The 71,361-nt window shown below is 50.2% G+C and overlaps 1 long non-coding RNA gene across 1 annotated transcript; it reads right to left on the bottom strand.

Moving 5' to 3' along the window:
• Positions 1-29,616: 29,616 nt before the first annotated feature.
• Positions 29,617-67,600, bottom strand: LOC122376257. Its single transcript, XR_006255571.1, has 3 exons — positions 67,471-67,600; positions 48,901-49,032; positions 29,617-30,637 (listed from the first exon to the last, which is right to left on the bottom strand). It is a non-coding gene; the product is annotated as an uncharacterized LOC122376257 (long non-coding RNA).
• Between the last annotated feature and the right edge of the window lie 3,761 nt (positions 67,601-71,361).

Here is a 71,361-nt window from a genome sequence, read left to right as displayed (position 1 = left end):
CTGCCAGCCCCAGGACCCACACCGGCTCATGGGGTCCCGACGTCGAAATATGAGGGAATCTGCGCCGGACCATCAGGACGCAAAGTAATCTCGATCAGGACCAACGTAAGGCTGTGCCGGAGACTGCGTGAGCCCTCTGATTCAGAAACCCACCCATATGTTTTCATGTAGAGGCCAGTTTAGGGCCCTCAGAGACCAGTACAGGGCCTGCAAACTACAAAGGCCAGTAGTTTGAGACAATCAGTGACCGAGTTGGGCTCTCAGAGGCTAATGTGGGTTATTACAGGCCACATGGGCCCTCAGAGGTCAGCGTGGGGCCCTAAAAGACCGGCATGAGCCGTCGTTGGACCCCAGAGGCCAGCAGAGGGCCCTCAAAGGCCAAGATGGGCCCTCCTCAAATGCCAATGCAGGCCCTTAGAGGCCGGCATCGGGTCTTCAGCAGCCAGTGCGGGGCCCTCATTGGCACCTTAAGGTTCGTCTTGGGACACCACAGACAGAAATAAGGCCACCAGAGACCGGTGTGAGACCCTCAGACGCCGGTTGGGACCCCTGAGGCCTGTTAGGGGCCCTCATAGGCCAGATGTGGGGTCTCAGAGGTTGATGTAGGCTCTTAGCGGTCAACGTGGGCACTTGACCGCCACTGAAGTTCCCTCAGAGGTCAGTGTAGGACGCTCAAAGACCGGTGTGGGAGCTATATTAATAGCTGGGCGTGGGTTTTTTTTGAGCTTCGTGACGATCGAATAATTGCCAGGGCCCTATACACCTATATGGGGGCCCATTGGTTGTTTGAGGGGGGGGGGGGCAAATGATATGATGGCCCCCTTTATTGACCTTGGGGGGGGGGGCATGGCCCTGATGCCCCCCCCCCCGCGACCGCCACTGTGTACACATTACACACATGCCTCTGAGATTACATACTAGCTCATGCAAACTCTATGCAGGCCCCGGAATTCCCACGCTAATCCTTAAGAAACCAAGCCGGCATACGGCGTCACCACCGGGCTTCTGAGGTGCACAGCACCAACCCATGAGGTCTTACTTTAGTGTCTTAGAGCCAATCTCCTTTAGCAGGGCCCACCCACCACTGCCGAAGAGGGTCTCATGCCAGCCATTGCTGGGCCTACGAGAGCCTCAAGTAAACCCACGCTGATATTCCATAAGATCCGGCCATACTCGTGAACCGGTGCCAGCGACGCTGACCACCAAATTGACAGAATGCGAAACTGAGCCCTCATGAGTGAAATTTACGTCCTTTGATGGCGCAAGAAAGAAAATGAAACATACGAAAAGCTTTTCTAGGACTTTTGTTCGATCTGAAAGGTGGGGCCAAAAGATAGTATGGCCCCACCTTTCAGCACCAAAGGGGGGGCCATGGCCCCCGTGGCCCCCCCCCTGGGACCGCCAGTGTATGCAAAGCTGTCCGTAAAATTTCCGTCTATAAACCCGTCTGTCAGCCCCTCTAACCATCCGTCCATTTTCCCATCCGTCAATTACTCCGTCAACCAATCGCCGCGTGACCGTTTCGGGCTCATTAGCTCTGTGAGCCGACGGTGGGAGCCCCGCGGCACTCCGCGCCGCCGCGCCGCGCCGAGCCGCGGTCAGGTCAGCCCGTTCCAGTAGCCAACTGTCAATCGGCGACCGGGCCGGCATTCGACGAACGGCCCGCCGCCAATTGCATGAACGGATTCGGCGAACGGCCGGCCGGCGAATTCATGCTTTGCTGATTGCCGAAATGACTGCGTCGTCGACCCGAGCCTGGTGTGCATGCCGTTGTGGGGAGGTGATTGGGGATGGAAGGGAAGGGGGAGGGAGGAGAGGGGAGGATTGAAGGGAGAGAGGGTAACCGTGAGGGAGATGGGGTTTTGAAGCGTGGAGATGGGATTTTAGTGCAGAGATTGAGTCGTCGCAGGAAGTTTTGTGTCAGTGGTTTTTGGCTCGAATTCAGGTGGTTTTGTTCAGTATAGTTAGACATATTTATGAAACGTGATTGCTAAGAGTTGCAAACCAAAATAGGTGGCGACCATCATATCCATCCATGGATGGATGGATATGATGGATGGATATGATGACTGGTTATGCTGAAAGACAGACAGATGGATGGGTGAATGGGTGGATGGATGGAAAGATTCAACTCACGGGATGCCCGAGGTGTACGAACAATGAGACAAAAGGAACAGACAAACTGACGAGGGAGGGGACGGCACGGACGGCCTGTACAGTAGAAGAGATTATGATGAACAAGAGTTTAAATACCGCAATGACAAAGAACCAACCCAAGAATGGACTTATGAGTCACCTTCGGCTACCTCGGCCAGTTACCTCAGCAATAACCATCGGTAAAAGGTCACGAGAACGCCATTCACGGACAAAGCAATACCAAAGCCGTCAGCTATAACTAAAAAAACAGACGGGGGAAACCTAGCGTCAAAAATCAGGCCGCCGGTATCAGCCTTTCGCCGGACCTCCAGCGCTGCCAGCGCATACTGTCACGTTCTTGCCGTCCATTTTACCGTGACTTTCCACCGTCACCAATCCGCTGAAAATTCCAGTCACCGTTGGCGGTAGCACGTTCCCAGTCGTCTCCAGGATCCTCTGCGCGCGGCCCCTATGGTGACGCGTGATGACGCCACTGCGCCACTGCCTCCCTGATGGCGTGGGCGACCCGGCTGGACAAGCTGCGGGGGCGACGGTGCCGGTCCTTGCCGGCCGGCCGGCCGCACCGTCCGACCCGCGCTGCGCTGGGAAGTACGCGCCCGCCGCGGCGCACCCCCCATTTCACGGCAGAGCGAGCTAAGAGGACTTACAGTCGCCGGGCCAAAGTCGTGCTCCGGTGCTTAGATAACGTGTGCAACATTGCGGACCTGCTGTGGGCTAGGAGCTATCGGGAACTGTGTTCTTGCTCAGTCGCTGTCATTCGCTGCACCTTTTGCAGCTATGCCCAAGCAATTCACCTCAAATTCTGGTCCACGGTAACGAGTGAGCGCTGACGACATGTAGGTAGTACCTACAGAATTGGTAAATGACGAAGGTGGCATTGGAGACAAAATGAGACAGTCCAATTAGCTACTTCAAAGAGGGTGATGTTATACAGTAAAACAACGCATATATGAGCTTGTATCTTCTACGCATTATTAGCCAATCGTCAATAAATAATGAGCATTGCGCAGAGCACTGCTGTGTGATTCCGCGTTTGTCAAGCGCTTCACTAAGCACACTGCATGCGAACCATGTGTGGACCCGACCTGCGCTTCATCACATTCAATCACTGTGTGATCTCTGTGTGAACCTTATCCATCTGTTTCAACCGAGCTCGAGCTCCTCACAGCTGAAGACGAAGTTAGCGTTACCGGGAGTTCAGACTGCGCCCTGATGCAACCATTTCCTTAGAGGGCGGCCGCAGTGCGGCGGAGCGGTTCGCGGGATCGGCCAGTGACGCAGAGCGGAGAGTCCAGCACGGACAGAGTCTCTGGACAGAACGGGGTGTGGCCCTGGACGATCCCAGAGGGAGGCATTGGGACATGTGTTCGACTCGCAGTACCCGAGATTGATGATATTGTGTTCCTACCAAAGAAGGAAAGCTTTCCAAAGTTATCAAATCGCAGTACCGCTACCCGAGATTGATGATACTGTGTTCCTATCAAAGAAGTAATGTTTTATTCTATTCGAACGGTTTGATTTCAGGGCACACAGCGACACATAAAAGTGGAATCAGAGAACTTGTTGGAAATTCGGAACACTTTTTGGCGAGAATGTCGCGTGAATGAGGAGTCAGGGCCAGATGCATTTCCAAGGATAGACACTGGTGAGCAGCTTCCCTGAAGGACATATTCATGGTGCCCGAATATTGGACTGTAAAACGAATCAAAATGTTGGGAGATTCAAAGCCCAATGTTACGGAATACAGGGTTGGATACTTCATCAATTTCCTCTCGCATGAGCCGGTGCAGCTATATAGTTGTGTCGCTCGAGATACTAAACAAAGGAAAGAAGACTTGTTGCGCGACACTTTTTCGCTGTTGTCAAACTGCCGTCAGCCCAAATCAAAGGAATGACCTTTCAAATGTGATCTTTCAATATTACTGCGCCCGGAATGCGTCGTTGAACTCTTCAGTTAACTTTTCAGTGCGTCAGCACCCTAGTCCCTATGGACTTGCGCTTTATAACTTTATGTTGTACTGGTGAAACGCCCTGATAATTATACAATGTGTCCTGGTTTGACGGGCACTGCCCCCCGGAACCATTACAAAACTGACTCAGAACGTTCACAGGAAATGCCCGGTGATGAAAACCCGCGCTGGGACTTGCCGAGCCGTTTGTAATTTTTCAGAGTCGTCCATTGACTCATCGTCACCGTCAGCTCGAGAGCGGCGCACGGCGTCAGCTGTCTGATGCCAGCGCTGGTTTAACCGTTATCTCTCTCTCGCGCAGCACGTGCGTTATTTACCACGAACCACTCCGTCTCTAAGCGTTCGGCGAATATTGCGTCGTGAGGCTTTCTCCGGAGGAGCGCACACACCCTATGTTTACCGTCACGTTATGCTCGAGCGTACAGCGGCCGCCGACGCAGACCCAGCCAGAAAATCAGCCGCACTTACAGCCAGATTGTGGGTTAGCACTGCCTTGCCTATCAGCGGCAGGGGCTATTTTCAGCTGGATCTCTGCAGAAGAAAGGGTGATGCATCCCGTACGAAGGCTAAATGGCTGCTATGACCCAGTGATGGGGATTCGTGAATTAATAGCCAGTCTGCACAGGGGTGGATCGAGGGTTTCAGAGAGGGGAGTCTGGTTGCAGAGGATTCCCTTTACTTGTCGGACATTGTACTTACATTTGATTTAGGTCTCGAAGTCCACTAACAGGGTTCCTTAGATTCTCAGTTGAGAATCAGATTCTCAGACGGCCCTTGGAGCGAAGTTAGAAGATGGCTTTGGAAGAGAAAGGCCAATTCCCTCAGTTTGGCCGCTTTACCTGAAAATATAAAAACGTTTCATTGGAACGGCCAGCTGACATCTTTATGTCACGCAGTTTGATTTCGACTCGTATAAGACGAACTAATAAGGCCGCGTGACTTCCTAATGTCGGCCGTACCTTCGAATTTCGCACGTGCAGTAAAGAACCTTACAGTTGCGTTATCCTCATGATATGACAAGAAACAGAAATGCAAACAAAAGCACACCATCCCCTGAAGATCACCATCCTACGCAACACCTCTGATCCCGCGAACTCTGCAATCGTCACTCTGGCCTCAGCGTGTCGTCACTGTCAAACCACGGGCTACCAGAGCGCTCCGAGCCCACCAAATAAGGCGGCTGGCGACTCGTGCACCGGCATGACTCGTGCGTCAACATGACTCTTGAGTCAACACGACCTGTCGCCAGGCGCGGTCGAGTCGCTGGGGACCGGTGGGGTCGCTAGGGGACCCGGGACTGTGCAGTGATTCAGAGAGGCTGACCTCGCCCGCCCGTTTCGAGCCCTATGGCGGCCTTAGGTAGTGTACACAAACCGAATCGCTCTGGAAATATGGCGGGCGGCTCAGCAACGCCAAAGGTCAGGTCGAGCTTAGAGTTGAGGTCTCCGGCCTATATGTCGTCGAGTTACGGGATTTTTCAGTTCATTTTCTTTCACCCTTTAACGTCGTTTCCTTTTCATATTACGGATAGAGCTCAATGCTTATTGGTGTTCACCCAAGAAACTGAGTTAGCTCACCTACCAGGCTGTGCAGTTCAAATATAACATCACCTTGTCCCGTTATCGTCCATGATCTAAATTTGGGGTGCCTATCGTATCTAGAGGTATTGTTCCCCTGGCCATATCACTACCTGAATATGAATTCCTGTGCCAGGAATTCAGTCATACATCACTTGACTGCCGCTGTTTGAACTGGATGTGACGGCACTTTGAAGTTGTCCAGACTGACATTCACTCAATATTCCTGAGACTTACAAGCGGTCCCGGTCGGACGGTGGGCGTTCTGTATCGGCCTGCAGTACCTACAATAACTGTTCTGAGGGAGGTTTACTTGTTCCGAGAGAGAGAGAGAGAGAGAGAGAGAGAGAGAGAGAGAGAGAGAGAGAGAGAGAGAGAGAGAGAGAGAGAGAGAGAGAGAGAGAGAGAGAGAGAGAGAGAGAGGCGTGAGGGCCCGCTTCCACAGACCGCAGAGTCACGCCGAATCTGGCTGCTTTACATCAGTTACTGGAAGTGTCTCTCCGGTGGAGACGGACACATGTTTTCCGTCACATTCACGAGACGTCTTATCGCCGTATGTCAGTGTATCGTCACATGCAAACGCTCGGGGGAGCTCGAAAGCGTTCTAAATATGAGCCACCGTAGTTTCTGAAGGGCGATGTGCAACGTACCGATAGTTTCGTATTGGCACGAGGGGGAGCCGGTAGGGTACTTCAGGGTCTCAGGTTGGCCTCGGGCCGAGGTCCACGAAGCCCACGAACCACCACATTTCCATCTTGATTTCCATATTAGTCCAGTGCGGAGACTCACGTGCCTTTCATTCAACATAGCTCCCAATTTAGCCATACGTTTCCCCGACTCGATTCATTACGTCACGGTCACACCATGGCCTTCTGCCAGCAGCTAGCTCCTGTGCTGCTCCTCTGGCCCCTCGTGTTCTGAGCAGTTGGCATCAGCTGTGACCAGCCAGACGCCACCGGCGGGGCGGGGAGGGGGGGGGGGTCAGTCCGTCGGAGGTGACTGAGTCACCGGACCAAGCCTACCGGGAGTGTGGCGTCACTCACACCACGGGTGTGACGTCATATAATGTGACGTCACAGTGGCCGGCCCTGCCGGAGCAACAGGGGATGTCCTGTTCGGGGTCTAAGACGGCCAGACACTGACCGGGGTTAGAAGAGCTCCGGGTACCTTCCCGGGGACGATTGTCTGTCTCGGGGTCGGGTCGTATCAGACACAGGGCTGTGTTGAGTTATGAATACAGCCCCGCTCTGCTTGGTGCCAGGGTTGGTTGGAAGCACATGGGGTCATTTTCCAATCCGGTCCGTTCTGTTGCTGAGATTTTGCATCCCAAGCGAGTGCAAACTGGCATCTCTATCACGTGCCAACTGAACCATAGGCAGGCGTGAAAACCAGCCCTGCACCTCAGTGAACGGTTCTGTCTCGGCGGTTGCTAAATCACAATGACTTGTCATGACACCCACGCTAGCACGCCCGCGCGTCCCTACTAGTGGTGTCAATTTCAGAAAACGTATGTCCTAAGTCCGTCCAATGTCCAATGCTTACGTCGACTGTCCGTCCAAAAATGTCCAAGCCAGCCATTTGTCCAAAGATGTCCGACACCTACGCAATAGTTTACACTCAACACTGTTATTTAATTAGCTTTTCATGTACCGTTACCAGCTCTTAAGTGTTAATCATATTGAAAGCTGAGCTTTCTGATAGCCAATCAATGTTAAACACGATTACTTTTTAAAAATGTTGAGGTGTAGTAAGCGATTGTCCAAAGTTGTCCAAAGCCTGCTGCCATTGTCCAACCGAATTCCGAATTGGACATTGGACAAAATCGGAATTCCGAAGATTCAAGTTCCGATTGATACCACTAGTCCCTACAGCCGGCAACATTCCATCTCTGCAGATCCTGGCGGCTGCGAGCCATCCCGCCCGTCACCGAGCCTCTATCGGGCGCAGCGCGCGGCTCTCGTGAGACGGACACTGAGGATTTGACGTACCCCACTGCCGGGATCCTACCGCTGTCTCTCGCCCACCGACTAACGGCCCGCACATATGCGTGACCTTTGGCCACTGACCTCGCCCTGTCAAATCGCCGCGCGGTGCCCCGTTCCACCGAAAACGACCCATCCTGTCCGGCTGACCCCGAGAAGCGCCGGACCGGACCGTCGGATCAGCCGCGGCCGCCCAGCTCATATGCGCGCCGGGGGTTTCAGAGGAGCCTAAGTCGGCGCGGAGCGGGGTTCCGGGCGGCTCAGGAACGGTCCCGCACACCTGTCCCGAGATCCGGGGCCGCTCTCCGGACCGGGGTGGCTCACAGCTGGGACTCGCTGCTCTCAGACATGAGCCATCTTGTCCAGTCCCGACATGCCATGTCCTGTCCTGTCCTGTCTCGTCATGTCCTGTCCTTTCCCTGAATTCCTTCTGTCCTTGAAACGCTTTGCCCCGTCCTCGAGGCTCTAGCCGAAGGCTTCTCTAAAACGTGGACAATCTGTCCAGGACAGATGACTGTTCGTGGTAAATCACGAAAGGCAGCAGCGCCGACAATGAATGACGATAATGCCGTGTGAATGGAGCCGACATCAGTGGCCGACAGACGGTTCAGCACGGACACCCTCTCGGACCGTGACGCGTGGACAGTTCTGTGGACTGTTGAAAGTCTCCACAGCGGACTGTAAACGGTCTGATGATTTATGAATTGATCCACGGACCGTTAACGATAAACTATAATGGGCCAGCCGGTGAACGGTGACTACTGTCCGAGGTGGACCGTGGACCGGGATGACGGTGGACTGAGGGACAAATCCACGGACGGCACTCGGTGGACGGTGGACAGTGGACAGTGAATGGGGAACAGCAGACGGTGGACAGTGGATTATGAACGGTGGACTGGCGGACAAATCCACAAACGGTATTCGGTGGAATGTGGATGATGGAAAGTGCAATGCTCTGTGAAATGTGACTCCGTGGACAGTATCCGGTGGACAGTGGACGGCTCTGCGGACGTTCTGAGGAACTATGGCCCTTCACAGTGGGGCTGGCTGAGCCGTCGAGCAGTTCCGAGGACTGGCTGTGGTGCCAGGCGGCGCTGTCCGGTTTTTCCGCACGCCGGGCCAGCTCGGCGGCGGCGGCGGCGACGGCCATCCCTTCTACGGCTCAGCCCAATGACATCAGCGCAGCCGGCGGAGCAACTGACACAAACTGCACGAGTCGAGCCCGGCGCTAAAGCGGAGAAATCAACAGAAACTCCCAGTTTGTGCTGCTAGGCTCAGCGCCCCAGTCCCACTCGGCGCGGCTTGGGCGCGGCTCGGCATAGCCCGCTGCCGTCTGAAGAAGGCCGCGCATGCTTGGTGAAAGCTACGGCCAGCAGCGCGCGTCATGATTCCGCGGATATTTCTTCATTGAGCCGCCGGCCCGCGGCGGGTCGGACGATAATGGACCAGCGGCTGAGTTCTCTGATATCTCGCTCGGTTTATCATAGAGAGTCACCAGCCTGTGGGGTGGACTGGTGGACGATGACTGACCAAAACTGGGGGACTATGTCATCAGTGGGCAGTCCGGCCGCTCCTCGTGTCCCTGGGAGGGCGGAATTTCGCGCCCTGTCATGGTAGGGAGCGGCGAGTCCGGCCCGACCCGCTCGACTCCAGGGTGCAAGCGGCTCCGAGAGCAAGCTGCGACAGCGCCTGCCGCACAGACGCCGCTCACGCCACGTGCACGCGTGCGTCTCGGCGGCGTGCAGCAGTGCAGTGCAGCGCGCGCTGCGCCCGAGGCCGTCCGTCCGTCCGGCCGGCCGGTCGGCCCCGCGCGCCGCCGCGCCGCGCCTTCAGCTCAGCGGCGTTCCCAGAAAGGCGACGGCAGCGCCACGGCGGCGCGGCGGCGGCCGGCCCAACTAGCCGATAGCCGGGCCGTCCGACTCGCGGTGAAGGGTGGGCGGCGGGGCGCACCTGGCCACACTGCATCCTCTGCCGGCGCTATCAACTGTGACGGCCCGCCGTTTACCGACGGAATGAATGGAATGCTGGCCAGACGGTAATGGAGAAGCCAGCCGTCCACCCGGATCAAGGAGCAAAACTACAGAGCTGACAGAGGATTCAGGGAGGACAGCAAGGGATGGCGAATGGTCTGAATCAAGGCTATATAAACCAGGTAGAACGTTCCCGACGAAAAAGTGGTGACAAGCGATAATTAGTAGCCGCGACCCTCACTTGTTCAAAACTATATCCGCAAGCAGCATTTACAGGCTAGCGGAAATCGACCAATCGGCGTTCGGCAATACTCGACGCTGATTGGCCCGATGCTCGTGACGAAATTGCGGGGGACTGTAGCTATTCCCCTATGGCGTTTAATAGACTTACGGCTTTTGAAGGGGATTTATACCAGTTTTTGTTGGGTTTGAGGCCATTTTTGAGCTTGGATATTCTTTCTGTGACTTTTGACTGTGTAATAACGACATTTAATCATGACATTCTATATACTACCGGTGTCACATCGGCCAAAAAGACCGTAAGTACATGGGATAGACGGACCACTGCTGATGGGGCCACACATGTCGGCGTGTGGTCATCGGAGGTCCGTGAGGGTTCGACATAGACCCTTCATGGGTCGGTATAGGCCCGGTGGGTCCAGTGTGCAAGCCTATCGGGGGCCGGTGCTGACCCAACAGGGCCCAGTGGCATATAATGTAAGGCTGTCTAGGCCGACGTTGAGGGCTCATGGGGGCCATATAGGACCAATAGGGACCACATCAGTCAATCAGGGGCCATTTAGGCCAATAAAGGCACTTCAGGGGACTTGAAAAGGTCATTCAAGAGCTGTGGTGGGCCCATGAGGGGACGGCATTGGTCCAGCAGGTGCAGTCAGGGGATGTGCCCGATGTTGTACGGGTATCTCAGTGGCCCATTTGGGCATATCAGTGACCAATTTGGACCCAGCAGAGGGCTTTGTAGACCTATCAGGGGCTGGTGATGGTTCATCAGGGGCCAGCGTTAGTCCATCGGGGCACGGCATATGCCCATCAGAGGTAATTGCGAGCCCACGCTGAACAATGATGGCCCTTCAACGGCCCCTAATGGATCTACATTGACCCATGGGCCATGATGTGTCATGTATGCCCCTATGACAGGCCTACTCAGACCCCTGATGGACATTCCCGGCCTCTGATGACCCTATACTGAATGCTAAAGGGGCTCTAAGTTTCTCCAATAACCCTTCGTCAACCCATTATTACCATACGCTGGCACTAGGGGCCCCACATCAGCCGCAGGGCAGTCCGTGCCATGACAGCATGTCTTTTCGGCCGATATTACATCGGTAATATTTATTAAAATCATGATTTTATGGTGTCATTATATAGCTAACAGTCATAAGAAATATATTTCAACTCGAAAACAGCTCCAAACAGCATATAATTTTAAAGAAACTCCTCCGAAATCCAAAAGCCTATTCGGGTCCATAGAGAATAACTGCGGTCCCCCGCAATTTCGTCACGAGCGTCGGACCAATCAGCGTCGAGTACTGCCGAGCGCTGATTGGTGAATTTTCCGCTAGCGTGTAAGTACTGCTCGCGGAACAAGAGTTCGTCGACAATCCTCCACAAACGTCTGTCACCATTTTTCGTAATGCTAAACAGCCGGAGCGTACCCCCCTGGTCTGAATGACGGAGGGGTACGGGACACGCTGTCACCAGGGGCGTTGGTGTGTTCGTGACCTCCCTCCCCGGGTGTAGCTGTTGCAGCGGGAAGGCTGCAGAAGCTGTAAATAAAGTGAGTCAGGCGGCCCAGAGGCTGCAGAGTTCACACAGGGATACTTTGTCCGGTTTTAGAGTTTATAACGGGCTCGAGTAGTCTGCATAACCCCGAGTAACCTCGCGTTTATAGCCTGCAGCGGAAATCGCTGAGGACGTCAATGACAAAGATAACGCTAAATATTTCTGCATTTTTCGTGATTGAATCAATCGATATCAGTGGTTATCATGACTAACGTCCTTTTATCAGCCAACAAGAAAACATTCGACACGGTAAAAAAGGCGATTTAGAGGCGTTTTTTGGAAGTAACGCACAGAATGCATGCTCGGAAATGTTTCTACCATTTAACCCGCGCGGGGCTGGGGTCTCCAGCCGAACGCGCGGGGCTGGGGGGGGGGTAAATTTTACCCCCCCCCCCCTGTTATCTCCCGAACTAATGGTCCGATTTGGAAAATTCAAGCGCCAATCGAAAGCTCTCTTCACGAACTACTAAAAAAATGTACTTAATTTAAAGTTTGAGGTCAAGGTCAAGGTCAGGTCAAGGGTACAAATTGCAACTTTCTACAGTATCGGCCTTGCACCGTAGTTGCCGAAGAATGGAGTCATGGACTGAGACTGATCGCCCAAAACGTGTTCTTAGGCTACCAAGACAATATTCGTTGCATACAATATCATTCAGAGGTCAAGGTCAAGGTCAGGTCAGGTCAGGTCAGGTCACCAAAAAACAAAATATAGAAAAGGGCATGTGCGACACATGTTTTATGGGTCATTTTACTCATAGAATTCAATAGGCACACTCAATAAGTGATATGGACCACCTCTGGATGAATTTCAGGTCGAGGTCAGGTCAAGGTCAGGTCAAGTGAGGTCAAATTTTGAAGTTAGTTGTTAAGGCCTAAAAAGGTGTCTATCTGATGCAGTTTTTCACGGCGAATTGAATGGTGCTACTTTTGTTTCCGTACGAGGTCTAGAACTTCCAAAAAAGTCATTTTTCAAAAATTTTGTGTGTCGTGACGTCATAAAATTTTGAATAACTCCCACATTTTTGAACCGATTCTCCTAAAATTTGGTATGTAGGTGCACATAGACCACTTCTCTGACATATATTCCGGTTTTTTCGATAGACTCAAAATTTTGGATTTTATAATGATTTTCCCAAAAAAGTCAGTTTTTTGAAAAAAATTAGGCCAAAATCCAAAATTTTCAAAAAACTGAGATAGCCATTTGATAGACAAAGTAAAATTACGTATAACCTTTTTTGTTACGTCTTGATTCCTTTAAAAATGAAGATGTTAGCGGCGTTTGAACTTTTGCCGTTTTTGAGGCGAAAATGGCGAACATGACGTCACTAAAACGTCAATTTCTCAAAAATTTTCCGACGGATTTCGCTCAAATTTTCAGGGAATGTGTCAAATTGATGTAAGAAAAGGTACTGAAAGTTTAGCGGCGCTGTGCGCCGCCGTTTTTGAGATATCGCAAAAATTCGCGAGGGGGGGTAAAATTTACCCCCCCCCCCCAGCCCCGCGCGGGTTAAGCCAGGGCCATAACTATAACTTATTTCGCTTTATCATTTCGATCGTTTAACACAGAAACAAAATATTTAACACTTCAACAGCTTTCCGTCGAGTCACAATGAATCCTCTGTCCCAGTTTCCAACATAAAAATCAGCCATCAGCCAGATCTCCCATTCACCCATCTCTCATCGCTCGGAGTCGTTTCCGTTGCCGCCGTTCCGGCGCGTGCCATGATCCGCGCGGACTCGTGCCGTGATTCCCGCGCGGACTCGTGCTGCCATTTGCCTGCAGTTCCGCCGGAAGCTATGACCGGTAGGTACGGTGGAAAAATGTGCCGCCACGTGACATGTGTGACAAGGATCTGCCGCTTGTGCGGCGCCGCGACGGAAGCGGGGTGATATTTTCGGCGCAGCGAGGACTGGTTTGTGTTTTGGTGGCACCGCTAAAATAGTCAGTACATGAGTGGTTTATTGTGTTTCGGGTTACGAACACGTATGGCTATCACGGAGATCTGTATTTCACGAAACGTAATAACGGACTTCAAAGAACGCCGTTTGGCCTGCATTATTCGCCAGTTCTTGTTGTTGATTACGATTTCTGGAGGCGGAGCTATTTTTGTCATTGTTCTTCACATTCGCTAAAACAGCAAAGAAATGAAACAATCAACAATCACATCATTTCTGACAAAGACCTAACCCGAAAAGCTGTTGAATGCCACTTTGGGCAAAACACATTTGCAAGTAGTAATAAATGGACAAGTATTGCATCGAGAGTACATGAACCTCCAGGCTCCACGAATCAAACAATTAAAACAGTTACATTAAAGGCGTACCGGTTTCTTCTATTAGACTTCTTCAGCGCCGTTGTATGAAACAAGGAACAAGAAGTCTTGTTCCTTGTTTGTTCCTTGTTTGTTCCTTCTTGTTCCTTGTTTCATACAACGGCGCTGAAGAAGTCTAATAGAAGAAACCGGTACGCCTTTAATGTAACTGTTTTAATTGTTTGATTCGTGGAGCCTGGAGGTTCATGTACTCTCGATGCAATACATTTGCAAGTGATAACAGTAGGTAGCCATCGAAAGATGGCTAACTATTCACTGGTTATATCGATATTACATACTTGCAGATAGGAGAATGGATTTATCTAGATTTAATATGGTCATTTATTTACGTATTGATCATTCATTCATCTACTCATCATTCATTGCATTTTATATATAATCTCGATTTATCGTTCAGGAGGAGGCGCAAACCTAGCATTTCACTGCCCCAATGCCCGAACACACTGGCCTCCTTAGTTGATGCACTACTAAAAACGATTGCACTTACGGACATTTTTGCTTCCTAGAGGCTAGAAGTGTGCACTTCCGCTGATCTGATTTCAGACACCACTTGAGACCAGTAATCCCGATGGGCCACTCTAATTCCCCAGCAATGAATCCAAACCACTGTCATCATCACAACAGACAACCACCTGAGGCGACACGCGAGTCGTTCATTTCCATCCCGCCCTGCCAGTTTTTGTTGGGTCGCCACAAAAGTCGCCGCCGCGCCGCGATCACCGCAATCTGCGCGGGCGCTCATTGACAGCGAAGGCCGCCCCCGGGGCCCATCACACACTTATCTTGATGGCCTCTTCTTGGAGCTGATCGGGAGGGGAGGGCGCGGGGGTGCTTCCAGCGAGCGAGTGTGCGCAGCGCTCCTTGTTCTGGCCACCATGGTTCTGGCATTGTAACAGCGAGGGCTGAGGGCGCATTGTGCAATGTGCAATTGCAGACCATTGCCACAGCAAGGGGATATCAGCCTGAATCCTCCCTGTGCTTGAACGAATAACACCACAGTGGAATGGTGCGAGCAGTGTGTCATGAAACCGCAAATGTCAGGCAGGCTTACTTATCCCGCAGGCCGCAACGTCTACCTAAAGGAAGGAAGGAGGGCAATACAAGATCTAAAATCAAATCAAAGTGACGCAGGAAGGCGCAAGTACCTACACTCACAGTAGATGCAGGCCTTCTACCGCCGTTTGAGCCTCTTGGTCGAAACACACGATAAAATATCCCCCGTAAAGAAGAAAGCCAAAGAAACACATTCAAAAGAAGAAAACAGGCATTTACATATATAAGAAGTATTGCCTCGATAGTGGTAGATAGATAAGCTTTATTTCAGACTCTGGGTCCATACTCCATACAGTGGTGACTTTATTAACCAACTTCTCTTGAAACACCCATCTCTATTTCATGTTTTTACATCCAAAGCGCTGCCCCTGGCACGGACCTCGCTTAGACCTCAATGGTAAAGCACACATGTAGAATTGAAGGCATGAAATTTGCCGAAGAACTACGCTGCGCTTGTAGCATGACCGCCAAATAAAGACCATTGCACGCGAATACGCGAAAAAGTCATCACGTGCTCAGTTATCCGTATATACCTCCGAACGGAGCGATGGAGATTAACCCGAATCATGCCGCCGGTAAACAATCTAGCCAACTTCATGCGAGCTTTGGAAATGGACTCACGGAACTCTTGATATGCATTCACAAAGTTTCGGAAAGGAGCGTTTCTCTGGTAAAACTGGGCTGAACGGGACCTGAATCATGAGGAGACTGCCCCAGACTGAGAATTTGTTTCAAATGTCGGGCTGGGCGCGCATCAACTGAGTTCTAGTCCATTGATAAATGAGCCCTCATTTTGTTTTCAGACATGCATAAGTCATAACGAAATTATTTGGACGCGCAATGCTAAAATAAGGGCCTTAACAATCCGAATATCCCAAAACATACAAGCGCAGCAACTGTCCACCAATCATTAGTATCCAGTATCCACATACCTTTAAAAAACTTGCATTTGTTTAGCATAATAGTTAGAATTACAGCCACATTAAGAACAACTGTAATTTTGAATCACCGCGAAATGCGTTATGTTTATGCCACGGTGCGCAGTGTCACTGGATCAATAATAAGGCTGGTAAACCTTACCACACGGAAACAGTCGTTGGCTTGCCATCTTTAGTTTCTTCCCGATGCTTCTGGGTATGAAAAGAACTTCTGGAAACTTCGACTCACAAGTAACAACCAACATCCCGTCTTCCAAAGTGACAATAGTGCACTAAAGTATCCGTCACGTAGACCTCAACAAAAAGAAGAGCCTAAACATTACCTCACGGTGCGTAGGTAATTGGAGCCATTCCAGGACCATCCCTGACCGGTGATGACCGCCTCGGGCAGCCGGGGATACCCGGCGCTGTGGAACCGGGGCACCATGGCGCCGCGGGGCGCGGGCCGAGCCTTCCGCTTCTCGGGAGAGCGCCTCGGAGCGCCGGCACTTCTGGCGCGCCGGCGGCGATTGCGCGAATCGCGTGGCGACGCACGCGGCGCGCCGCAGTGGCCGCAGAATGGAGAGAGCCGGAGGGGCAGCGAGATGAGGGTGGCCGGGAGGAGGGAGAGGTCGGGAGGGGGAGATCGGACACTGTGGAGGTGGACTCATGTCCAGCTCCGTTTAGAAGTCCTGAAATGGTTTCCTGGATATGAGCCGAATTCGTCAGAGAAGATGTTTTATCTCCCAGCACTGAACTTCTCTGATAAGAAGACACCATGCACAAATTATTGCAGACATGTTGGTGAGGAGTGAGGACAGTGCATCTAAGCTCACGTTTGTCGAGTGTGCCCATTGTTCAACGCCCATCACATTCATGTCCAATTTTGTGCAAACAGAAAACTCAGACCGTCGCATCTAGCAGAGACAGAGCTCGTTCGATTCTTCGCTTGAAACATACACGACGTAGGAGCAATATAAGCTTAAAGCTTTAGCAAATTTCCGGATATCTAGCGAGCCCGACCCTGTGTTACCGTGGTTTATGAAACAGTCTTTTCGTTGAAAACTCATACCCGACAGGGCATGGCGTTCTGCCCTCACTGCATGAAGTCATGTTTCTGGCTACCGTCCGCCGCCCTGTTTAATGTCACCCGGTGTTCCGGCAGACGATGGCTAATGCACGACTCAGTTCAGGATGTCGTCAATGGGCAACAAGTGTCCCTGTGAAATATGAACAATTACACGGCTACAAATTGCATCTTATCGGGTCGATAAAGGAATGCGTGCGGATTATAGGAACACGTCAGGTGTAATTTCATTATTTTTGTTGAAAGGTGTTGCATAAGAATAATCATCAATCATTATGTTCATTGGTAAGGAGGGCTGTAATTGTAATTGTTCCACTATCGCTGTATTCATAGGCAACCTTGAAACACCAAATGCGAGCAAAGATTTCCGGCCATTTCTTTTTATTTCTTTCATTTTTGTCAACAACTCGACAAGCGACGCTTTCAGAAATGCACGATGTGGTAGCGATACAACCAAATAACCAAGAAACCATTTCCAACTGTTACTTTGAGGTTTAATAGCGTCTTTTTTAAGCTGAAATGTCTACAGTAGGTGAGCAATGTGCATCCTCATCGATAAGGGAGGGAAACGCCTTGGCAAACATTAAACAACAACATTTGCAAATGATGATGCGAACAGGATGGCGATGCGTTAAATAGGTGATTGCAGCGTTATCAGCGCATGACTCGAACCGAAAGTGATAGCCACTGCGCTTCGAACCATCTGCATTGGCACCGCATGACTCGAGTCACCGTCGGCGCCTCGGTGGATCTCGGACTGCAGCGGCCGGCGCGGCCCGTCGCCTGCCCACCGTCCCCGGTGTGTATCCTGCTGGTCCTGCGCCCTGTACCACCCCGGTGTCGGCACACGTCCTCCCTGAGCGGAATACCCCGGCCACGTCAGAGCCAGCGGACGGACCCGGCTAACGGGCACACGCGGAGTTTCCTGCTGCTCGGAACGCCCGATCACAGACCCCCGCCGTTTTCCCCACCGTCTGTGTGAGCCACACCAGCGCCAAAGAACCACTCTGGAAAGGGGGTTCGGAGCGATAAAAGCATAGTCACTTGTGGCCATTGTTTGCCACATGTGAAACTAGGCTTAGCCCGATGCTTTACGCAGAGGAAGTTGTACTTTCAAAATTGTTTTTTTCCTTTTGTGTGCGCACGGCGCAATTCCTGTGACATACACTTCAAGACAGCATTTCCTAATCCTCCAAAAGTCCAAAATAAAAACCCAGTCCCAACCAAATACTGTCACCTAATCTGAAAAACGCAAGCGCCTCTGCCTGGGCTTCTTCAGATCCCATCAAATGCATCTGACAACGCGCGTCTCGGTCGATACCGCAGACGGGCGGAGGAGCCCGGAATCTTTCGGTCACGTTCGGTTTCACAGTAACCTTGACAACAGTACGGCGGGTTTCCCGAGTTCGACGCCTTTCCTGTGGCGGTGGCGTCGGCGTTCTAGATCAATCTCTGGCGACTGGACCACGCCGACCACACTGGATGAGACTAGTTTAACCACATGGGGACACAGACTGTGATGTCTCCAAGACAGTCTCCGAGGATCAGAAGACAGCCTCAGTGGACTCTGAGACAGCTGGATCAGTCGCCTGGCGGAGACAGCCGTCACCGAGAGGAAATCGGTCGAGATCTGCGGTCAAACGGTTAGATATACGGATCCACAGCTCCAGGAACGCAGTTGGCGGACCGGACCAGCAGATGGTAGGGACAGGTGACGGTGTCTGGCCCGTTTGGATCTGAGTGATACAGGCATATTATTCGGCGAATAATGCAAGTATACCAACTGATAATAGACCAAGAAAAAAACTTCAAACGCTGTCTTCTCTCAAACATGTCTTGAAATGTTTCGAAGCAGATAAATTCGCAGCTAAGTATACGTTTCGCTGACAATATCATAAAAGCATGGCTTTCACCACGTGTTCTTCTTTTCCTATCTTTATGGTCAGATGAGTGACTGACTAGACCTGAAGCGGCACAGAAAACAGCTATCTTGAAGAGTCGCACGTTTGTTGATGGTTCACTTTCCCACGGACTGTATTAATATTACAGACGCAGTACTCTGCATGCATGTAAAAACTGAGCTATGTCAACACCTGATATGCCTTCTAAAGAACCTTGCTTAGTCTTACACCATGACTGCCAGCCGTCTCTGGGTGCTGCCAGCCCAGTCACCAAAGGTGTGGTCCAGGAAGCTCACTCCACCAGCGGTCTGGTCATGCGGCATGTCGGTGCCTGAGCGCTTTAGCATAGGCCGTATCGCGTTTTGTTCCGGCTGCTTGTCGGCGCCGGAGCAAGCGCCGGACATGCTACCTGTTGTGTTGGAGCACGGGCACTGATTGCATCAGTGTCCGCCGAGTGTTCTGCATACACTCAGCTGGGAGATGGCGGCGTCTGGTCCGGTGCGGGCGCGGCCGGTGCAAATTGAACACCTGGATCTGTGCGGTCAGGTGAGGAGAGGATGTCGACAATCCACACCCCTGGACTCAGTCCACAGACGTTCACGGTCGTCCAACTTTGCTAGGAAGTAAGTTGTTTCCAAACAGACTTTGCATGTTTGCGAGTTTCGAAGCACTAAGTCATCTACAAGCCGACTACAACTATCCGCATTTGTCTACAGACATCCTCAAACGCTTCGTCAACGTTTGCTCGCATTTGTCTACGACCCATCCACAATCCACTCCACATCCCTTCCACCACCTTCATTTAATCTCCATCCACCAAGATGGCACAATTGTGGAGACAAAGCCTCTCAGAAACTTGTCTACCATCGTGGACATGCGACAATATCTGTAAAGGTTGCAGCTCCTTCATGACTTGCCGAGGTCTGCGAGTGCGTGACGAAGTCGACTCGACGACTCGCCCGGCGAGGGCGAGCCGCGAACTCGACTCGCCCGGCGAGGGCGAGCCGCGAACTCGACTCGCCCGGCGAGGGCGAGCCGCGAACTCGACTCGCCCGGCGAGGGCGAGACGGCGGCGAGGTCGGTGAGCTCGCGCCGAGCCGGCCCGCCGCCTGATCAATAGGCCCCGATGAGTTCACCCTCGTACCGGGAATGACAGATGTCAATAATCGATGGCTACGATGACGGGAGGCGCGCACCGACCAGACGTCGGCGTCGACATAGGTCGAGAGAGAGAGAGAGAGAGAGAGAGAGAGAGAGAGAGAGAGAGAGAGGGAGAGAGAGAGAGGGAGAGAGAGAGAGAGAGAGAGAGAGAGAGAGAGAGAGAGAGAGAGAGAGAGAGCGACGCGCCGACGGGCAGGAGGAGGTTGGTGGACGCGCGCGAGACTCGCGTGAGAGACTGAGACCGGGAAGTTTGTAGACACATCATGGACAGCGACGACACTCACTACACAAAGGAGTAGGAGTAGGGCACAAAGAAAGAACGCAGATTGAACACGGAGGTACCGACGGAGCACAGATGGCGATACAGACAATGCCACGAAACACTCATAGCACAGCGATACAGAGCCTAAACACAGAGCAGTCATACACACAAACGGAATGTAAAGCAGGCGATGGACTGGGTCCTGCACTCGAACGGTGCAAGCTTAGAATCCGGATGCATGGGGTTCAATGGAATAAAACTGGGTATCTTTCTGTTCGCTCCGTGTCTAAAACACCTGACAAAGTTTGAATGTGCGGCTTCCGATATGGATGGTAGAGCAAAGCCGTAAAACCAATTACGTCTGGTTTCACGAGCAAAAGGAAAACACGACGCGAATTTCATAAGCACGAAGGTGCATTTCAAAACAGCGGAAAAGCATGATAAAGTGAAGCTGCTTACTTCGCGATAAAACATGACCTACAAGCACATCAGATAGCCCATGTTTGCGCCCACAAACACTTTTACCCTATCTTCATCAACAATTACACCAAAACTGCGCCTACCAACTGCGCCATTTTCCAGCTGGGCGCCCTGACAACAGCTCAAGGTGAGAGCCGGCAGCGGACCGGCGTCAGCGGGGCGTGCTCTGAACGGGCCCGGCACGCCAGCCGGCCCACCGGACCCCCAAACTCGGCCGCAGGACCGGACAGGCCGACCGTGCCGTACTGAGTGGGGTGGTATATACCGGACCGGTAGGCCTGAGCCGTATCCGCCGGATCCGGCTTAGAGGCTGTATAAGGCAGCTCGGTCTGTCACTATGCCGAACTACATGGCCGAAATTGGATGGGTTAGCGCAGATGTTAGCGCAGATTCAAGCAAGGTCGCAACTTGGAGCAAGAGAAGTAAGGTATTTCTGCTGTAAGTGTACATGGAAGAGGGGCGCAAACAGTGACCACATGCCAGCCAAAAATATATTCATTTGCACACATCTCTTTACGCTGAACTGCTTCCTTCGTCAGCTCTTTTTTACGTTTCTATGTCTTTGCTGTCAGATTTCTTTTTGCCCTCAGTCAGCATTCTCTTTGATCTTCATCTCTTCCTCTTGACCCCTACTGCTACTCCCACTCCTACACTACCCTTCTCCTGTCTCATCTCTGTCTGTCTCTGTGTCTGTGTCTGTGTCTGTGTCTGTGTCTGTGTCTGTCTCTGTCTCTATCTCTACACACACTCTCTCTCTCTCTCTCTCTCTCTCTCTCTCTCTCTCTCTCTCTCTCTCTCTCTCTCTCTCTCTCTCTCTCGGAGCACCATGCCTGCACTGCAGCGCCGGCGGCCTTTCCATGAGCCGCCCACAACTGCCGACTCGGACCGACCGCGCACCGATTCCCAGCACACAGTCGGCCACCCGGATTCAGAGGAACATCTCTCGTCTCTCTCTGGGCTGCCCGCGGCATCTGCGGAGCGCTGCCGGTGATCGATCACCCGGAGAGCTGGCGCTCAGTCAATGCCCAGAAATATGCACCGGGCAGCTGCACAGACGGCAGTGTGCGGGGTTACCGGTGTGGGGAGTTGGTGTGTGGATGTGGTTAGGGGGGGGGGAGGGTTAGGTATGGATGCAAGCGGTGCAGCAACGCAAGTCTGTGAGGATCTTGAGCTCTTGTAACAAAGAATGGCGAGAATTCGGCTTTCATCAACGCAACAAAAAGATCATCAAACTTATAAAGAGCACGACCAGATTGAAGAATCCAGATGACACAGAAGACTAACAAACATCAAATCACATCCATGGGAGAGTATGGCTAGCAGGCGATTTGCCACATTCCGTACATCGTTGACAGTTGGTTTTGTGGCGAGGCCTCATAAGGCGAAATGGCCAGCTACAAGTTCCTATAGAGTCTATCAGGTCTGGCGAGGGTGACATCAGGGTTCCCGGGAATAGGGGTGGGGTGGGGGGTGGGGGCAGCGGGACCTGTCCGAGCCCAGATACCAAGGATGGCGAGGTAGCCTACAAGACACGATAAAGACAGCGAGGCACGTGGGACGTGAGACACCGTCGGCGTGTCTCAGTGAGTCACTGAATATCAGACATGGCTGCGGACTGCACGTGAGTAAATCCCAGTTCGTACCCCGTGTGGAGTCAGAGAGATGCTCTTCAGCTGTTTTAAGAAGCTGTTGATGTTGGTTGCCTGGAAAGCTCAACTGCAGCGACTTGGAATCAAGATGTTTTGCCCATCCAAGACATCGTGCTGGCTAATCCCCACTCAGTGTTTAGAATAGTAGGTATATAGTATTCACGCAGTAAATGATCATTTGGAAGGACAACGGATGAACGGAATGAAGCTTCCAATGTTAAAAGTTCACAAGATGCCAATATTTTCTTCAATCTAAAGAAAGCGCGTCCGACATGGAGCGCAGTCGACTCCAAGGTCGTGAGTGCCGAAAAGTACTGTGGCTCTTGTCAATGTTATACAAACCAATATAACCGATTTCATAGGCGTAGGAACAGGGGGACCGGGGGGGGGAGCATGGTCCCCACTTCCCAGCCATTTTTGAAAGTAAAATCTTTATTTTTAATTTAAATGCAAAACTAAGAGCAGGAAATGGTTCAGCTAGGTGAGATGAGCACAAAGCTGCAAAGAATTTCTTTATAGGGATATTGGGGCTCCCACAAAGTGACATTGAAGTTTCGCTGCCCCGCACCCCGCACTTTTCGTGAGGTTCCTACGCCCATGACCGATTTAAGCCGTTCGATAGTTGGTAACGCCTCATTTATACAGACACGCATTGCCCTCTCAAAAAGCCCTCCCAGCGGTGAAGCAGGGCGCCTCTTTAGCCCCTCCCCTCGGGCCCTGCCCCATGGTTCGACCCGTCGTGTCCCCGGGCCGTATTTTGGTTACTACACCGTCCCGTCGGGACCCCTAATACACCGGCCGTCACCAGGAAACATGAATAATTCACCCTAACCACCAACATAAATAGTTAGCGCGCGCGCGCGAGCCGCTTCACCCGAATTCAGCCGGACGTGCCAGATCTATAAAGAGCTTGACGAAGGGTTACCAGATGGGTGGCCGGTTGCCAGGTGCTATACTGGGCTCGGTCGGCTGAAACGCGTCATGAGTTGTGACGCGGGGGGTCAGGGGGAGGAAAGGCACGTGAGGGGAGCGGCGAAACATGGGCGAGGTCGTCGTAAATGAAACAGCTGCCCATTGCCCAGGGTAGAATGGTGCATACGAACAGGAAACATGACAAAAGTCATAAAATAAATTATAAAAATACAATTTTGAGCATAGGAATCGTTCATAGTAGTGCACAACCGTATAAAAGTAAACTGTCCTTCCCCATGAGTTGACCTACGAAACCTCTCCTGTCTTCAGTGTAAGCAGGGAACACATTGTTTACCCAGCCTCTCCCCGAGAATAGCGGTTCCACTCCAACAATAATTCATGACTGAATCGGAACTTTCTCACAAAGAGCACCGACAATTGCATCATAGGACCTTGCCACGTATAGCGTGTTTATCACAGAGCCATCCTACCAATGACGTCACAGATCAGGGCTTCCATCAGCGCGACCTGTGGTGCCTCGGGATGATACATGGTGGCTTTCAAACACATGTGCCACCTTCTGGTAACCAGGACCCGTCTCCATACGGAAGGACCGTGGGTTTAGGCAAAGATGGTGTGCCGCGTTGTCCGCGATTCGTCGTTTCGAGGACTTGATGATGTGATAGCTACTGCGTCTTGCAAGTTGCGACTGCCATTATCAAAGAAACTAAATGAGTTACGCATCACGACTTCCTAATTCTTACCGCAATATAGGCATAAGTCCCAGCAACAATAGCGTTTCATTGACAATCGAAATGGCAAAAAAAAACAGTCTGAGGCACTACTCTGATCCAAATGAATACCTTTGAATAAATGAATGAATTAATGAATAAATGAATGATCATTGATCAAATAAATAACTTACGTGCAGATTGCAGAGTCCAATAAAACCTGAGTTGATCATAACTCAGCTCATTTATGGTTCCGGTTTGAGTTGCTGAAGCCTGTCGATTCGTAGAGCTGCGTATGAGTTCGTAGAGTTCATAGATTCGTAGAGCTCATTAACTTTTGCAAGCGGATACTCACCTTTCCACTTTACACCGAATGACGCCGAGCATCGCAACTTACAAACGGTAAAACCGCCGCATCTTCGAAATGACGCGTATTGGTCGAACACTACGCGCAGCGACCAATCAGAGCCCAGGATGCTGCATGATGACGTCAGCGGAAGGTGTGCTGACGTCAGCGCATGAGTGGCCGCCGCCATTGTTGGAAGACTGGGTGGCCGGCTGATGTTGGAACAATGACGTCACGCGAGTACCTCGGAATGACCGGCGACCTGGGGACTGGGGTGGCGAGGTGGGCTTCGAGACACAAATGGACTGGACTGGACTGAACTACACTGATGCACTGATGGATGGACATTGGACCTTGGAGATGATTCTGACAGCTGTTTCAATCAAGTTCTTGGCGCAGAAGTAAGACATTACAATGAGGCCCTGAGCGAACTGTTTCTTGTACGAAATTTGCGCGTACCGTTGAGCTTTTTTTGGAGTTAGGTAAGTGCACATGAGTGATTGATGCATTTTAATTCATGTGGGAGCCAGAGCTAAGACTGCCTACCCATTGGCATTCAGTGAACTGAAGATATTGTCGGCCCGTCCCAGCTGCCACTTATCGTGTGTTTATCGTGTTTATTTGATGTTTATCGGGACCATGATTTCTCGAGTGTCTCCCAGCCTGACAACGGCTCCATTATGAGACACTAACACTAGATTAGCTGCGCTAACCGACATTAAAAGTCGGCCACAACGGCCTATCAATCAGGGTAAGCCCGCATCCGAGCGGAGGGGTCGTTATAAAACATTGAGACGCTTAGTTCCCCCACTTCTCATTAGACCCACCGGCAGCTGAAACCGTCATCTCAATTTAACTGACCGTCGTCCGAAGTGACCCAAACCAAAACCAGCTGTACACCGACTAAAATGTTTGGAGAATGTCTTTATTATTCCGGGAAACTTTCTACAAATGGACATCCGTTCAACGTACTGCAATGGTCATTCGCTCGGCGAAATTACCGTCGGTAATTAGCTGATTCGTTTACGTAACGTTCTATTTATAGAAGCTGACAGTACTCGCGTCTGACATCATTGCCCAGAAAGGGAATCATTTCCGGACACCTATGCCACCATTCGCGGCACACCGCCCACACCAGGCAGCGATAAGGGGCAAGGGACTTCCACGAGGATCAACACTGCCTTAGAGTCAATATCTGACATGTTCCAATGTCAACAGCTGAGGTCTAGTTCGAATCCCCGCCGAGAAGCGGCAAGACATTCTCAAGCGAAATACACCAGCAGAGGCCCCACCCCAGTTTGCTTTCACCCACGCATTTCAGTGTCCTCCAATGAACCAACACCGTCCTTGATGACGCCACCCTGTCCTCGATGACGTCACACCCTGTCACCGATGACGTCACCGCCGCCCGGTGACTCAGGGGTCGGCGCCGGGTAACGGGCCGCAGTCGCGTCTCGCGGAAAGTTGGTCCATCCGGTCCGGCGGCCGGTGTGCAGACCGGAAATATTCCCCCCCCCCCCGGATGTCCCCCCTCCGAGGTGACCCGTTGCCAGGATGTGGTTTACGGATGTGGTATAAGAGATAAGGCCAGTTCACACATGGTTCGGTTCAGGTGGCTGCCTAACCGTAGGCCCTTACTTTTCCAGTTTATTTTCGTCAAGAAAAATTAGGGACACAAACAGTGGGGTCTCAGTGGGCGTTCCATAATGCCCTCGCCGTTTTCTTCAAAGATATTACAAGCTAAAATTGTTGAAAATCGTATTTAAGTAGGCATCATAGCGATACGTAAGCATATCAAATTCAACTTATAAGGGGCCGATGGACCCCTCCCTCAGTTTTTCGCGAATGACTCGCGTAAAAAGCGGCGACACAACATTCAGTGCTCTCTTTCATCTACTCTGAAAATTTAATTACCCTGGCCCAAATGCCCTGTGACCTAAGACCAGTTTATCGAGACTGTCATGCCAGATTCGGCGTATGTCAGCGAACTTTATCGGTGCGGTTCCAGACTTTGGCGATAAAAATCGGTCACTTTAACAAGTCCACCACGTTCATACCTAATAGGAACTAAGACTCTTTCCACTGTGTATTCGTTATAGAGCCGTTTGCTCGACTCAGTTAAGACCATTACTTCCCAAATCCAGCACAGCGAGCTTCGACCGAACGCAAGGACATCGCTATAGAAGGTGCTTTTTCCTAAAACACCCCACCTAATGCCCGAGACCTGTTCCTAATCTCCTTCCAGAAGTCAGTGCCATTAAAAATGACCGCATCCTTCCCCGAACCACTCTGGAGCAATCCATCCCCATTTAGCGCGCGTTAGACTTGCCGACCATTGTCCAAATGGCGAATTATCCGGCGAATTTTTCACGTCTACACTGAAAACTTTTTTACTCTCCCCTGGGGAGTAAATCCGCTGGGAGGGAGTACGAGGCACGCAGACGTTTTTTACCACGTACCGCGGGGTAAACTCTTCTAATTTATTCTCTTCCAGAGGATAAATCCGGTATTTTACTCTTGACTTAAGGGTAACACTTTGGTATTACCCACCACCACGGAGTAAATATATTCCTTCCCGGGGAGTTTACCCCCCAGGAAAGAGTAAGGTGTCCACAGACGTTTTTTACCACTCTCCAGAGGGTAAAGACTTTGTATTTACTCCTTCCCAGGTGGTAAATCCGTTGTTTTACTCTTGGCTGAAGGGTAACACTTTGATTTTACCCACCACCATGGAGTAAATATACTCATTCCTGGGGAGTTTACCCTCCAGGAAAGAGTAAGACGTCCACAGACGTTTTTTACCACTCTCGAGAGGGTAAAAACTTTGTATTTACTCCTTCCCAGGTGGTAACTTCTTCAATTTACTCTCGTCCCGAGAATAACACGTCCCCTAAAATATCGTCAGTAGGGTAAAATAATTGTACTCCTTGGTTGTTTACCCCGACGAGAATAGTAAAAAAACCAACTGACCCTTCACATCGGAGTAAATTTTACACTCTTGCAAGGAGTCATTGCAAGGGTAATGGTTTACCCTACCATACAGAGTAAACTCGTATCGTGTTCTTCGTGGAGGCACCTTATTTGACATGAAAATTTTAAAAATTAGGCGGAAAAGTGGATTTGTATCCCCACTAATTTTTTAAATTATCAATGAAAAATATAAGGTGAGCGCAACATTACACATCAATGACACGGATACCAGACACTACCTATTCTCTACGCAGTCCTATAATACAACCAACCAACATTCACTGTCTTCATAAGTATGCTCTGTATTGTCGAAACAACAACGCAAGTACACTGCAACACTAATGTGATACATCACAGCCGATCACTTGAAAGGTGAGACAACTCAGCCTAGCTCAGGCTAGCTCGAAACACTATAAAACTTTAAACGTCAAAAGTACGGCATGCGTCACAACGGTCTCGACGGATAGCTTGACACACAGACGTTTTTTACCACCCTCCAGATGGTAAATTTTACTCTTTCGTGGAGAGTAAACTCGTCAGGGAGTGGTAACGAGACGTTTTTTACCATCTTCTGTATGGTAAACTCTTTTGATTTACTCTCGTCTAGAGGGCAACATTTTCGAAGTTACACGCTGTGGAAGGGTAACTTTTTAACGTGACCCTCCTCTAAAGAGTAGCATGCTATCTACTCTGTGATTTACCACCTTACAGAGAGCATATTCTTCTGGCTTACCCTTAGTGACATGGTAATGTTTACGCTTTCCTTTAGTGTAAACCCCCCAGAGGATGGTAACGGACCCACAGACGCTCTTCAGAAGCTTCGCGAAGCTTCTGTTAACCGGAGCTCATCAACTAAAAAACATGCTTCAAGAGCAACAATACATATTTGGCATTCCGTACAAACAATACGAGGGGTTCACTGCAGCCATGAACATTGTGAGACTCCACTTATTCATACGCGTTCAGCGATGCACACGCGGTAAACAAACATCACGATACAACTTGAATACGAATACTCAAAATGAATGCTTGAATATGAATAAGAATTCAGGTCCCTCAAATTGGATAAGGCACAGCCCACAACATTTGAAGTGAACGGCAGCGTTCCTGGGTGGTCGCCCGTCTACGTGGGATAATATTACTGTATGCCTGGCCTATTCAAATACATTAGCCTGAGGGGTGTGGTAATAACTGGTGTAAGCAAAGTGACCACGGTCAAAAACGAATTACCAAGTCAACATTTTGGGATGGCCTCGTTCAAAAAACGGCTAAGAGCTTCGGTCTAGACAATTATTTTATCGTTGGCATACAGTAAAATACATACCAAACTCGGCCGGTGATAAATTTTCAAGACCTCAGTCCTTACTGATTTTTGAACTCGGCCTTCGGCCTCGTTCAAAAATTCAGTAAGGACCTCGGTCTTGAAAATTTATTTACACCGGCCTCGTTCAGTATTATATAAAACTGCATCACTACAGTATATATCTTTTTCTAAGTCACCAACAAAATGCATCACAACAAAGTTTATGTACCTACTTACAACACTCTGCCACGTGGCCGTGCGCGGGATCTGTAAGCCAGATCAAACTAGCACCACTCAACAGCACGTAATGCTCCATCACATCGGTACTTACAATAAAATGTCCGCAGAGGCTCTATAGGCGATGAACAGCACACAAGCACAATCACCAACGGCCACCTCGCGCCACACCGACACTGCGCACACCCTCTCTCGGAGACTAACGGCGGAAAACTGACAGATGCGCGCGGCCTTCAACCTTCAAACGGCCGATCTCGTTTTTGATTGGCTGATTGATACTCTTTCAAATATCATATTCACGAGGGTAAACAAGATCCACGCATGGAACGACCACCTGCACACGAGTCACAATACCTAGGAGGAAAGAGTTTTCGTCCTGTTCAGGATTGCGAGAGTAATATTGATATTTACATGGTAATAATACTCTTTGCTGGCGAATAACTTCAATTTACCCACGTACCGCTACCATGCACATAATGGTAGCAGCGAGGTACCCTTTAAATATACTCTTGTCTTGCGGGTTCGGTAAAAATGAATCCTCCAGGAGGTGGTAAAAAAGTTTTGAGTGTACAGAGCTGTCTCCAGGTCTGAACGCTGCGCCGATTTCAGAGCGGGAAGGGCCAGCGGCTTGGTCACCTTTCTGCTCTATTTCTGTCCGTTCAATTCAATATACCCTGGTCCGCCCAGCCTGTCTATTTTGGTTTGCTCGCGTTCCGCTGGCTGGGTGCTATTGACTTGACCAGACCGACCCGCCGCGGGGTCTCAGCTGGTTTGTTTCTCACAGCACGTGCAGTTGTGTGTCGCAGTGTCCCCGGTTCCGCCCGGGCCGTGTATTTTCAGCCACCGACTACGAAAGCACTGGGCGACACTTTTCACTGGCAGGAGGAAAACATGTCCGCGCGGGCCTTGTAAGGCACGTCAAAGCAGCTCCTCTGGACAACTCGGGGGATCCTCCGCCGCCGACCGGCCGCGGATTATCGTGTAAGCCCTTGCAGCCGTTTTTATTTTCGGTTACAGTGGGTCCACTTGGTCGCCATGCTTACAATAATCGTGTTTCGCCTGGATAAAGCTCCCATTGAGCCCACGGTTAACAGTGAAAAACGGCACGAAACGCGGTTCGCGGCTCTGCAAAACAATTCAGCACGCAGATTTAGCTGGTTTTGCGATGGCCACCGGACATATGTGTGGCTATGATGTAATGAGGTTGATATGCACTCCAGTACAACCCAAGCAGGTGGCATACATATAAGGTAAATTACAACGTTATTATCACAAAATATCATACTCACTAGAAGGCGTATGGGCTATTCGATTCTCCAATTCTACCAACCCCTGATATCACTAACTACGTGGAACTCACAATTCGCGATACAAAGCAGCGACCCATTTCTCATCCCTATCACGTAGCGAATCGGCGAGAGGAAAACCGGCGAGGAAAAGCACCGCCTATCGCCGGCCACTCGGTCGCTGGAACGGCTGGCCATGGCGCAGAGTCCCGGCTCACTGGAATCACTACACGGCCGGGGCAGGGCGAACATCTGTCCGCCCGAGTTAGGACAGCGCGCGCAGATGTGGATTAGGGTGAGAGGGAACGACCGTTTGTCATTGGAGATGGGCGGAGGGACGCCGATTTGTTGGAGGTCTTGGAGAAATGGGGCAGCAGTGCTATCCGTCTAGGGAAGTGGGGAGCGATGCCACCCAACCACCTGTTGCACGGGTATAAAAATGTCGACTGATGGAATCACCGATGGTTGAACTGATTTCCCAGCGAAGGAAAACGCTCGATCTTCATCAGAACTTCGACGAGGAATCAGCAACAGCAGACCTCAACGCAGCCTGCCGAACAGAACAAGATGGCGTCACAAAACAACCTCCACAATACAACACCTCGCTTACAACTATCACTCAAAGGGAGAAGTCAGGAACACTTGGAACTACTACTAAGTCGGCAACATATGTCCAGAGCTGCAAACAGAAAACATACGTCCCGGCGACAGCGGTTCGAGCACTCAGAGTTACACCGCACCGCAAAATATCCTGGAAATCCCTGCCCGGCAACAAGCCGCACAGCCTCACGGGCCTAAAGCCGCTGCGGTACGACGTCAAAAACGGAGCAGTCAGCGACGGAATCGTCAAGATGCGCTGCCGGGAAGTCATGAAGGCTGAAAACGTCACGTGGCAAAGTCACAACTCGAAACAACGCTAACTTTGCTGACGTGGCCTATCAACTAACGAACTGCTGAAGGTCAAGGAACAACAGTCAACAACAACAACAAACTCGGTTGCTGAAAGATCAGAGTCAAAACACACGACAAAGGAGTGCGACATTTCGTGGCGCATTGCAAGTGCAACATGAACACTCGACGCGATTGTTTTCGTGGAATGTGCATGAAGTTCATTATTTAACCTTCCAGGCGGTGGGGGGGGGGCAATGCCCCCCCCTTTAGTTTTTTCGATATATCTCGAGAACCGCTGCGCCGATCGTCACCAAACTTTCAGTACCCTCCCGGGAGCAGCTAGCGCACATGGTGACCAAAAATTTTTCAAAAGGCTATGATAGGTTGGCCGCTAATGACGTCAGAATGACGTCATTTTTGCCATTTTCGACCCAAAAAAAGGTTTCGCGGGAAGAGCTGTCAGGCCTACAGCTTTAGAGATACAGAAAAATGTTTCAGACATAAAAGATGTAAAATTAAAAGGGCTACAAAACTGCTATTTCGGTTTTTCGAATTTTTTGGATTTCGACCCCAAAAAATCAAAAAAAATAGATTTTTGAATATAATAGCCAAAAAATCCAAAAAGTTTTTTGAATTTCGAAAAAACCGGAATATATATGATAGCCCCTACCGCCTTCTATCTACATACCAAATTTGAGATCGATACCTCTTTTTTTGGCCAAGTTATAGCGAAAAAAACTGTTCAAAAATTGATGACGTCAAATTTTCAAACTCAATTTTTAGCAATTCTAGACCTCGTAGCGCAAAACAAAGACCACCATTAGACTCCCCGTGTCGAGCTGCATCGAATCAATACCCATTTTATGCATAAATATCAACTTTGAAATTTGACCTTTTTTGACCTGACCTTGACCTGACCTCCACCAGAAAGTGACCTAAACCGTACCTGATGGTCTTATAACCAACACCATTGAGTTGGAAATGAAAAACTGGCCATAAAACATGCATCGCATAACCTTAGTAAAGTTGGGCTCATGTGGTGACCCTTGGTGACCTTTGGTGACCTGACCTGTGACCTGACCTGGTATGACCAGTGACCTCTAATAGCAACATATGTACTAGACAACCGGCGCCTTATCGCTGATTTTCGACAAAATGCGTTTTACTCGGTGTTATAGCGCTTTCCCTAGAAGCCCCGTGAACGGTGAAACATTTTATCTTTGACCTGACCTGTGACGTCATCGGTGACCCCGAGGTCAATGAAATTTGGTTTCCCTCAACAAATTTGACAGGGCTATCGAACGCCGTTTGAATTTTCCGGATCCGTCCAGTAGTTTCGGAGATACGGGGGGGGGCAAAAAAGTGCCCCCCCCCCCACCGCGCGGAAGGTGGCTGGTAGGCCCACCGCCTGCCGGGTTAACGGTCCGCCCTATCATGGTAATGGCCCGATAAGGTCCAGTGTCTGAGCCCAGAACTGAGGTTGCAGGACAAAGTGCCGAAATTTGAGCTCTGAATTGCTACAGACAACACGACAGGTGCTATCACCAGCGTAACGGTTCCCCTGCAATTGGTTTATGGGCTGTATGCTAGGAAAGCCACCAGTTAGTAGCTAAGTAGTGAGACAGCTGCTTTAGTTTGTGAATCATTTGGTAAGGTTGGGTTAGGTTTTCCAAAGACTTTTTAGTGAAGGTTTGGTTTTCCCTTCACGTGTGGCAATGCAAACATATCTGCTTGTCCCTTCACACTTGATAATCAGATGGGAAAGTTGGCTGAGGACCTCAAAACCTTGGAATACCCCACCGTCATTTTGATGACTTAGTAATCGAAACTTCTAACCTCAAGAAGCTAGAACCTACGCCATCATTACATAATAGCGGATGCGTCAAAATCACCCATCGTTTTGTTCTTATTCACCAATTATCCCGACCGATTAATGCGAAATCCACACTTTATTAATTGCATTTAACGTTTCGGGAACCCCTATGTTGCGCCAGGTGGTACGAAAACAGCCAACATCAGACCGACCCGCTCGCTTAGTTATCCTGTCACCAAACGGACTCTGCAGACATCCACACACCTGCTTGTCAAGCTGCGACGGAACAGCATCAATCGTGCGCTGAAGTGACTCAGGGTATCTACATTGAGTGAAGTAGCGGGGTGCGTATTATTTAGGCCAGGGTTCATAATGTCCAGGGCACAATGTGTCCAGTGCTCGAATTGGCCAGTGCCTTGAATTGGCCAGTGTTCACATTGTCCAGGGATTACATGGTCCAAAAGTGGCCAACTGGCTGCAGATAGGGTAAATTCAAAGAGGCCAGGGTTCATAATGTCCAGGGCACGATGTGTCCAGTGTTCAAAATGGCCAGGGTTCATAATGTCCAGGGCACGATGTGTCCAGTGTTCGAAATGGCCAGGGTTCATAATGTCCAGGGCACGATGTGTCCAGTGTTCAAAATGGCCAGTGCCTTGAATGGGCCAGAGTTCATAGTGTCCAGGGATTACATAGTCAACCCAACCCAAACTAACCTAACCTAACCTAACCTAACCTAACCTAACCTAACCTAACCTAACCTAACCTAACCTAACCTAACCTAACCTAACCTAACCTAACCTAACCTAACCTAACCTAACCTAACCTAACCTAACCTAACCTAACCTAAGGTAATGATGTTTGCCTACCAGGGATAAGGAAATAGTTTCTCGCATGAATAGATTGCAAGCAATAGTAAATCAAATATTTTTAGGTTAAGTGGTTATGCATCAGGCTTCAGGCCATAGTAAATCAAATATTTTTAGGTTAACCCGCGCCCCGTTGGGCTCTGCCGAGCAACGCGCCCCGTTGGGGGGGGGGGGGCATTTTGGCCCCCCCCCCCCTAAGATCTCGAGAACCACGCAACGTAGCGACAAGCGGCAAACGGTGTTGGATAGCCCTATCAGGGAACTACCTTGTGACCCAATTTTATTGACCTAGGTCAAACCGATGACGTCACAGGTCAGGTCAAAGGTCCAATTTTCACCGTTTACAGGCATTTCAAGAAATGCGTTGTAAAATCGAGTAAAATGCATTTCATTGAAAATCATCGATGGGGAAATGTTCTTCAAACACATATTTTGCTAGTTGAGGTCACTGATACCAGGTCAGGTCACTGAGGTCAGGTCACTGGGGGGTCACAATATGAAAGTGTCGTGTGATACATGTTTTATGGTCCATTTTACATGACAAATGCGATTATGTGGGTCAGGCAGCCTTTGGGGCCAGCTTAGGTCACGTTTTGGTCAAGGTCAGGTCAAGGTCAGGTCAAGGTCAGGTCAAATAAGGTCAAATTTCAAAGTTGATATTTTTGCATAAAATGGGTATCGAATCGATGCAGCTCGTCACGGGGAGTTCAATGGTGGTCTTTGTTTTGCCGTACGAGGTCTAGAATCGCTAAAAATTGAGTTCAAAAATTTGACGTCATCATTTTTGAACAGTTTTTTCGCTATAACTTGGCCAAAAAACGAGATATCGATCTGAAATTTGGTATGTATATAGAAGAGCGCAGGGAGTATCACATATATTCCGGTTTTTTCGAAATTCGGAAAAATTTTGGATTTTTTTTAGTTTTTCTAAAAAAATCAATTTTTTGAAATTTTTTGGGTCAAAAACCCAAAATTTTGAAAATCCGAGATAGCAGTTTTGTAGCGCCGCTTTTTGTCTATTAGACCATATAAAGAACTTTGAAATTGCTTGATAACTGTAGATTTGGTGAGCGTTTCAAGATTGCATGTTTTTTGCTCATTTTTGCTCGAACATGACCTCAGTTTGACCTCAATAACTCCTGACCTAAGGTGACCTAAGACTTGAAATTTGGTGTGAAGGTGTCAAATTGATGCCCGGAAAGGTACTGAAAATTTGGCGGCGCTGCGCGCCGCCGTTTTCTTGCTATTCAGGAAAAACCACAGGGGGGGCCAAAATGGCCCCCCCCCCCAACGGGGCGAGGGTTAAGTGGTTATGCATCAGGCTTCAGGCCTTCGGCCTGAAGCCAGATACATAACCACTTAACCTAAAAATATTTGATTTACTATTGCCTGTAATCTCTCCTAAGGCATTGCCTTCGGCACTGCACTGCTTTGCATTGAGCCGATTCCGTGTTTTTTACATAATGACGTCACTTTCAGTGACTATGTAATCCCTGGACATTATGAACTCTGGCCCATTCAAGGCACTGGCCATTTTGAACACTGGACACATCGTGCCCTGGACATTATGAACCCTGGCCATTTCGAATACTGGACACATCGTGCCCTGGACATTATGAACCCTGGCCATTTTGAACACTGGACACATCGTGCCCTGGACATTATGAACCCTGGCCTCTTTGAATATACCCTATCTGCAGCCAGTTGGCCACATTTGGACCATGCAATCCCTGGACATTATGAACTCTGGCCCATTCAAGGCACTGGCCATTTTGACACTGGGCATAGCGTACCCTGGACATTATGAACCCTGGCCAGAATGAATGCTCCCCAAGTAGCGACTGCTGCTAGCCGGACATCGGTCCGCCTGCCGCCAATGATACTCGCTATCAGAGAACTATGACGTCAGCGCGCGGCGACAGGTGACGTCACACACAACGTGCCGTTGTGGTGACATCACCTCCGGGCGACTGATCGGTTTCCCATAAAGCCAAACGCGCGGTGGCGGCGGCTGTGGCCGTGACAAAGGTTTGATCAGACGTCCCCGGTCGGTCGGTCGAACGGTCGGAGATCGGTCTGCGGTCGGTCGGTCGGTCGGGCGGTCGGAGGTCGGTTTGCGGTCGGTCGGTCGGTCGGGCGGTCGGAGGTCGGTTTGCGGTCGGTCGGTCGGTCGGGCGGTCGGAGATCGGTCTGCGGTCGAAACCGTCACCATTGTCGGTGAAATCACAGGGCGGATGAGATCCCGTTAGTGGGGGGTTAGTCCGCGAGCGGTCGCGGGGCTCGACAGCACAAAGTCCAATCCCGGGCCAAACCGGCAGACAGGTTTGTTTAATACATTACTTCGCTAGCCATGACTTGCATCGCAATGCAGGCATCGCGCGAAAATGTACCATTTTGGCAGCTGGCATTTGGATTAAGGCAGTGCGAGTGGGGACTGACGTCAATTCAGATGGAGTGGAATTAATTCCAGGATAGACGACTGATGATTGAATGTATTCCGTGGATTTACAGTGCATTCGGTGCAGCTCAGAGCCACTGAACGCCGGGTCATTTTGGAAACAGGGGCATCTACGTCGTTCACAGAACATGAAAACAGTCACTAGTTCAGTTCTCACAGTTCCAGATTGGATGCACAATTGTTAAGGCCAACTGTCAGCTATTCTTAACATGAGACAGGAACATTCGGTTTGGAATGTAACCATTGAAATGAGACCCAATTCCCGGACGGAAACGAATAAAGAAGGAATTCGTACTTGATACGTTTTTCTAGTCTGTAAAAGACTGTCAAGTGTCTGCACTGTAAGGAAGCACGGAAATAACTCTGCGCACACAACGCTTCTGTGAATCCTCCCAGCCGAAGGTAAGGTCTCATCATTCATCGTCAAAAACCACCATACCAAGACAGTTTATCGAAATCACTTATGGCTCGCCCATCGAGATGCCATCAATCACCGACTCTATGACGGCTGCCACCCAGTCACCGCAGGACCGCCTCCCAGTTCTGTGGCACGTCCTTCCCCCAGTTGCGTCACCTCCACTGGACCGAATGTATGACGTCACACCCGACTGGCTGCCCTCCCGTGGCGCGCCGATTGGTTCCCCGAACCCAGCAATGACCCCGCTGTGTAAGTGCTGCGGCGGAGGCCGCCCTCCCGCCCGTCTGTCTGTCTGTCTGTCTGTCTGTCTGTCTGTCTGTCTGTCTGTCTGTCTGTCTGTCTGGGGGCTAGTCGATATGTCTGTGTGTGTGTCTGTCTGTGTCAGTGAGTCTTCTCTGGTCTGGTATGGTTTAATGAGGTCAGACCAGGTCATGTAAGATGAGGTAAAATTAGGCGAGGTCAGGTAAGATCAAGTTAGGTTCCATCAATTCTAGCTTCCTATGATATAAGACGAAGTCAATTAGCAGCATAACTCGAGGTTTGCCGACATGCCTACTGTCCGTCTGTCCGTCTGTCCGTCCGTCCGTCCGTCCGTCCGTCCGTCCGTCCGTCCGTCCGTCCGTCCGTCCGTCCGTCCGTCCGTCCGTCCGTCTGTCCGTCCGTCCGTCCGTCCGTCCGTCCGTCCGTCCGTCCGTCTGTCCGTCCGTCCGTCCGTCCGTCCGTCCATCCGTCACTCTCTCCGTCCGTCCGTCCGTCCGTCCGTCCGTCCGTCCATTCCCTGCTCGCCAGTTGAACCGGACATACCCGTCGTTGCCCATTCCCTGCTAATAGCCTGCACACTGCCGACACTAAAACACGAATAATCATACGGCGGGCGGTGCGGCCCAGGGGTCACGAGTGGGCCGGGGGGGGGGGGGCTGTTCTCGGTACCGAACCGCCCCCCCCCCCCCCCAGTGCGTGCAGTCGAGTCGTTGGAGCGGAACGGAATGATCAGTGGGGGCCGCCCGCCAGACGGAGGGTCATTAAAGAGGGTCCCTGCAGACAGCGGGGGGGGGGGGGCGGTGTCAATGGGAGGGGGTGGCGACTCGGGGCTGGGGTGGCAACAGCTGAAACTAAAATAAAAGGCTTCGGACTGGAGGGTGACTGGATCCCTTTAATTATTTCACTTGTCTTGAATCATATAACTGCAATGAAAACCGTAAGCCACATGCTAATAATTATATTCAAAATAGGGCCAAGAAAATAAGACAACTGTTTAATTCGTGCATAGCACATCGTCAATCAAATGAAGCTGAATGCGGTCCAGGTTGTGATTGGGTAAAGACAATGTGATGGACCGGAAATCCGGTTGCGTTTTGGTTGTATTGCATGGCTCATATTTCATCGAGCAGATAGATGTAAGATAACTTGTGTGGCATCTTGAGGAAGGACCGAAGTCGGAACATGCCCCCAATGGAAACAAGTAGGTATGGAAGCCAGGCAACACCTGTGATAACTCGGTACACCATGCCGGCCAGGGGCAGGGTGCGAAATAAAATACCGGCGCAGATGCAGGAACTAGCCGAAATTCGTGCCACAAAGGACACTCCCCGTTTATGCGAACAATATCCTGCTGAATACATCACAAGGATATGCAAAATTAGCCTATGCAAAAAAGCACGTGTGAAGATGAGAGCGAGATATGCAGACCTACATAAAACATAGCTCGCCCATTTACATGCGATCTGTGGATACATTATGAGTTTTTATTATTTCCTTGTTGAACATTGCTCCATTTATATGTCGAGACACAATTCGCCTGTTCAAAATTCAGCGAGGACTGCTAGCCCTAGTAGGACCCTACCCGGCACATCTTCATTTGAACAAACGCTGTTGCTACGCTATATTCAGTATGAATTCTTAGCATTACACTTGTGAGGAACTTATAGGAAGCACGGCATTACACTGAACATACGAGCCTCAGCATTCTAAAAAAGGCTAAAGAAATGTTCCCGGAATTGAAAAAGATCAGATGATGAGGTGATCTGAGGTTATGAGCTTTAAAGAAGAGCATTTGACATTTGAATTAAACAGTTAGACTTAGAATGCATACATTTGTATATCACACTAATCGGACCAATCCGATGATCAGTGTTACTTTCCTTCTCCATCGACCCTACCGAAGCAGACCGTGGGTATTGCCCTGCTCTCCCCTTGGCCTTCCTCACTAGAAAAAGGGTTACAGCCCGGGTCTTACCCCTGGCACACACACACACTCCTCGTCTGCCCGTGTCACGTTAGCCAACAGCGCCCGTGTCAACGGTCCAATACGGAGGGATGGGAAACTACCTCCCACACCGCCCCATCGTCATGTCTTGCACAAGTCATCGTGTTTAACACAGGTCGATTGATGACATTGACAAACACCCCAGGCGCCGTCCGGTCACATAACCTGCAGTAATTGGATCAGACCTGAGCAATGACAATCAGGTGCCCCTCCCCTAGTCTGTGTGTTGAGGATCACTAAGATTGAGTGATTGGAACTCTTCCTTGGGCAGCTATTCAATTCATTTTCGTTAAATTATATGCTGTTCTTGGCAAAGATTGGTAAATAATGTCGCAATTTTTCAATAACAAATTTTGGTTTAACGTTAAAGTATTGTGCGTAGCTGGTAGAAAGGGCGAGGCGCATCTGTTTATCTGATAAGCGTCTTGTTTCCACGCCGATATTGCCAGAAATTATGGCTAAAAATGTTCAGAGATAGCCTCGGATATAAATGTACTGAAGGTTACCTCGGCTAAAAATGTGCGGCAGATCAAAGTCCATCACATGCCCCACGCGGCAGCTATTTTTGGAGAGCACCGTTAGTATTTTGGTAGAACGATACTCCTGCAAAGGCTTATCGCGCCGGATATAAAATCATGTGGGCTACCGTTTCAATAAAAGATCGCTCCTGCAGATCTCAGTAGATACCTTCTGTATCTGAGTTCAGAAGCCGTGCTTAGCAAATCAAACTGAGTCACTGCATTCGACAGTTGCATCACTATAGCAGCCACAAAGCATGGACAAAGGGAACTTGACATGACAAGACCATTTGGAGTCCGATTAGACCATTAATGGTCATATGATCCTCGTCTCTACGAGAATTACTCGGCATAGAAATAAGGGCAAAAACTGAGCAGAGACGAGACCTATGTCGTTAACAGCAGAACACAGTCAAGGCTGGAACACAGTTTTCACGCGTGCAGATCGCTCATCGCTCCTCCCCTGGAAATACACGACATGTTTCTCCAGCGCTGTCAGACAGTCAGTGACGGTCCAGACAGACCTCTGTCAGTCACAGACAGTCATATGTCAGTAGCAGCCGCTGACAGCAGCGTCCCTGGCCCGGTAGCAGTCCAGATAGGAGCAGTAGCAGCCCGACGACAGACGCGTTCATAAACAGCGCCGATTCTGGGGAGCGACGGTCGCGTGGCTGCCGCGTGAGGAGCGTTCCGGGTACGGGGGCGGCGCGTCCCTCTTCTGGGACCGAGAGACAGGGGCCTCTCTGGACTGTGTCCTCCCAGACCCGCGGCGCCGGCCCGGAACGCCCGGCCCGCTCCGGCACCAGCGGCGTGTCGCTCGGCCGCGCTGCTGGCGTCCCGTTTTGGCCCAAAGCCGCGGCTTTTCATAGCCACCGCTCGGACGTCACACTACCTGGAAGGCCGCCTCGGCGAGGTCCGTCATCGCCAGAACATGCAGGCGGAGGCGACCAAAACAACTCGTGTGATCGGTTAGCGGGCACGGATTCAGCCGGGGGCACTCAGATCCAGCGGTGTTGATCGCTGTGTCGGTTCCATCAGGACCGAAGGAAGGCCTGACGGACAAGTTCGCCGAGCGACGCAAAAGGAGATGGTCGGAGACCAGTTCTGGGAACACACCGGGCCATCGCGCGCGCTGGTTATAAATGTCAGCAGCGAAGTGTGTGTTATTCAGACCACATCATCACCAAATTCTCAATGGCACATCGGCATAAAAATCCAAGACCCACAGGAAAAGCAAGACAACAACGCACCATTTCCAAACACAATCCCAAACACATAACGGCAATAACCAACTACCCGAAACGAAAGCCGAACGTGCCGTTGCGCTGGCGCCACCTCTTCTTCCGGCACACGGAGTCACGTCTTCATCCAGCACACCTCCCGCGGCAGGCGGCATTCACAGTCACCCCCACCTCTGCCAACAAAGGGACAGACTTTCCTGGGCGGCCACAAAGCACGCCTCTGGTGGCCGGCGCGGCGATCGGAGCCAAGTTCGTCATCAAAGTCGCCAGGCGCCGGCTAATTTTCCTCTCTGAGAATGCGAAGCCAGCGGGATTTAGTGGAATCGGCGGGCCGGAAGTGTGCATGGCCTCGGGCGCGCTAACAGTGGTGGGAATAGACGGTCACGTCTGTTCCTGCCGATGTGGTACAGAGGTCAGGTCAGGTGACCCCTGTCGACACGGCACAGAAGTCAGTCGGACCGCCCAGGTGAGCGGTACATAAATATTGGCAGGCGGAGCGACTGCTTTGGAGATGACGGCCATGGGGAGATATCGGGACTGGGGAGATACCCCAGCAAACTATGACCACGGGCAACATGACCAGAAGAGAACAAACGACAAACTGCCGGTCAAGAACCATTGTTAGAACCATTGCTACACCAGCGGAGAGATGCATGATAAGAAGGTAAGACAAAATAACGAAAGCGCACACAGAAATAAAGGCGCAAAAAGACTAAAATATAGGTAAGAGAAATCGAAGGCAGCAATCGAAGGAAGCCTAAAAATGGGAAAGGTGACGGGCAGAACGCACACAGACACACACCAAGAAACACATTAGATAGATATAGGCCTGTAAGTCGAGAAAGGAGCGTTGTTGCTCCAGTGGAACGAGAAGCGACATCCCCTTCCCCCGGAGCACCTGCCCGGCGTGCTGAGCAGCAGCAGCAGCAGCAGCGTCCCATTTCAATGACATCACCCCCCTGCCATCTGCGGTCCTCCGGGCGGTCAGCCCGCCGACCAAATCGGTCCGTAGACCAAATCGGCCCACGGACCATATCAGTCCGCGGACCGGCCGGATTTGGAGGCCGCGTCTGACAGACCCAGCATCAGTGCCGCCGACCAGGGAAACAAACAGACAGCGGAGATAGGCTACCGCAGGGAGTGAAAGACTCGTCACTAGCGGCGGACTTCTACTGAACGCCGTACGGCAAAACTTCGCGACAGGGAACCGACCGATGGTAAACTTCTGGATAAGGAAGAGGAGCGCAGTGAATTCTGCTTCACGCCAGCTTTGTTTAAATCAAGAAATCAGCTTTCTGTTTTTCTTGCTCAACAAACACCGGGAAATGGCATGCTAACTTACGTTCAGAATAAGCGCAAGCTTGCATCAGACGGGAACAGAGCATTTCAACGGAACAGTTGTTATCCGCTATGAAGAAATACTCCCTGAAGCTGAAAGATAGGGCTATCTCATCTTTCCGCCTCGTTGCCATTCCGATAACAAATGCAAGCCTCGATTACGGTGTGAGGCAGGCATTGTCAGTGGTGCCCAGAAGGGGTGCTAGGTAAGGATTGACGCAATGATTGAGCCAATGTCGAGTGTTGAACGCAAGAGCAGGGAAGCGAGAGGGAATCGGTGCTGAAATGGAAAATAGTGGCGTGCGGTAGGTACTGTAGCATCCAACATAATTCACAGACGTTTTAAGTTTCCATCACGAATCGGTAAATGCAACCGTCTCAGGTGAAACCGACTGCATGTTTACAGCCAGCTGCTTGGAGGGTTAGCTCATGATAAAAGCTAAAAGCACAGTAGGTAAGGTATGCCACCAAATGTCGAACACCAAACGAGAATACACAAAAAGTTAACCCCGTCACAAAGCTCCGGGTATATGGTCTGGATAAAAAAGCTTCCAACATGAGTTTGAAATTGCGTTCCTTCGCCTAAACAGTAGCAGAGCAGATACACATTACACATGAGTCCGCGACTAGCAGACCAAACTATGAAATGGGGAGACAGCCGACTTACCCCTTCATCTCCTGACCGTATTACTATGATACCTTGGAAAACAGCTGAGCTAGTGATGGGACCAGCTTAAAACTGGTTATATGTGAGAGGCTCCATCCATCAGTTTAGAAACAGGAATTGTGCTCGCTCTGGCAGCATCACATCACTACATTATTGCTGATCGGCTTTTGCACACATAAATGCCTGCAAACGATATAACAAATCCAAACTACATATGCCAAAGGCCTGCACAGTGCAGATATTCTAAAAGTCCTTCATATAAAGATGAACGACGCCATTTCTATGCCCGGTAAATATTTATCCAGTCTGATGTGCGCAGAAAAGCGCCGCCCTTCATTCACGCGGTCCTCCCAGGGCTCGCGCCGCGCAGGACACGTGCATTTGCAGTGAAATTCCAGCCAGCAAAGTTTTGCCCAGGGCTTTTTGCAGCTTAGCAGCCATGGGGCATGCAACATTTCTGCACGAGTGTAAAAGAAAACGCCAAACGGCAACATATGCGCACTTCGCCAACCGGACAGGACGCGCATTTTCAGCGCATAGGTATATGACGTCCACAACATGTCCGTCCGACGCAGCTATGAACTGAGGTATTCTGACCAGCCGGAGCGAACCGCACTCGTAAATACACTCTCACAAAGGGGCCTTTGTCCATGGCACCCCGGGGCGGAGCCGTTCTCGGCGTGTTCTGGCCCTCGGGAAGTGCCAGGCCGCACAGGGCGGCTCGGCCGCGGACCGGCGGGACTTCACTGCGCCTCGTGAGTTCGGCGAAGTGCGGACCCCGCCGGGGGCGCCGGCCCGCGCAGCTGACGGACGGTAAAAGTGTAACGGGGCTGACTCAGGGCTAGGGGAGGCTCAACGGGGGACGAACTCCAATTGCTGATCGACGAAGGGCTGACCACCACCCGTCCCAGCCGGCTAATGTAGAGCCGTTTTTGGGTCATAATTCAACGCAGCCGCTCGCCTAAACAACGAAGACACCCCAGGCCGGTAGGCGAATCTACCCGCGTGACCCCTCGCTGAGCCTGTAAAGAACCCTCCCACCTCTCTGCACCCCCCCCCCCCTCCCCTCGGACATTCCACGCACGCCGCGGCGTTTCGCCCACTGCGCCGGGCGCATCAAACCCTGCAATCAGCCGAGCAGCCGCACAGCCTCGGCACCGGCCGACCGACCGCACCGTCCTGCCCCGCTCGGCCGGTCGGCCGTTCCCCGTAGTCGGCCGCTCGCCGATACCGGGAGCGCCGCGGCGGCCGCGCGAGCCGCTCTCCTTCCGAGAAGCGTGCGGCCGCGCGGCGGCGGCCACCTGCCGGCGACGCGCCTGCCATCTGTCGGCGGCGGCGTGAACTAGCCGGCCGGCTGACGAGGGATCATGGGATGATGAATGACTGACACGGTAAAAACGGAGAGCCGATTCAACGCAGTGTGAGAGGAGCTGAGCAGGTGGCGGCGAGGTTATGGCTGTTAATTCTTACACTGCAAGATGAATCTTCCAGCCAGCTTCCCGACAGCGGCGCTGCATACAATTCTTCCGCTGCTTGGACCAAAAGAACTGGTGCCGGTGCAATGATGAAAATATCGTCAGCAAATAGCAATCGTGATTTTAACCTGTTTTAGAGTCACCACGAATCGATATGTTTCACGCAAGCTGTAGTACACATTCGTGGCCCGTTTGCGAAACATCCGAGGATTTTAATATGACTGACGATTGACGCATCACCTGACCTGATTTCGAGCCGTGACCTCGGGTCAGTTACAAGCCGGGGTCAGAGGCTGGGCAAATGATGACGCGGGGAGCGGAGAGCGAGGCAGGGACCACCCACACAGCTCACGGTGCTGATTTCCGCTTAACGTTGAAACGATTCGGAGGCTCGTCCATAAGTTTAGCCTGCGAAGTGCAAGAAGATGCGCATAACGCTCCGTGAAATAGTGGCGCCTAATATTTTATCCAGAAATGTTTAAGCTACTGCCAACAAAATCACTCACCAAGAAGTGAGTCGCAGGAATCAAAATGAAAATGTGATTGATAATGGGATGGGAACCAAAAATGACGATACAAGTTAGTTCAACCGGCATCTTGCGCAAACTTTTAGCAAATCGGCGCCCCATTTCATCCCAACTATTCCCGACTAGACTATCTCAATAAACACACAACTGCATTTCCTGCGTAAGACTAATCACGTCATCAGCGCTCTGACGTCATAGGAGGAGGGTGGCGTAGTTATACAGACAACGTGCATCAATTACCCCCCACATCCCGCTTGCTTCGACGCCATTCCAGCCCAGTGGCGCGCGTCAATTGAGCTACTCATCAAGCCGAGCCCGCCGGCACATGTGTATATGTCGTGTGCATATGTATATATGCACGGTATGTGTATATGTACTTATGTGAGGGTGTAGGGCGCCAGAGCTCCCAGGAAGCGTATCAACACCCCCTGGAGACCGGCTATGAATTTTGGAGAGCTGTCCCCCCCCCCCAGCTGACAGCTAGGGCAGAGATGACTATCAGGAAGGCAGGAAGAGAAGGGCAGGAAGGTCTGATATTGGTAAAATAGCGTAAAATAGCGAAATGGAATGAAGTAGAAATGAAAAAGAAATAGACTTCAACAAAAAGGCATGACAGAGTTATCATTATAAAAAGTTGAAAAAACTCGAAAACTTTTTCACTTTGCCGTTTTTCGGAAAACGCTCAATTAAGCTCAAAAATGAAATAAGCGCTCTCCTACAAAAGTACTACCCATATCTAAGCCTGCGATTCATTCTCAGAAACAACTTCACTATTGGATCTCTGTTCAAGTTCAAGGACTCTATCCCTAAAATGTGTCGATCTGCTGTAGTTTATAAGTTCAGTTGTCCTTCGTGTGAAGGATCTTACATAGGCTCTACCTATGTAAGGCTCCACAGCAGTTTGCCAACACAGGGGTATGTCACACAGAACGGGCGAACTCTTATCCAGTCCAGTAGCATCGTCTGTACGGGATCATTCTATAGCATGTGACACCCCCTTCAGTATAGAAGATTTCAAAATCATAGATCAAAAACGCTCAAACTTCAATTTACGAATTTTAGAATCTTTACACATATTTGATGCGAAACCGACCATCAATGACTTATCATTATAAATATCGTTAAAATGGCGAATAAGATCAATAGTTTTATCGTCTAGCTGGTGAATAGCTCCTTCGGACTATAAGAACATTAAAATATTCAACTCAGTTCACTCGCTGTCCATAAAGAAATGACTGTCACCCGGTTCACCAAATGGAGAACCGCGCTCTCCTGGGATTCAAGCGTAGGAACTTTACCGTGTCACGCCTGTCCACTGCACAGTTCTGAGAGCAAAGCCGTCAACAGATCAGAGGCAGTTCAGAACTACCCCGAAGGCATAGTGTGCGATGTACGGCTTTCGTGTGTTAAGCGGTAGGTTTTGCCTTTTTACATTTCCGGTTATATGATCTCAGGCAGCTTTTGCCAAATTGTCAGGGAACTCAGATTTGTTTTTCAATAGAAAAACACAATTCTAAAGAATAGTGTTTTAACTATTGACAACAAACCTTCGGTTACCTCAGAAACTAATCAATATACGATGAAGCCATTTTAGAGGATCATGGCAGACATATGTAAGAAGAAATGGATCGCATCTTCAACCCTTAAAAGCTGTTAAGACCAAGAAGATATAGCCGGAAATTTACTAGATTTCATAGGGGCAAAACCTACCGCTCAAACCCGCGAGACCTGTAGTGTACAGTTCAATACTGCGTAACTGATCATGCATCAAAGCATTGGAAGAGTAGAACGCATTGAACGTATTGTTGTTGGCGCTTGGGCGCAAAACACAGCCCGGGATCCATATTTGTGAAAGAGTGAAGGTACCCGGAGCCACACGTCAGGTGCAGGATCTCCAGTCAAAATTCTGTCGGCGGGAGGCGCTGCACACTGCCGCATATCAGGACCGAATCACGGAGCTATTGCGAGTCTGGATATTCCGGACCCGGCCCAACAGCAGCGCCGGATGCATTCATTTTCCGACCGGCCGGGCGTCAAGACGCGGCACATGGAAATTCTCACCGCGATGACCGATGGCGATGACTGCCCGCGTTGCTGAGTGCACGTCCGAAGCACTATAACCATATCCAATTCCATTGCAAACACCTTTGAACGTTAACGGCCAATGGCTGAGCATTGGTCGTTTGTTAATTTGGATCAACAAGGAATATCAATCGTTGCTCACGACAACTGATGGGGTTTATTATACATAACGCAATATGAGATCATTTAAACAATTCCGCAGCTATTCAACATACAGTTCTTGATTTTGAGCATTTTACTTCACTTTTGAACAATAATTTTATCCGTCACATAACTTGTCAGAGTTCATTTCCATTTCGGAGACCATACAGCGACAAGGGAAGCCCTAGTCGACTTTACAGTAGGGTTTTCTGAGTGAACGCGCACGCACATTTAATCGCCTGCAGTCAGTCTGTGTGCTGCGGAATCACCAGCGGCCGTTACTCGCTCCACCTCCTAGAAATGTTGACACAGCCGGTAAGGTGGGGGGGGGGGAGGGTGGAGGGGTGTTATTGCCGGGAAAGTGAGGAAGTAAATTACGGCCAGTTCGTTCCGGTGTGAGTGAAACACCTCGGCAATCAAAGCGGGTGATACCATGGAATCCCACGAGGCCGCGTCATGTGCATTGTGCAATATGCATGGGTTCGCTGCTAAATGTCGACATCAAAAGATATCTCTTGGAAATTTAAATATGTCTAAAGGGGCTCGACAGATTCTCAAAACAAGACTCTGTTGCGGAACGCTTATGCGGATATACACCAGTATAACGCCTTTTGGGGCGACTAACGGAGCGAGCGAGAGGGTGGGCCTTGCACGTGCGAAATTGCGAGGGGGTACCTCCAACTGACTTGTGCACGGCACCCTACTAACTGGTCTCTAGCGATGTGCCAAATTTGGGCACAATCGGCCCAGCCGTTCTCGAGATCTGGAAGCGGCACCCTGCACGTGCGCACGTGCAAAATGGGTCCCAACTGACTTGTGCACGGCACCCTACTAACCGGTCCCTAACCGTGTACCAAATTTGAGCGCAATCGGTCCAGCCGTTCTCGAGATCTGGAAACGACCCCTGCACGTGCGCACGTGCAGCAGCACCCCAACTCTGGCACATGTATATGCAGTGCCTAGTGGGTGCCTACCTACATGCCAACTTTCAGCGCAATCGGCCAAGTAGTTACCGAGATATTGCAACAATTACAAAAGTGACACCTCTTCGTTTTGCACGTGGCACGTGCATAAGTGGTCACCCACATGCATCGGGAATAGTCCAATACTTGGTAGAAGGAATGAAGCTACCCTACAAAAATTACCGCGTGTAAATCGGTCAAGTGGTTGCTGAGATATAAGCCTCGCAAAAGCGTGACCACGGCCGGCCGGCCGGCCGCTCATACTCAGAAATTTCCGTTAATCTAAGGAAAGACTACGCTCGCTTCGCTCGCTCCGTAATAAGGACATCAAATCGATAATTGCGAAAGATAGAGGCTCAGTTCATATGTGCCATATTTGTGCAACACATTCCGTGTAAATTGTTGAGCGGGGCCACGTGCCCTGCACCAAGGTCACATAGCGACCATACCAGCACCCCACCGAAATTCTCCGTACCGACCCGACGACGAGTGGCCTTTGGCTGAGGCGCAGACATGCGCTGTTACCACTGGGTCAGGAGCTAGCCTGCCAAGTGAACCAATGTCTGACCGAGCTGACTGGCAGCTAGAGTCGCCTAGCACACGCAATGGTGAGAGAGTTCCAGTCATGGTGCAGTACAATAAACGGTTACTGAGATCAGCCCGCGTGAGGAGCACAATGAGCTCGGGAGACGCTAGGTCAGTAGGGCAAGGGCGCCGAGGCCTCCGCACTGCGCTGTGACGTGTCATTTCGTGCGGTGGAAAGGCGTGGTTCATTCAGGAGTGGATATTCCGTCGAGGCTAGTCACTTCCTTTAGGCCGGTGAACTGATGCCTGGTATCAGCCCGCTGAGTAAGATGCGAGACCAACAAAATACCTTCCGCAGCCACTGGATGAGAGGACATGATTCCAGTTCCTACTCATGACGACCAAGGACGAATTTTGCCTAGTCCATGTAGCGACCGACTTCCTGCTTTGAGGTCCACTTATTTGACCCTGGTTTGAGAGCCCTAGTTCGGGGATCACTGAATCAATCATGGTTTGAGAGTCCCCGATTTGAGGACCCCTCGGTCGACCCTGACCTGATAATCGGGCGGCATGAGAGCTCCGGTTTGAGAGCCCCCGGTTTCAGGACCCCTGCGCTGACCCTGACCTGATAGTGGGGCGGCAGGCCGTCAGCGTTATCGCAGAGCCGGCGCAGCTGAGCCACTGCTGAGCTGATCGGGCGGCACTGCTGATCAGCGGATCTCAGCAGGAAGATGCAGCAGTCAGCAGCCTGGCAAACCTGGGAACACACACAGACACGAGTGTAAACAAAAAGAAACATAATGGTGATGATGATGCCTGAATACTTGCTGGAATCCGGTGTGCAAAAGTCATCAGACGCCTCCAATCAGATTTTTTGTCTTTTTGCGATGACGATATGCAATGGTTTTCTATTCCCATTTTCAATAAGATAATATCCTTTCCCGCGTCGCTTATTACACTTCTACGAACCCAGCTGCTTTCCATACCGGACGAACGCTCGTTCTACCTGCTCCAGGCTCCATTTTCAACAACAGACAGCCTCCAAAACGCGCGCGAGGCAGTTCCGAAATTCGCCGCCACTCGACATTACCGGTCTCTCCACGCAGCACAAACACTTCCGGGAAGCTTCTAGCGCGCTGCGCCGGCACAGCCCGGAGAGCCGCCCGAGCTGCGGGAGCTTCGACAACAAATCAGAGCGCGCGCCCAGAGCGCGCCAATTGGCTTCCGGGAACGGCCGAGGCCGAAACGGCGTAAACAGCGTGCTGATTGCGCGAGATGCAGGCGGCGGCTGGGAGCGCGCGCCAGCGGCGCACACAGATGAATTTATGGATGAGGAGAGGCGGGCGGAAAAACAACCGTGCTCGGCGAGAGAGGAGAGAACGGCAGGTCAAAATCTTGGTGCGGGAGCAATACCTATAGGGAGAGTTTACATTCATGTGTTTTTGGAAAATAAATGTTATGGAAAAAATGTCCGTCTTAAAAATGAAAAAGAAATATGCGAAATAAAGAAGTTGTAAAAAAAAAAAACACAGGTAAAGGGGCAAAAACTTACGCGTAATATTGGTAATATCCATGCTCATTGTTTAGTCACTTTAACTAAGCAGATTCATCCCCATCGGTCATATTTTCTGCCGTTGGCATATGCATTCGTATTTCCTACCTACTAGCACGGTCCTATCTATCATTAAAGGACATAAAAACTTGCCACCCCTAGGCCATTTCATTTCCAGAAGTCACCACAGGTCGACAACTGATTCCGCCCTGGGCCCGGGGCTGACAGCGGTATTTGTCACCAATTATTTCCCACCAATCGCCACCAGAGACCGCCCCAAACGGCTCCACAGCCCAAACCACCCGGCAGAAAAAAAAACTGAACCCAAAACCGGCTCCCTCCAGAAATCAGGTGGAGCCGCCCACGCCCAAACTGCTTAGTGACGAATCTGTTAACTGCTTAGTCGTTTATACCCCCTCGCTCTCTCTTTCCTCTATCGCTCTTTTTTCCTTTCTATTTCTCTTCCTCTTTTTAAATTTTCTTTTGCTATTTATCTGTCTTTCTTTTCTCTCTCTCTCCTCCCGGCTCATCTCTCTTCTTCCTGTTACCCTCCCTCCCATACTCTCTTTTAATTTCCTAGTTCTCTTTCTTTCTTTCTTTCTTTCTTTCTTTCTTTCTTACGTTATTTCTCGTCTCGTCTCGTCTCGTCTCGTCTCTCTCTCTCTCTCTCCATCCCTCCCTCAGTCTCCTTTCTCTGTCTTCTCAGCGAGGACCAATCTCTGTTTCCCAGAAATTCGTCGGGGCGGCGGTCGTCGGCAGTGATTTTCTTTGCCCGGCGCCGAAGGCCGGCGGTACCTAATCGGCTCGCTCGCGCCGGCACCGCTCCGACGCGCGTTCGGCGAACTGTCCCGACAGCACAGCACGCGGCCGAGGTCAATTACGGCCACCAAAAAAATCCCCGAATAGAGGTTTTGTGTTCGCCTCGGAGATGGGGACCAAACGAAGCGGAAACTGGGGGGTGGGGATGGGAGCGGGCGGCAGAGAGATGCGGGGGGGGGGGGGATTCTCAGGAGAAACGGTTTGGTGGTAACGGAGGTCCGTTACGCGCCGTTATCCGTTAGTGTCAAACAGCTCGCATTAACGGATGGAGTTGCCTTTGTTTGAGGCCATGAACTGGGCCACAGAGCCCAATAGGCCGCCGTGAAACATGGAAGCACAGAGTACAGACACTGAGCATATGGAACTCGGCATACCGTGGGTCATCGGGGGCACTAAACTGGAAATTTCCAGAAAACCAGCATCAATGTGCGATTTTAGAGACGGAACAGGCTAGAAATCAATTTGAACTGGAAGTAGACGTCCCGTTTTTCGGGGCTAATTCCTCAACAGGCAATAAAAGTCGCAATTTTAGGGGGGCAGTACTCGGTATGGTGGCAAGCTGGCACTACCACTGGAAGCATTTTGAAGTGCCGCTTCCCTTACGCCGAAGCCTTTGAGCTGTGACTTTATCGACTATGCAATACATACGCTGAAAGCACTTGTTTCCTCCATTCCCTTGCATCGCGAATGTGGAAACCTCGCAAAGCGAAGGGCTGATGTAAGCTTACCCAGAAGAGAGAATGGCATTAGTTCATGGGTATGACATGGCCGAATGACTCTCTTCCCGGAATGAATGTGATTGAAAGGTGGCTTCATTGTTCACAGCCAAGTAACAGAATCAAGCCTCGATTCATACTATTCGATAAGATTCACGAGCTGACTGCCATAGGCGGCGGAACGGGGGGGGGCATCGGGGCACCGTGCCCCCCTTTGATTTGGGAGTTTTAACATTAGCCCTATGGGCGTTGCATGGAAAGAATGGGACCAAAAGTCGGCAGTGCCCCCCCCCCCCCCTTTAATTGAAGTTGCTCCGCCGCTACTGCTGACTGTAACAAATTACCACAGAAAACTAAGGACATAATTGTTTAAAAAAAAAAACACGGTCGAAAACGAGCAATGGGGAGGTAAAAGCTCGGAAAAGTGCCATTGGCGAGGTTGGGCATCCATGAAAAGACAGGAGTGTGTAGCAAAAACATGGGATTCATGAATGAGCAAATCATCCACCATAAGAACACCACCGGTGCAAAACACGAAATATGACCTGACCTGACAGTATTGTGTGCCGTTCCACCTAAACCACTGCAACTGGAGTAAAGTCTCCACTGTATATTTCTGGGACGAAAAGCCCTCGCTCCTTGCCTCACAGTTCCTGTTCTACGACGCAGTATGTTGGCGAGGTCTGTGCTTTGAATACCGAGTGGCCCGAGTATCGCCCACGGTACATGGTGCGGGCGCCTTATCTCTGCACAGAGCGTGCATTAGTGAGGGCGGCCGGCCGGCGCGATCTGCCCGCCGCCGTTAGGTGCGCGGTTAGAGCTCAGAATGGAGATCGACCCGCGTGGTGAAACGGCACAGAGCGCCAGCACGCGAGGCAAGGCAATACCGGCGCCTTTGTGAACTCGGTGCAATGAAAACAGATGGTGCGACGCCTGTCTATGTAAAACATGACGAAGAAGAAAAAACTATACATCATCGTATACAGTAAACCGTCCATCTGCAGGTGAACGACACAACGATACATGAATAGAGCGTTACAAAAATCACTGACAGTTTCTCCCAAGCATTCGTTTAATCAACCACAATCAATCGCATTACAATCGCTTTGATAATGCCTTGCAGCCACCGACCGAAACCAATAAACTTCATGTACCGAAGCCACAGTTCCCTCGGTTACCAGCAGCTCACAAACCACGAACAGCAAACCGGATAAAACCGGACTAATCTGGCCCGAACACCTCGGCTCGTGGGTGCGAAACGCCCGAAATGATGGCTGCAGGACGCCCGTAGCTGCTCTTGGGTTGCGGGACGCCCAACTCCTGGGTGAGGGACGCCCAGAATCATGGGCGAGGGGCGCAGACGGATGATTCCGTCACAGAGACGAACTTTTTTCTAGTGTTTATCTACATGTTATAAATGCTTCACCTGTGCATTTTAAAATGCGCAAAGCTATATCAGCGTTTTAAGTATGATGCAGCAGTAAGAAAACGGCGAATCGAGTGGAGTTCAAACACAGGAAGACACAAACGGCGAAGCAGTACCGCGCCGATAACTTGACGTCAACTTTGGTGCGTTTTAGCTCCTGTTTCAGTTTTGAAATCGTTTTGCGATCTCAGACACGGCTTGGTAAACAGGTGAGGCCAGGGGGACCTAGACTGTGTAGGTATTCAACAGTTCGAGAGGGCCGGAGGTGGCAGCACATCGCCGCCCGGCCGGTCGGCGCGGCTCTCACGGGGCGGCCTCGTATACGAAGAACAGGCGCGCCGGCCGAGCGCGACCAGCACACCGCGGCACGCCAACCGGCAATACCGAGCTCCATTACAGAGCGAGAAACGAGCCGGCCGCCGCCGTACAGGGAACGCGGACCGTGCAGCGCTGTGGAGCGCCGCCGGGGAGGCCGCGGGCGACGCCGGCTGCAGAGGGGCGCCGCGCCGCGCCGCGCCGCGCGCACGGCCGGCCGCTCATGACAGGTGAGCACGAGAGAGAGGCGGCCGCTGTGACACGGCGGGGGGACGGACCGGGCCGGAATGGCCTGCCAGAGGAGTGGCGAGCTGTCTTCATAGAGTTGGTATGCACTGTCATGCACGGCGTTTGGGTAAAGTAGGTACTCTTACATATATGATGGCGGTGTTGGCGGCGGTGCATCTGTTTCAACTCACCCGGTACAAAATTACATCCACGCTTTGGGGCTGCGCAACAAGCTCTGCAGTGGGAACTTTCGGACCCGGCATCGCCCCCTCCACTAATGGGGCTCAACTGACAAAAATGTGTGGTAAAAGAATATCTGCATCTGCAGCATAACACCTACGTGACCTACTATTCCACTTAAAATGGCGTTATCAGTCCAAGACACGTTCAACTTTTGACACTTTCCCTGCAGTGGCTCTTGAGAAATTTTAGCCCGATTTAAGTACGTTCTTTTAGGCGTTCCAACAAACCCTTTCTTGCAACTTTGTCTAATTGACCTAACTCGCAAACAAAAGACGAACCGTAAGATCTAACTTTCTCACACACAATTCTGAGACAGACTGCATCAGGCGGAGCTCACTCGATCCTCCCGGGGCAAACCGCACTGGGTAAGGGAATTGCCAATTATTGCGCCTCGAATGCACTGTGGCTGTATTATTTGCATAGAGATAGCTGATTAAAGTTCACTCGGTTTCCCAGAACAAACTGAGGCTCGACCACACACAAGGCGACACGGTTTGCATTTGTCCCGAATGGCTGTGTACGCGATTCGGGGAAAACAAATGGTCAGGATTCTGAAGAAATTTTCAGCCACTTATAAATGTCAAAGCAAACATACATTCATTCGGGTGAGCCCAAACTGTGATAAGCTCGCTATTCGGACGTGTTCACACAGTTTGTGCGACGAGTGATAAGTTCAGCTAAAGTTAAAGAGGTTTTATTCAAATTCAAGCATCATCGTTTACCGATAAAAATGGCGGTTGCAACGCTTATCTGTATCGGAAACATGCGTCAAGATTGGCAGCAAGCACTTAATTCAGGTGCGATTATGTTTATATGCTTCAAACAGTCGATTTTCATGAGCATTAACCTCGTAAAGCATTTTCCAAATAGCTTTAAGCAGAACGCTTCATTTCAGCACTGTGGAGCGTTTAGCGATAACTCGTTAAACGATGAAGCCACTTAGCGATCCAAAGAAGCTATGGCTATGGCGAACAACAAAAGAAGTCATTCTTTCCGTATCAGCAACAATAAACCTAATCAATGCGAGCGCTCTCTTCTGAGACGTGCGATCAATCGCCTTTGAGACGTTCCGAGACTGAAGGTATCTAGCTCATCAGGTCCGCCATTCAGTTCTAGCAGTTCAATGCCATTCGGAAAGTGTCGGATTCCAATAAAGCTCATATGATTGGTATAAGGAAAATTATCATTAAATATACTGCTGCACTATTTCATTATCATTTAACGTTCTAATTCCCTTTCAAATTGCACTGAATCTCTTACTTGAAAAAGATACAAAAACACCTTTGAAAATACTACATCAAAAGGAAGGATATGATAGAAACAGGCATCTAACAGTAAATGACAAATGCACTTCCATTGAAATGAATCAAACAGTGCGACTTTATTTGCACCTTGCGCAGACTAACCGAGGACACAAAAAAACGGGATTAATTCTGTAATCAAAAGACTTGCCATAACTCGGATATACAGGGTGTTGCAGGTAAATTGGGAATTTTCAGACCTAATTTCAACATGCTATTAATACGGTGAATGAAAACACAGAAAGTTGAAACTTCGCACGTGTATTGTGTCGTGTACGCACAGCCTTGTCACTCGATGTGACCGCCGTCGGCGTCCCGCACCCTCTCGAGACGGCGCCGGAAAGCGGAGCACGCGCGCCGGGCCTCGTCCTGGTCAATGGTGCTGACTGCCTTCCTGATGGCCTTCTTCAGGTCAGAAACGTTGGCAGGAGTGGTCGAGTTGGACTTTTGTTCTACCACGCCCCACATCCATAAGTCGCATGGATTCAAGTCAGGCGAGTTGGAGGGCCATATGTCCTTGGGTACATATAGGGGGATCCTCTGGCTCAGGAAATCTTGCACCCTCTGGGAAGCATGTGCTGGGGCGGAGTCTTGCACCAGCATGAATTTGCTCAGGTCATAGTATTTCATCATCCAGGGGATGAGAGACTCCTTCAGGATGGTCAAATACGCGTCAGTGTCGATCATCACACCAGCAGGTGTTAATGGGGCGGCATTATGCGGCCATCACTTGCAACGGCCCCGAACACCATCACTGATGCCGGATTTTTGCCTTTCATCACGGGAGCCACTTCATCAGGGCTGTAGGCGATAGCCCGCAAGTTCCGGCGGTTGGCGACCTCTTCTACGATGAACTTTTTCTCATCGACAAATACTCTGACGTCACTCCCGAGGTGCTTGAGGAGATTGATGACCTTCGGTGCCCTCTCCCTTCGTATCGCCCTTGCTGGTTCGGTCAGGAGGCTTCGTCGTTTTCTGGTAAACGACTTCATCCCGAGGTCCTCTCTCACTGCTCTGCTGATGGTGCTCTTGCTCACGTGACGGGCACGCGCAAGCTTGTTCATCGAGGTCCTCGGTTTGGCCTGTATCGAGCGTTTCAAGCCGCTCAGGAATGTTGGTGTCCGTTTTCGGTCACTGCGAGGTGTGTGAGAACGTCGAGCGACATCCCCTCCAGCTCCTACAGTCGCGATAGTTCGGTACACGGTAGACTTTGGGTACCCAGTTAAACTTAGCATGACCTTCGCGCTCTGTCCGGCGCGAACTAACTCACCAATCGTTTCCCTCCGACGCTGCTCCATAACTGCGCGATATGTTAGGATTAAAATTTCAATATCAAATGAAAAACAATTGTTGAAATTATATTGTGTCAAATTTCCATGATGTTCCTCCGCATAACAAATTTTTTGTAAGGTCATGAACTTAGTCCCAATTTATCTGCAACACCCTGTACATAAAACAAATATATTATTTCTTTTTATACTTAATGGAAAGTGACGACTGAAAAAATGCAAATTTACCAAAATGAACAGAACATCCACCAGCCCCTAACTGAAGGCGCGGAGTAGCCTTCTGGATAGAGCGGTTCGCCATTCTCCCACGGCCGGCTGGCCGGCCTCAGGTCGGCGGCGGGTCGCTGAGAGCGGCCCTTCCTGCGATCTCGGCGGCTTCTGCCACTCTGGGAAGCACTCCAACTTATTATCAGGTTCCGACTAGCCCGGCGCGCCGCGCTTACAGGCTCAATCGGCTGTAACGGGAACGGAGCCGATACGGGCGAAACGGGCTCAATGTTTGCCCTCCCGGTCATCAAAGGTCACAGACAGTCAGGACGCTAGAGGTCACCGCCAGGGGCAGACAGGGGTCACAGACAGAGGTCAGACAGAGCTCACAGACAGAGGTCACAGACAGAAGTCACAGACAGAGGCAGACAGTCAGAGGTCAGACAAAGGTCACAGACAGAGGTCAGACAGACAGACAGACAGAGGTAACCGTCAAAGGTGAGACAGAGGGCGTCGGAGGTCACTGTCAGGGGCAGACAGAGGTCACAGACAGAAGTCGCCAGAGGACGCCGATATTGACTGGCAAAAGAGCGGGAAGAAATCGCTGGAAAGGAACGCAAGAAGTCGCTTGAGGTTGAACCAGCAAGTAATCAGACGACGCCTACTCCATCAGAAGTCTTCAGACCGAAAGAAACAACCAGGAAACTCCGCAGGAGGTCCATAAGAGATCAACGAAAGAAGTTGCTTGATGTCACACCCAGAAGTCATCAGAAATGAACGCCAGAGGACACCGTCATAGGACGTCAGATATCATAAGATGTCATTATTTAATGTCGACTCAGGTCACTGACAAAAGTAATCAGAGGTCCGTCACAGGTCGCTACAGGCTGACTAAAGGTCACTGACAGACACGGATCCGTCAGGTATCCCCAAACTGTGATGTTTTTAGATGAGAACTGTCTACGGTAACGGGAAGACAAGACCGCATCTAGTCGCTACAGACGATACCAGCCGGAGTGCAAATGAGTTGACAGACCCGACAGGCAACCGGCTCACTACAGGGTATTGACAACTGAGATGGATTCTGGTTATGGGAGCTTCCAATGTAATGAGGCTTTTTTAACCACACAAACCTAACGGAAAATCGGCTCAAACGGTCGGACAAAGTGAGTCATGATAGTTTTTGTCATTAATTGCCAGTTAGTTCCAGTAAAACAAGTACGTTTATAAGATAAGGACTCCACATAATCACGAATGCAATACGTTTTTACTGCATAAAAGACAACAGTTTCGTAGAGAAGTGACATGCAACTAAAAAAGGAATTGTTTATGCAGCTCTGGCATATTATCTTCAGGAGAGCTGTAGGTACATTGCAACTATATGTAATTTTCTTTTAATTCGTCACTTTTCAAGGAAAATTGGCAACAACATCCGCGCATTGACATCTTTTTCACGAGTCAGTGGTAGGGCGCCCGAGCCCCATATTTATTTCCCAGCGATATTTTCTCACGTTAACCGCCTAGCAAAAACAGCCTGAGCACAAAGGCACAGGTCTGAACAAAACATCGAATTTAAACCAGAAACAAAACAATTTATGCGGCATTACGAACTGCTAGCCAGCAGAGAAGCAGATTTCGGCAAAATATTCGCCTCAAAACTTCTGCGCAGTATAACGAGAGCATCATCATAGACGCAGAACTCAGGGGAACTATTCGTCTCAAAAGTGGCCAAGACAGATCTAACACGCGTCTCATTTCTCAATTTAACCCATCTCCTGCCGACATCGTGTTTCATCCCACAAAGCCCTCCCGTCGGTTGCGAATTTCACTCCGGATCGCACGCCGGATCAATGTCTGCCATAGCGAGAATCGGAGTAGCCGGAACCGAGAGCCAATCAGAGGGGGGAGCAGGTGAGCCCCCCTCTGCCCCCTCAGGTCAGGTCGAGACGAGTTCGTGGAAGGTCGCCGGAGCCGCCGTCTCCGAATGTCACGGACAAAGGGAGGTGGCGTCCGAGCGTCGCTCCAGAGAGGCCGTGGCGGCGGGTTTTTGGCTGCATAGTTCTGCTCTAATGAGGGGCCGCACAATGCCAGCTCCGGGGTATCCGAGAACAGGAGGTTTTCGGGTGGCGGGGGTTCGTGGTACTCGTTTGCTGGGGATTCGTGGTACTCATTTATCAATAAGCAGCTTGAGAAACAATCTGTAGGTACCAGTTATTCAAAGGTTATGTGCCCTCACCTTCATTTGGATTCTGTTCTTCTTTTTTATCAAGTTTTTTGCATTTCTTAAGTTCGTTTCCTTTTCTAGCACCAGTATAGCGCCTTTTGGGGCGACTAACGGAGCGAGCGAGAGGGTGAGCCTTGCACGTGCGAAATTTCGAGGGGGTACCTCCAACTGACTTGTGCACGGCACCCTACTAACCGGTCTCTAGCGATGTGCCAAATTTGAGCACAATCGGCCCAGCCATTCTCGAGATCTGGAAGCGGCACCCTGCACGTGCGCACGTGCAGAATGGGTCCCAACTGACTTGTGCACGGCACCCTACTAACTGGTCCCTAACCGTGTACCAAATTTGAGCGCCATCGGTCCAGCCGTTCTCGAGATCTGGAAACGACACCTGCACGTGCGCACGTGCAGCAGCACTCCAACTCTGGCACATGGATATGCAGTGCCTAGTGGGTGCCTACCTACATGCCAACTTTCAGCGCAATCGGCCAAGTAGTTACCGAGATATTGCAACAATTACAAAACTGACACCTCTTCGTTTTGCGCGTGGCACGTGCATAAGGGGTCGCCCACATGCATCGGGAATAGTCCAATAGTTGGTAGAAGGAATGAAGCTACCCTACAAAAATTACCCCGTGTAAATCGGTCAAGTGGTTGCTGAGATATAAGCCTCGCAAAAGCGTCCGCACGGCAGGCCGGCCGGCCGGCCGCTCATACTCAGAAATTTCCGTTAATCTAAGGAAAGACTACGCTCGCTTCGCTCGCTCCGTAATTATTGCATTCATTGAGTGTCAATAAACCAAATGTTATATGGCTTTGCCACCTTTACAGAATCTAAACTCCATCAATCGCACGCTTATGGGACAACTCATGACACAGCTCGCTGAGTGTGGACCCATGCAGCATTTTTGAAATACGGGCTAGCTAACAAGTTGATGACGGCGGGCCAACTGATACTGCTAACAATATCACCATCAGCCATCCACTACTACCGTCGTCTCCTCTGCCACGGGTCAACTCGCGCTATCAGTGGCATATTTACCGACGGCTACAGCCAAATTTAGTACCAGAATTGCCATATTCAGTGGCAGAATGCAGGGGCGTCGTTTTGTATAGGCCTGGGAGTGCCCGAGCACTACCAATGTTCAGCTGAGCACTACCAATGTGTTGTTGAGCACTACCAACATTTTTCTTCACTTATTGAGAAAATTGCATTTAAACATGTCATACAAATAAAATGAATGAGGTTCTTATGTATAAAATCAACATGATAGCAAGTAACTTCAATGGTAAGTGGTAACTATTGATGAAAATCTATAGACTTACTCCACAAGTAGATTGAATTTGAATTGGTTGACCAATTCAATCTTCTTGTAGCGTACCTAAGTCCATAAATTTCCATCAATACCTAGGTATCATTTTCACTTTCCACATCATGTCATTACGTCAAGTAATTTCAAGTTATGTGGTACCTACCTACCTACCTACCTACCAAGTTTCACAATAGTCAGGGGCGTCGTTTTGTATAGGCCTGGTAGGGCCCGAGCCTTACCAATGTTTATTTGGGCCCTACCAATGTTCGCTGAGCCCTACCAATCTTTTTTCACTTATTAGTTGATAAAAAATCAAAATAAACAGATAAGCAAATATTAAATAAGCACATATGCAAGTACATAAATAAGGTTCTAGCCACAGTAGGTGCATGTAGCTGACAATACGTGTCTAGGACTCCGGTCCTTCATGGATTTTAAGAGACTCGAAAACGCAATTGGTTATAGAGGTCCATAACTGCCTCTGAGTCCCGCATACCACGCGACCGCCCCTAATAGACCCCGATCCGTCTCCACACCAGCCGCTGGAGGCCCTACACCAGGGGTCGGCAAATGGTGGGGCATGCCCTCTTTGGGGGTAATGGAGCCCTTTCGGTGGGGGTAATGAGGGATTCTGAGAAAGCCTATCTTTTTAGAGTTTGTAGCTCCAGTGATGGAGCCATCGTGACTGTTGCATCCCAGGATTCAAAGATTAGCCCAGGCCAAAGGCACAGCACACATTGATTAGATACCAATTTTCACGTACCTGCTCGCCTCACCATTTCACCCCTCCGTACAGTCGTACAAAAGCAGCTGCAACTTTTAACCGTCGCCCGTCTGTTGGCGTTTCCACAGCCGCTAACGTAAGGGGGAGGAGTCGATCGGACCCCCGCGGCCTCTCGGACTCTGAGATGGAGCTGTGCATAAAAAAGACGAGCGTGCTACCCGTGACAATAGGAAGCCGCTGCTGCCCATTTTTAAGGTCCTTGGTCATTCCGTCTCATTCAAGAGGGCAATGATAAGTGTCGAGAAAATCGGGACCCGCTATAACTTCTTGAAGTGAGATTTTATGGCTCAAGATGATCTCCAGAAAAAGCTCATAAGCCAGCGGTCATTATGCCGGGTCCAGAGGCCAGTTTTACCAACAGAAAAATAGCCGCCTGCCGGAATTTTTTGCCTAAAGTCAAGATCGTTTCACATATGGAGCGTAAACGGTAAAGCCCTATCCGCTTACGTGCCCATCGCGTTTACGCTCCGTATGTGAAGCGGTCTTGAGGCAAAAATTCCGGCAGGCGGTTATTTTTCTGTTAGTAAAACTGGTCTAAGGTCATGATATTTTCCGGGCTGGTAAAAAAAAAAATGATGGGTTCGAGGGTACAATTTGGTCGTGATCCAATGCCTTTTACGTGAGCTTTTAACGAAAAACCACCCGCCGCCCCTATACGTACAAGGGTTAAATGGGGTATACTGCATAGGCGGTGGAACGGGGAGGGCACCGGGGCACCGTGCCCCCTTTGATTTTTGCATTTTAACATTAGCCCTATGGGCGTTGCATGGCAAGAATGGGACCAAAAGTCGGCAGTGCCCCCCCCCTCCCCCTTAATTGAAGGTGTTCCGCCGCTACTGGGATATTGGTATTAAATGTTTTGTGGAGGAAGTGTCATGTTTTAAATTTGATGCATTGGAAATGCAGAAATACCCAAAGAGTCCCAGGACGGTATGGAATTTCAGTAAACTTGGTTGTGTCAGCAATGGGGTCTGGTAGGTGGGGGTAATGGCCCTGCCTGGCGCCCAAAAAGGGGGCACGACCCCGAATGACCTGCCGACCACTGCCCTACACCGACTTCGGAAGGTGCCGCGGTGCTCCAGATTAGGCCATAGGTATATTGATTTGAGTGGGTGATGCAGCCTGATTCCCCAGGGTTCAACGCTTGGTCATTACCGCATCAGACCCCGAAAACTGAAGCTCGTAACTACGAGGGGCGTTCAAAAAGTTTCGGGCCGAACAATGAAGGAGTTGGAATTTTGGCCTGCAAGGCGGTGTGTTAAATGATGTGTTATTGGGATGTCCACTTACGCAAATTAAGTAAGTGGCCATTAATTAAGTCTCTTCTGTGATTGATTCGGGCTTCTATTCGTAGCATAGTTCGCCATTTCGGATAGGATGGGCGATGCCCAGAAGAGAGCAGTGATTCGTTTCATAGTAGTTAGTGCAGAAAAGGCACCAAGCGTTAACCCTCGCCCTGGGCATTTTTCATAACACGGCCTGGCAGGGGGAGGGGTCGATTCGACCCCCCTCCGCTCGTCAACTTTCCAAAACAGGGGCACACAATTGATGATGTGCGTCCATTCGATAAACATCGAGGAGAGGCTATAGGGAAGCTGACGTAAGTGTGCACCTGATCCGCGACCACGCACCTGCGTACATGGGCGGGATGACGAACAGTGAAGCGATGAGCTTCGAGTTGTTGTCGCATCCACTTTTTTCTCTCCGAACCTTGCACACTCTGGTTAGTGGTTGCCACCTCTTCCCCAACATAAGAAAATTAGCAGCGGCAACCTCGCTAACAGCAGGGAGACGAAATCAGCCGTCTTGGACGTGCAGGATGGGTCCAAAACCCACTTGGTTATGGAGGCCTTGAGGGCTCTCGCGAAGCGCTGCGCGAAATGTGTTTGTCTTAACGGTGTTTATTTGAATAAATGAACTTTTTGGTCTAATGAGTCGATGCTGTATCTCTCTGCTCCTTCATGGTCGGGCCCGTAGCTTTCTGAACGCCCCTCGTACTGTCATCCTTTTATTTTGGCAAGCAGGTCTTTCTAACTATCGTTGTGTTTCAAGTCCTCGTTAGTTGTCGAACCCTTCAATTGGCGTGGGTCTTCAAAACCGTTCCTGGCCCCGCAGCCGTCTTTTTAGTCGGCTTGGGTCCTCAAAGCTGTTCCTGTCCCCTTTCAGCACAGCCGTCCTTTTAAGTCGATGTGGGCCTCTTTCAGAATGGCGTGCATTCCTCCGACACTATTGCCTATATAACTGCACGTTTTGTGCATGGCGTCCGGTGTGGACCCAGATTTCCAAAGTTTTTTTTTGTGTTTTTTTTTTAGATTTCGGTTAGTCTTGTCAATGACCAGGGCGAAAAATAACTGGCCGAAATCTGATGAGAAAGGCAGATTTGGGGGTACCCTACCTTGTAAGCCCCGTCATATATGGCCAGCCGCCGCCTTTGGGCACTACCAATCATTTTCGGAAAACGACACCCCTGGCAGAATGGCACATTTAGTGTCCAGGTAGCAGATTTAGTATGATATCAGGCGATTTAGGGGCGCCGCGCCACCGGCGTGTCCCGCCGCCATAACGGACGTAACGGGCGCGGGCGCGTTACGACGCCGTCGTTACGGCCGCTAATGGTCGATACGACACTGGTGAGCCGTCACTTACGAGCGTCGGCGGCGGTACGGCCCGTCAGCGCTCCGTGATGGAGGAGCGCCAGTCAGAACACGGGGGGCGGATAGGCAGCGGCACGTGCAGAGATGGACAGACATGTGGAGATTGAGATGAGAGAAAAACGAACAGAGCGAGAACAAACGAGACAGGTGGAGAGAAGAGTAAAGAAAACAGTCATGAAATAAGAGAGAATGAAACACAGGGACGGAAAGGAGATTATGTAGAAGAGTTCGACATTTTTCTCGCAGACAATGACAATACAATGACAATGTAAATGGACAAAAATTGAGACGAAAAGGAGACACGAGAACTGAAAGAACAGAGAGAACTGACAGAGGAGACACAGGCCGCATGAAGAGACATACAGAGACGGAGAACATGAGGAGACACGACTACATCGAGGATAAGTGGGAAGACAAAGGCTAAAGAGAAAAAAGTCGGTTGACGCGACTAGAGAAGAGAAGGGTTGAGAGAGTGAAGACAGACGTGATGAGGCACGATTCATGACGTGGACCACAGCCCGCCAGAGGGAAAAGAGACGCAGACACACAGGGGAGGGAGAGATGTAGGGGAGATGAGAGAGAGAGAGAGAGAGAGAGAGAGAGAGAGAGAGAGAGAGAGAGAGGGAGAGGGAGAGAGAGGGAGAGAGAGGGAGAGAGAGAGAGAGAGAGAGAGAGAGAGAGAGAGAGAGAGAGAGAGAGAGAGAGAGAGAGAGAGAGAGAGAGAGAGAGAGAGAGAGAGAGAGAGAGAGAGAGAGAGAGAGATTAGACGCGGCACTTCAGGCAGTTGGCGTGAAACGAGAACAGTTGGAGAACGCACCGCAACACATCGTCAGTTTAGTGTGCCAGGTCAATTCACGTTTCGTGGAAAACCTTTCGTGAATATTGCATCACGGTGAAAATAGCGCGGGTACCGCGACGAAAAGCCCACGCCGCGGAGAGCACGATGAGGCGGCCACTCTCTGCCGCCACTAATGGCTTCTAATGTTCTTTAATGAGCCTCTAATGCCAGCCTTTGCGACCGTTTCAAAAACACATACCCAGAAGTGCATTTTCGCAATAGCAGCCGCGACTAATCGTCCCGCCGAGTCTCCCAGGTGTCGATTCGAGTCGCAGTCGACACGCCACGAACGGCGGGGGCCCGGGCAGGCACTCAAACCTCGCCGGAACCATGGGTGGCGCAGATGGGACGGATGCGGCGCGGCGTGCCACCAGTCACCAGAACGGTGGCGAATCGTTAATGACAGCCTTCAGACACGACATGCCACCAAACGAAACGCCGCATGGGCGTAACCCGCCGACGGGGCGGCGCGCGGAATCGCGCGTGCAAGCGCAGTTCGTGTTTACGAGTTTCTGTATTGCGGCAATGGCGTTCGAGCGCGGCGGCGGCAAACGAACAAAGTCACCGCCGGTACCGGCGACGGCAGTTCACCGAAACCAATCCGCAGAACGGCGCCCGCCGCGTCCCGACTTCACAGAACGCCGCCCGACGGGGCCCGACGGCAATGGACCAATCAGTGGCCGGGCCGGCCGCGGGCGGCCAATCAGCGGCCGCCACCGGCGGCGACGGCCAATGACAGCGCGCGGTCAGTGACCTGGCAATGACACGGCCGGTGGACGAGCGCGGCGCACGCGCGGCTGTGGCTGCGGCGCCCCCGGACCGGAGAGAGCCAATGGGTTCCGCGGAACAGCCGGCGGCCGCAGTGAACGGCACGCAGGCCCGACCACACCCCCCGGGGCAGAAGCAAACGACAAAAACTGGCAACAAGTGATCCCAAGAACTGGTCAATGTCGAGGTCCGGGAAGGAGGGAGCTAATTAAAATATAATTGTTGTGAAAAGGCCAAATAAAGTTTTCAAGTGAGGTCGCGTTAAATGGAACAGCGTTCATTAGATCATTTACATCATCCGATTGTGTGACATAATGAGGTGGTCAACATGCTCCAAATAGATGCGAAATAATTTAATTGCCGTGCACGGTAAACAAGTGATAAACGTAAAACGAGTTACTGTTCATTAACTTTCTCACATCATGCTAGTGTTTTGTGTTGCAAGATTAATTCAAACCTCAACAACAACAACAACAAAACACATTTATTAGACATAAAATGGAAATAAGCAGATAGTCCAGGTGGTGGTGCAAAAGCTGATGCTTAAACCTCCATACTAAGATTACTAAGAATCAGTAACCTCCATAACCGAGCATAAATAATGTTTCCAGTAAGTCATACGCAGCGAGCAAAAAGTGGTAAGCACCCACACAAGCGCCTGTCTCGCTCGGCACCGGCCACTAATGGTGCCTCCTCGTACACTCGGGGGCAGATTGATGTTCCACCACTCCCTACCCATCGGGCTGCCATGGCTCAGCACTGGCTGCTGCCAGTGGCAGCACTGGCAGCAGTGTCACTGGCAGGCAGTGCTGAGCAGTGCTGAGGGCAGGCAACACTGGCAGCAGCCAGTGCTGAGCCATGGGAGTCCGATGGGTTGGGAGTGGTGGAACATCAATCTGCCCCCGAGTGTACCGGGAACCTCCTGCCGACCGGTGATAATTTAGTGAAACATTGCCGGGCCATTAGCGTTTTAGAGTCGCACTCGCTCGCTGTGGAACTCGGCGTGAGCCGGGCGTGTTTCGGCCGAGTGCAGTCGTCCAATTTCCAGCGCGCAGTAGATGTACGGAGAACGCCGTGCCGTCGACGCGATGGGCCGCTCTCACGGAACTGGCGCTGGGTGTGGGGGCAGTCGGGGGCGGCGTTACCGCAGCTGAGGGCGCCGGACACCGACCCGGCGATTCATCGTCCAATGCAGGCAACATCGCTCTAAACATCACCAACATTCACTGTCTAAAAATCGGCCTAGGCACTGATCCAGCATCACCTTAATATTGCGCTAAAATCGCCCTCTAAACTATCGTCTAAACACATCGCTCTAACATTATTGTGCATCATCCAATCGTCGCCAAAGCATCGCTTTAACATGCCCGAAGCATCGACTTAACATTGCCATAACATCGTCAAACATCTCCATCGATATCGCCATTCACTGCCTTGCCTAAATCGCCTGATATCGCCCTACTAGTACCTAAGCCCATCGCTATATCACCACCCTCCGGAACGCCCGATCGACGCTCTCACATGCTCTACCGGCTGAGTGCCCTGCTAACTATTACTCAGCATTCTATCGTGTCAACAATCCCTATCACTACCCGATGTTGCCATCTTCCCGCCAAAACACTGCCTTTTCCATGTCCTAGCAATAGCATTTTCCTAACTACAAACGTCCTAATATTCCCGTACAGTCTGTCTTAAAAGTACCGCGCAAAGTGATAGTGGATCCATCAAGCCTAGCCCAGGAAGGGCCTGGTATACTTTGAAAGTCACCGAACCAATTGACCTGGGGAATGGAAGAGGATGTCAATTGCTTCGGTGACTCAAATTATAGCAGGCCCTTCCTCGATCAGGCTTGATGGATCCACCGTTACTTTGCGCGGTACTTTTAAGACAATGTCCCCTACAAACCCCCACCCAAATCCCCTACCATCACCCTGACAAACCCCTACCACCGACCCAGTCGTTACATCCCTTCCTTTAGTACGGAGCGCCGCCGGCACTGCGGGGTCGCTACGAATGGTTCCCGGAGCTGGCGCCGATCACTGTTGTACGGATAATTAGTCGGGGGAATGTCCGACGGTGATTAGTGGGGGAAGGTCGGAGGGGAGTGAGAGAAAGAGGGAGAGAGAGAGGGCTGAGGGAGGGAAAGAGGGAGAGATAGGGAGAGGGGTGCAGCGAAATAAGTGAGAAAACCTGATGGGTTAAGCATTCAAAGAGCTATCATCTGAGAAGATATGAAGAAGATGAACGCTCGAGTTGGGATGCAACAAGTCCGAATTTGCAACCACTTGTCTTAAAATTGGAGTGCTAAGTTATTGACTTCTCCATAGCAAGCAACGTTATACCATGTCATGGCTAACTGTTGCCTGGTATGTTACCCAGTGTATAAGCATATCACACGGAATCATGCAATACTACTGTCTTCCGAAAGGTACAATTAAATCAATTAAATCAAATAATGAATGATGCGAAAGAAACGACATCAGCGCGTTTTCATTCACCGATAGAACTATACACTGACCTGAGCCCGGCTCAGTGGTGATTGGCTGACAAGATGTGACGTCACAGCTTTGATGACGTCATCGGCCAGTGAGTTGATTTCGGCCAGCAGTTGCGGATCGCCACCGTACAGAACGTCGTTGGAATCAACTGCAACGCAACAGTCAACTGCTGTCAGAGGGAGCAGGGTGGGCTGCGCTGACCTGACCCGTATCGCACTGAGCACGGTACGAGAAGTTACGACTGTACACGCCGACTATATATATTATCAGTCGACATCGAGACAATATGAAATGAAAAAGAACAGATCACCAGTACGCGACACATTATGAGGTGTTTTTTTTTTTTAACGACCATTTACTATAAAAAGGCCATACTGACACTACATTGAAGTACCGGACGGAAAACATTCCGGTTGCCGAATGAAAGGGCCCAAGACAGGAAAGCAATTATCATACATAGTCATGTCAAAAGGCAACTCCTTATATGTCAGTCATCAATGGAAAACACATCAGAAAGAAAGTTCTACATAGAGGTTCATACAAATACTGTGTTACTAAATCGTACTGCGTTACATAACTAGTGAGCATTTTGAACAAATGTTGAGATAGAACATCCGCAACACGAGCTATATCGAGCGTATTTATTACTGTGACATGGAAGCGACATGCATTTCGGGTTTCGGGCGGATAAACCAACATATCAAAGTTATGCTATAAAACATAGGACGCCTTTCCACCTATGGGGTCAACGACGCTTTGTAAAATAAATCTAAGAGCTAGTTAGAACCTGGCTCTTCATTACAAAAGAATATGATACCAACAACCGGTACTTTCCGCTATCACATATCCCCTATTATTCGAAATCAATTAAGGTTTAAATATTCCACCGGGACGCTGCACAGTGGGGATTTTTCCGATCTAGCGCCTATTAATTCAAAATTTTTTTTGGATTTTTGTTTTTTTTTTGTGTCAGTAGGGCTAAGAAATGTCTGAATTTTTCATATATGGCATTGTTTTATCTGTATGTCCACAGCAAAACTAGGAAAAATGCGCCCAAAGTTCACACTCATGCGTGATTGCTCAATGGGCTCAGCAAGGCCCGAAAGTATAGCTCAATTTCATTGTCCTGTCCTGTTGGTTTTAATCTTGCGAGGTCTTAAAGTTGCATATCGCCTGAAAGGCACCTTTATTAGGAATGGAATGGCAAACAGAAAGTATGCCACAACCTTACTAAGGTCACAAAAATGCCCTTTACAAAAAACCCTTACAGACACCATATTGAAGGAATGGTATTCTAAATAATGTAGGAAATCAACAATGTTCTCCACACTTTTCCACTCCGAAATATATCCAATCGAATTCGCCACTTTCTCTGCACAAGACAACGCCTAGTTTGGCTGCCGAAACTTGCCTGAACACGGAATATTCACATTAGAGTATCTTAACACCCCACTCGAGGAGCGCTAGGGCAAACAGCACGATATAGGTATGTTCCGGACATAGGCGAATAATTTTACTTCGTGATTTATATGATGCATATTTCTGAGACACATTCATTAGGAATAGGATGACAAGCGTAAATTATACATACCGTAACCTTATTAACCATCGCACTTGTGGGGAGGGGGAGGGGGAAGGGGTCGGATAAAACCCCATGGTTTTCCGCAAATTACTTGCGCAAAAAGCGGCCGATCACGCCGGAACTTTCGGTACCCTCGAGATCATCAATTTACATCTAACCTAAAAATTTCATGACTCTGACCCAACTGACCTTTGACCTGTGGCATATTTCTCGAGACCATGTTTGGCCGAATCGCGATTCGGCGTATGCCAGCTCACATTATCCGCGGTTTCCAGTCTTTTTGTGGTTTTAAACGTTCAAATATGTGAAATGATGTTGGTGCCATGCATAATGGTGGGTGTCAAGGTCACATGAAGGTCAAGTCAAGGTCATTGACCTTTTGATGACCTTGGTTCACTTTTTCGAGTTTGACTTGTTTCTAGGGTAGTTTTTGGTGCTGATTTCGATTTTAGCAGCCATTTGAATATTTACGAAGTAGTTCTAGTGCCTTTGTTTCATGTTACGAAGCTATCAGTAGTAGGTGACACTTCTATGGATGGCCGGCAGGACGCCTACTAATTGATCTAACCTGACCTGACCCGACCTGGCCTAAATGCATAAAGACATCGTCTGTGATCAAACTAGCATGAAATTCGTGATCAGCACCACAAAATACCCCGTATCACCCTAACTTTGCAAAGTTTCAAGAGGTCTCGATTTCCCAACTTTAGTTGGGTCATTAAACTGACTTGGAAAGTCAGCTTATGACCTTGGACTTTGAAATTGGATATATTCGGCCTAATTTCGTCATAGGCAGCACGCTTGACTTTTCCGCGAAGCTCTAGCTTGATCAGGCCAAACGCTGAGCGGGGGGTCCAATTGAACCCCCTATCTATGTTGATTATGCACATTTACAGGTAAAATTCTCACCAGGACACCCAGCCAACATCTGTGCACAATCTGGCTACAATTCTACCTATGGTTTTGCCCGCTACGATAAATACTGCTAGATCGGAAAAATCCCCCACTGTGCGCTGGCTAAAGCCGCCCGTTTACCACGAACTGTGCTGCGTACGGCATACCGCGCAGCACAACCTGGAAAGTGGGGCGGTGCGACACAGACACACAGACACACAGACACACACACAGGAGCGTGTTTCGGAGAACGCCGGTGAAGAGCCGCTGGACGGAGGCGCGCACAACGCCAGTCATGGTTCCCGGTTCCGTCCGGCCACGGAGACTGAACTGTGATTGTCTACACTCGTGGTGTGCTCCAGTTTCACATCGCTCCAACTCCTCGTCCACACCTCACAGTACAAAAGCACATTCATACAGCGACCGTTCTTTGATAGCTGTCTATTTTTTTTATTCTTTCATGGTCGAACAAGTGCTGCGTTTCAATGAGCAAATGTCTTCACACGGTACCCCTCGTCCACACGACTGGGGTCTGATTCAAAATGCCCCTTTCATAAACAGTGATTTCCTAGCGTTCCAACTCATAGAACTTAGCTACCTACCTAGTGACCTCTCTCCCCCCCCCCCCCCCCACACACACACAGACACAATTACACATCCTACAGCTGCTGACTGACGTCCGGCTTACAGCCATTGTCCACAAATGCCCCCTCTAATGCCTAATACCACTCACACACGGAAAACGGACCTTTTAGCCTTGTTTCAGGACGACAGTCGATCAGTGAATCAAATTCAGTCAGCTCAAAATACAAAGAGAGGTTACGATAGCAAAACTACCATTCGAATCGTTAAAATCCAAAAATATCACTTCATATTATAATAGAGAATAAAAATGCGAGTGAACCACATATGATTCAACCATAGACATATAACCATGGACAACTTATTCCTTCTTCAGGTTTTTTATACGCAATTGGTCAGAGTCCAGCCTTCAGTCTGGAACGCAAGTTTATTTTGTTTCTTTTGTAGCCTTTATCGATATTGTATCCAATGGCGAATATGAAGCAAACGTATAAAACGACCTAAATTCTATCAAACGAAGTTTGGCCTGATCATTTTTGGACATTATCAACCTAGTTTGATTGGCTCCTTTCACACCGACATATACAGTTACACATCTAAGTACACACAGATTCCCTCCACCCATCCATCCTACTGGAACAACGAACCCTTCCCACCTTCCTCTAAGACATTCTTTTCATCAACACGGTACAAACTAACATAAACAACCCTCAGTACTCACTACTCAGTCCATCCCTGTCTACCAGCAGCCCTGGAAATCTCCTCACCCCGAATTACTGGGAATTCATCGCTTCGACATATACGCATGTCACCACTACCCATCATCAATGCCAGTCCCCCATCCAACCCCGCC

This window comes from Amphibalanus amphitrite, unplaced genomic scaffold (assembly GCF_019059575.1).
Source record: "Amphibalanus amphitrite isolate SeventyFive unplaced genomic scaffold, NRLGWU_Aamphi_draft 002070F_arrow, whole genome shotgun sequence".
Lineage (NCBI taxonomy): Eukaryota > Metazoa > Arthropoda > Thecostraca > Balanomorpha > Balanidae > Amphibalanus > Amphibalanus amphitrite.
The sequence above is the reverse complement of the archived record's forward strand: the minus strand, read 5'-3'. Positions and strand labels throughout refer to the sequence as shown.